Source organism: Lycium barbarum, chromosome 5 (genome assembly GCF_019175385.1).
Source record: "Lycium barbarum isolate Lr01 chromosome 5, ASM1917538v2, whole genome shotgun sequence".
Lineage (NCBI taxonomy): Eukaryota > Viridiplantae > Streptophyta > Magnoliopsida > Solanales > Solanaceae > Lycium > Lycium barbarum.
The window spans coordinates 132,235,769-132,307,857 of NC_083341.1; the positions used below are offsets into that span (position 1 = coordinate 132,235,769).

General features: G+C 35.2%; 3 protein-coding genes, 1 long non-coding RNA gene and 1 pseudogene across 12 annotated transcripts; 1 reads left to right on the forward strand and 4 right to left on the reverse strand.

Annotated features, from left to right (window-relative positions):
- Window positions 1–11,277: 11,277 nt before the first annotated feature.
- Window positions 11,278–13,674, reverse strand: LOC132642751 (uncharacterized). The gene is made up of 3 exons (XR_009583323.1): window positions 12,683–13,674; window positions 12,412–12,618; window positions 11,278–12,306 (listed from the first exon to the last, which is right to left on the reverse strand). It is a non-coding gene; the product is annotated as an uncharacterized LOC132642751 (long non-coding RNA).
- An 11,053-nt stretch (window positions 13,675–24,727) lies between these two features.
- Window positions 24,728–36,318, forward strand: LOC132641606 (quinolinate phosphoribosyltransferase [decarboxylating] 1a). Of its 3 annotated transcripts, none has more exons than XM_060358644.1 (10): window positions 24,728–24,831; window positions 25,168–25,310; window positions 31,088–31,221; window positions 31,299–31,362; window positions 31,437–31,519; window positions 33,128–33,211; window positions 33,307–33,459; window positions 34,610–34,786; window positions 35,372–35,439; window positions 35,944–36,318. In XM_060358644.1, the coding sequence occupies exons 1-10, from the start codon at window positions 24,773–24,775 to the stop codon at window positions 36,038–36,040; spliced, it is 1,062 nt and encodes a 353-aa protein (XP_060214627.1). In that variant the 5' UTR covers window positions 24,728–24,772; the 3' UTR covers window positions 36,041–36,318. The 3 variants fall into 3 exon arrangements, with proteins under 3 accessions (XP_060214627.1, XP_060214628.1, XP_060214626.1); XM_060358645.1 differs by lacking the exon at window positions 25,168–25,310 and adding an exon at window positions 29,971–30,113 and having other exon boundaries at window positions 24,747–24,831; XM_060358643.1 differs by lacking the exons at window positions 24,728–24,831; window positions 25,168–25,310 and adding exons at window positions 29,605–29,760; window positions 29,971–30,113.
- A 921-nt stretch (window positions 36,319–37,239) lies between these two features.
- LOC132641607 (putative late blight resistance protein homolog R1A-10) lies at window positions 37,240–55,155 on the reverse strand. Of its 7 annotated transcripts, none has more exons than XM_060358652.1 (10): window positions 47,688–48,463; window positions 45,854–45,919; window positions 45,651–45,740; window positions 44,462–44,620; window positions 43,687–43,805; window positions 42,891–42,939; window positions 38,229–42,311; window positions 38,072–38,155; window positions 37,542–37,633; window positions 37,240–37,436 (listed from the first exon to the last, which is right to left on the reverse strand). In XM_060358652.1, the coding sequence occupies exon 7, from the start codon at window positions 40,642–40,644 to the stop codon at window positions 38,284–38,286; it is 2,361 nt and encodes a 786-aa protein (XP_060214635.1). In that variant the 5' UTR covers window positions 40,645–42,311; window positions 42,891–42,939; window positions 43,687–43,805; window positions 44,462–44,620; window positions 45,651–45,740; window positions 45,854–45,919; window positions 47,688–48,463; the 3' UTR covers window positions 37,240–37,436; window positions 37,542–37,633; window positions 38,072–38,155; window positions 38,229–38,283. The 7 variants fall into 7 exon arrangements, with proteins under 7 accessions (XP_060214635.1, XP_060214633.1, XP_060214634.1 ...); XM_060358650.1 differs by having other exon boundaries at window positions 37,542–37,637; XM_060358651.1 differs by having other exon boundaries at window positions 37,542–37,656.
- LOC132639832 (probable U3 small nucleolar RNA-associated protein 7) lies at window positions 41,574–45,904 on the reverse strand. The gene is made up of 8 exons (XM_060356233.1): window positions 45,800–45,904; window positions 45,651–45,686; window positions 44,534–44,620; window positions 43,984–44,089; window positions 43,687–43,805; window positions 43,307–43,392; window positions 42,891–42,939; window positions 41,574–42,311 (listed from the first exon to the last, which is right to left on the reverse strand). Exons 1-8 carry the CDS (start codon window positions 45,902–45,904, stop codon window positions 41,574–41,576), a joined length of 1,326 nt encoding a protein of 441 aa, XP_060212216.1.
- Window positions 55,156–66,162: 11,007 nt separating the features above from the next.
- LOC132639834 (late blight resistance protein R1-A-like) lies at window positions 66,163–70,546 on the reverse strand (annotated as a pseudogene).
- Between the last annotated feature and the right edge of the window lie 1,543 nt (window positions 70,547–72,089).

Genomic DNA, 72,089 nt, shown 5'->3' on the forward strand with positions numbered 1-72,089 from the left:
CAAGATCTGGGTATGTTGTTAATTCATTCCTGTGGCAAATATTGGTCCTTATCATGTGTCAGTAGTATAATGAGGTTGTATGTATGAAGTCGAATTGGGGTTTAGATATGCATATAGGAGTTTGAATCAAAATTCCTACTTGGCCTTCCAACATGTTTAGCTCATTGTTTGACTCCATCATCAGATTAGTATTGCGTTACTTTCCAATTTCACTTCAGCCTTGCTCTACAAACTTGTTTGTTTTGTGTCTATATAATTTCCCATTTTTGGCATGGCTTGGTTCAATTTAAAACTTGTCCATGACTGCCTGTGTTGCTTGTTTATAAGTTTGTATTTAGCTTGTTTGAATATGGCTGAATATTCATTATGGTTCATGTGCTAATATTTTGCATATGGTGTTATTTGGCTTTAGCCCATGTTGAAACACTATTTGGTTGATAATTATAGGTGTCATTCTTATCTAATATAGACAAGTGATATTGGACATCGACATGTTTGTCTCTATTACTTAAGATAATCCTGTGGTATGAATGGTAATCTTGATACACATACACTTTGCCCAGATTTGTCAAATAAGATTATAATTGATCTCTGCTTCACTGCTTAGGACAGTGTCTGTTTTAAACTTTAATATATCGACTGGTTGTGTAATTAATTGGTCATCATATTGTGTTTGCTGAATGTTGAAGCTGATCATTTGTTTCTCTGGTAGTCATCAGTTGGTATGAATGAGAGTAGAGAGTAAATGGGTTTGTCTATCTGAATATGCAACATTACAAGATGAATATTTTCGGGTGTTCATTACTCATATGCTCCCCTCATCTCAAAATACCCAGAATCGACTGATCTGTTCTCTTAGGATATTGATTTGCTTAGGCTGTCTAAATGTTTAGTCCTCTTTATTGAGAAAGACGAAAGGATATGTTTGTCGGTCCTAATCGAAAACTACGAGATATACGTACAACCTGTTGGTTCTACCATTTGTGAATACCTTTTATTTCACCTTTGTTTTGGGTCATTATCTGGCAGAGGGATTCAGAATCCTGCCCTGCTCATTGTGGTGATATGTTCATATGTGATATTAGATGATTCGTAAATCATTCATAATTTGAAAATCCTCCGTTACTGCTACCGCGATGCAGATTCTTCGTCTTCGCGCATTTGTAGTTAGTTTTGCAGTGGTCATTGGCTGTTGTATGATTGATTGGAATATTCCCAATATACCTATAAGTGCCTTTTTTTATATATGTTCATTTTGTTAAGGCAGCGAGGTGGTATATCCATGTTTATGTGAAGTATATTCCAAATATACGTACAATCTACCTGCATGGCTAACTTGTTTGGGTATATCTAATGTGTTTGACCTCGTTTATTCGATTATATCCTAATCCTTTTCCTTTTATTTTTGCATGACTATCGCGTATGAGTCCAAGCGACTCGTCATCTCCCGCATTCAGCGTCGGGCCAAGGCCCAACAAACTCTCCTTCCGCGTCAGCCCAAATCTGCAGCCTGCAGGAATAAAAATGCATTGGGCCGAGGCCCAAACGACAGAATATACAGCAGCATATATTCAAAAGAAATAAATGAATTTTGGGCCAAAGCCCAATAGCGTGAACGGATCACAACAGCCTGTCTTAAAATGGGCTGAGCCCCATTTAAATTATCTCTTCTTCTATTTTTCTTGTGCACTTAATTTATATCATGTAACTAACTCTTTTTTTATTAGTTTGGATAAATCGTGATTAATTAGTAGGTTTAGTTTTAGTCGCGGGTAGTTAATTTAAGTGAGGTATTAACATTAGTTTCATAAGTACCACTCCTTCCTTTTCATGTTAAAATCCCTTACAATGTCTAATATTTATTATGTTTTAAAAAATCAATTTACAAAATAGGATGGTTATATACATATATATATATATATATATATATATATATATATATATATATATATATATATATATATATATATGTATGTATGTATGTATGTATGTATGTATATATATATATGTATGTATGTATGTATGTATGTATATATATATATGTATGTATGTATGTATGTATGTATATCAAGTAAAGAGAATCATTTTATTCTTATTACCTAAACATTTCAAAACGTCGTCAATATGCAAATATAAATTCAAGTATATTTATAAACAACTCTTCAAATTTGGAGTCAATCATGCATACTTTTAACTGGGCATAATTAGTAAGAAAATTCACTTCCTTTTGAATCCTATTATAAGTTCAGATTTTTTTTTTTTACTTTGCTACATTCACGTTATATTTTCTACAAGTCTTATTTTAAATAATAGTTACTATACTTCATATGAAATCTTAGCAACATTTTAAGCTTTATCTAAACAACATCTAAAATTCTCTTTTATGCAAACTATCTTTTCATAAGTTTTCATTTCCAAAATTAGCATTTCATTTAAAGCCGTAGTAATATTTATGAGTTTATTTAAAATAGCATTTAAAGTCCTCTTTTGTGTAAATCTTATTCCAACTAACATTATTTTCTTTTAAAAACTTCAGCAATATTTTAAAGTCATTTTCTAAATTTTATATTTAATTTTAATTAATTAACCTAAGTTGGTCGGATAACCGTAAGTTAACGGATTCTAAAGGATGCCTAACCCCTTCCCTTTAGGATAATATAGAGCCCTTACCTAGAATTACACTGGTTAAGCAGACTATTAACTGAGGTTTAGTTTTAACTTTGCCTTAGTTAACCTCTAGGTGTCCTAATTCACCGTTAAATTAATTAGGTGGCGACTCCTTAAAACAAAATAAACGGGAATCACCAATACGTCATACTCCTTAAATCAACCCGGTTAAAATGGGGTGTGACACTAGGGTTGTCTACAGACCGTGTCTAGTAGAGTCTTGTTTATGGGCGTGTTGTGCACCACACTTATAAATAGGAGGATACAGGACATTTAGAATGATTCTTTCTCTCTTAGATTGTGCGATAAAGCCATGTGTTAAGTGTTCACTTCTGATAAATTGTTCTGATTTCAGCGATGCCCCGCAAGAAAGCTACAGCTGCCCAGAAGGGCAAGAGAGCGACCAGTGAGGCTACTAGCCATACTCGGTAGGACAGAGGGCCCAAGATGAGATTCAAAGTGAGGGGCCGTCTGAGACATCGCATACCCTACCTCCAGCACCTGCCTCAGTTCCTCAATCGGATGCACTGGGCCAGGATGTTCGGGATGTTATACGGTTATTAACTAGATTAGTAGCTGCCCAGGCTTAGCAGCAGGGAGTTGGTGTTGACCAGGCAGATAGGGCCGGTAGTTCGAGTGTTAAGACCTTCCTTGGGTTAGGTCCTCCTGAGTTTTCTGTGGTAAAGTGAAATATGGACCCCCAGGATTTCATTGATAGTATGCAGAGGACCTTGAGGGTCATGCACGCGGATCAGATTGAGTTGGTGAAGTTGGCTTTATAAAGACTCTAGGATATTGCGATACAGTGGTATCAGGCATGGGAGTTATCTAGGGGAGAGAATGCCCCTCCATCTGTGTGGCGAGAGTTCTCATATGCTTTTTTCCGCCATTATTTACCTCCATAGGTCCGACGGGCCCGTGCAGACAGGTTCTTACGTATCGAGCAGGGAAGTATGAATGTTCAAGAGTATTATGTACACTTCGATTCCTTGGCTAGATATGCCCCAGCCATGATGGCTGAGATGGAGGATAAAGTTCATCGCTTTGTGGCTGGTCTAGGGACACACTTGATAGATGAGTGTACGACTGCTGCATTACAGCCGGGCATGGATATCTCCCGTACATAGGAGTATGCATAGAATTTGGAGGATCGTAAACGCCAGCGGAGGACAGAGCGTGAGCGTGACCGGGGCCATGGTAAGAGGGCTAGATCTTTTGATATGGTGGGTGAGTTCAGGGGAGGACAGAGACAGCAGCATTTTAGATATTCTTATCAGCCGACAGGGAGTGTACCTCCATGATTTTCAGGCCCTAGGTTTGATCGGTCTACTTATTTCGGAGCGGGCCAGAGTTCTAGAGCATCAGGCTCTCAGTACCGACCAGAGTCAGGCCAGGTGAGGCCACCCTTGCCACAGTGTGCTCAGTGTGGTAGGCTACATGCGGGGCAGTGTCGATTGGGATTGGATGGGTGCTATGCTTGTAGTCAGTCAGGCCACAGGGTGAGGGAGTGCCCTATGAGGATTGGCACAGGTATGGTTCAGCCCACAGGGTCCGCAGCTGGTTCATCTTCTGTAGTGCGCCCTTCAGGGAAATTTCCTCAGACACCAGTAGGACGAGGCTAAGGGAGAAGTGAAGCATCCAGCTCGAGCGGTCCTCAGCATCGCATATATGCACTAGCTGATAGGCAGGATCGTGAGTCGTCTCCTGATGTAGTCACAGGTATATTATCAGTCTCCTCTTATGATGTGTATGGACTGATTGACCCAGGTTCCACTTTATCATATGTTACGCCCTTTGTTGCCGGCAAGTTTGGGATAGAGCCCGAGTTAATTAAACCTTTTGAGGTATTTACGCCAGTTGGTGATCCGGTCATAGCTAGGAGAGTATACTGGGGCTGTGTTGTTATATTTTGTGACCGCCATACCGTAGCAGACCTGATTGAGTTAGATATGATTGATTTTGATGTCATTATGGGCATGGATTGGTTGGCTTATTGTTATGCTAATGTTGATTGTAGGATAAAGATGGTTCGATTTCAGTTCCCAAGCGAGCCAATCCTAGAGTGGAAGGGAAATACTGCTTCGCCTAGGGGTAGGTTTATTTCCGACCTTAAGGCAGAGAAGATGATTAGAAAATGGTACATTTTTCACCTAGTTCGAGTTCAAGATATGCAAGCAAAGTCGTCGACTCTTCAGTCTGTCCCTGTGGTTAATGAGTTCCCAGAGGTGTTTCCAGATGAGCTTCCAGGCATTCCTCCAGAGAGAGAGATTGATTTTAGTATTGATTTATTGCAATATACTCAGCCGATATCTATTCATCCTTATATGATGGCACCTGCAGAGTTGAAAGAATTGTAGGAGTAGTTGAAAGATTTACTTGAGAAGGGCTTTATTAGGCCTAGTACATCGCCGTGGGGAGCACCGGTGTTATTTGTAAGAAATAAGAATGGCTCTCTACGAATGTGTATTGATTATAGGCAATTGAATAAAGTGACTGTAAAGAATAAGTATCCGCTCCCAAGGATCGATGATTTATTCGATCAGTTGCAAGGCGCTAAATATTTTTTGAAGATAGACTTGAGATCAAGATATCACTAGGTCAGGGTAAAGGAAGAGAACATTCCGAAGACGGCATTCCGGACTAGATATGGCCACTATGAGTTTCGTGTTATGTCATTAGGGCTAACTAATGCCCCAGCCGTATTCATGGATTTAATGAATCGTGTATTCAGGCCCTTTCTAGATTTGTTCGTGATTGTGTTTATAGATGATATTCTGGTTTATTCGCCGTCAGAGGCTGATCATGCAGAACATCTACGAACAGTGCTTGGAATTCTTTGAGGTAGAGAGTGGTATGCCAAGTTTTCCAAGTGTGAGTTCTGGTTGAACTCTGTGGCTTTTTGGGGTCACACTATTTCTGATGAAGGCATTAGAGTGGATGCCCAAAAGATTGAGGCTATGAAGAATTGGCCAAGGCCCACGGCACCAACAGAGATACGTAGTTTCTTGGGCTTGGCAAGTTATTATAGAAGGTTTGTAGAGGGATTTTCCTCTCTTTCATCCCCATTGACTAAGTTGACTCAGAAATCAGCTAAGTTCCAATAGGCAGATGCTTGTGAGCAAAGTTTTCAGACATTGAAGGATAAGTTGACTTCAACACCAGTTTTGACTCTTCCAGAAGGAGCAGATGGCTATGTGGTATATTGTGATGCTTCAGGTGTTGATTGGGCTATGTGTTGATGCAGCACGGTAAGGTTGTCACTTATGCTTCTAGACAGTTGAAGAAGCACGAGAAGAATTATCCAACCCATGATATTAAGCTAGCGGCAGTGATTCATGCTTTGAAAATATGGAGGCACTACTTGTACGGTGTCCATGTTGATATCTATACTGATCATAAGAGTCTCCAGTACATCTTTAAGCAAAAGGACTTGAACTTACATCAAAGGCGATAGCTAGAGTTACTAAAGGATTATGATATGGATTTTCTGTACCATACTGGGAAAGCTAATGTAGTAGCCAATGCCTTTAGTCGTAAATCCATGGGCAGCTTTTCATATGTGCCATTAGAGAAAAGAGAAATGGTTCGTGAAGTTCATCAATTAGCTAGCCTCAGAGTTCTATTGATAGATTCAGGCGATGCAGGGGTTACTGTTCAAGACACAGCGGTGTCGTCTTTAGTACTAGAGATAAATGAGCGTCAGTATGAGGATCTTGTTTTAGTTCATTAACGAGATGCAGCACCTCAGAAGCAAAAGATACCCTTTGTGATTACAGGTGATGGAGTACTCAGGCATAGAGGTAGATTGTGCATCCCTAATGTTACAGGCTTCGTCAGCAGGTTATGGGGGAAACACATCACTCTCGCTATTCTATTCACTCAGGCTCAACAAAGATGTACCATGATCTCAAAGAAGTTTATTGGTGGGATGGTATGAAAAGAGATATAGCAAAATTTGTTGCTCAGTGTCCAAATTGTCAGCAGGTCAAAATAGAGCACCAGACGCCCGGAGGTCTGTTGCAGGCTATGGATATTCCGACATGGAAGTGGGAGGTAATTAATATGAAATTTATTACAGGGTTGCACCGTACTCAGCGGAAGTGTGATTCGATATGGGTTATAGTTGATAGGCTTACAAAGTCAGCCCATTTTTTGCCTGTCAGAACTGCTTATGCAGCTGAGGATTACGCGAAGCTTTATCTTAAGGAGACTGTACGACTTCATGGTGTTCCCACAGCCATTATTTCAGATAGGGGAGCACAATTCACAGCTAAATTCTGGAGGTCTTTTCAGCCGGGATTGGGGACTCAGGTGAATCTTAGTACTGCATTTCATCCGCAGACAGATAGACAAGCGGAGCGTACTATACAGACACTCGAAGATATGTTGAGAGCTTGTGTGATTGACTTCCAAGGTAGCTGGAATGATCATTTGCCTCTTATCGAGTTTGCCTATAACAACAGTTACCATTCCAGTATTCAGATAGCTCCTTATGAGGCCTTATATGGGCGGAGATGTAGGTCGCCCATAGGATGGTTTGATGTCGGGGAGAATCAGTTAGTAGGCCCATACTTAACTCAGCAAGCAGTTGATAGGGTGAAAATGATTCGAGAAAGATTACTAACAGCTCAGAGTCGACAGAAATCCTATGCGGATAATCGGCGACGTAAGCTAGAGTTTGAGATAAGCGAATGAGTGTTCCTGAAAGTTTCTCCTATGAAGGGAGTGATGAGATTTGGCAAGAAGGGTAAGTTAATCCTCGATATATTGGGCCTTATAAGATTATTCATACTGTAGGCACGGTGGCATACTAGCTAGAATTGCCTTTTGAATTGGAGTCGGTACATCCGGTATTTCATGTCTATGTTTCGTAAATGTATCGGAGATCCTTCAAGAGTTGTACCAGTGGATGATATCCATGTGACCGAGAAGTTATCATACGAAGAGGTTCCAGTGGCTATATTGGACAGGCAAGTTCGTCAATTACGAACCAAGAATGTAGCTTCAGTTAAAGTTTTATAGAGGAATAAGAATGTTGAGGAGGTGATTTGGGAAGCAGAATAGGAAATGAATATTAAGTACCCGCATTTGTTTCCAGCAGTACAGGAGGTTCAGTCTGAGGCATCATCACCCCCAGGTATTATTCCATTTTCAGCTATCGTGATTGGTCGTGTGAGGCCACAGTATTGTATGTAGTAGTATGTGGCCCTGTGTAGCATTATTTTGGGTTGTTGTGTACAGGTCAGATTGGTATAAGTACAGGGGAAACTCTGCCGAAATTTTTATAGCCCATGATTGTTTGAACATTCGGGGACGAATGTTCCTAAGGGGGGGGGAGAATGTTACGCCTCTCGCTCTTGTCGTAGTAGAACCTATAGTTTCACAGTCGGGTATGCCCTTGAAATTGAGACTCGTGTTCGAGTTTTGGAGATAGGAAGTGTCTTACCCCGTGTACAAAGGTACCAGCAGGTATTCTTGGCAATTTACAGAGTTAGAAGTTGAACGATCGAATCGACGCGACCTGAACTGAACTGGAGAAGTCTGCAGACACCAGTCATCGTCGACGGGTCGTCAACATGGTCTACGGACCGTCGATGTGCTGCATCGATAGGGTTTCACAGCTTTGCATCTGCAGGCGCAGGTCGACGGAGCAAGTTGACGGGACCGTCGACCCGCTCGTCGAACCGGACCGTTGTAGCCTTTTTATTTCCAAGTATAAATATGTGGTTCATGACCTTGTTTCTTATTTTCCTCCATTCCAAATCAGATAAACCCTAATATTTTCTCTCCCAATATTCCCTATCATAATAGTGGAGATTTGGTAAGATCCGGGCCCCGTAAAACCCGTGTTTATCAAGAAGAAGGTTGTTCCTAGGGTTTCTTCAAGGTATGTGAATGATTTCTACTCTTGTATTTGAGTTTATTATCAAGAGTTTTAGTGATTTTAAGTAAACAGAAGGTATTTGTGGAAGTGGTAAGTTGATGAAGGGCAAGGTAGTGACTTGAGGCTATTTTAAGAGATGATTGGGGATAAATTTGAGTATATATTTGTATATAAGTGTTGTCTTTGTTATTGTGGTTGATGTTGGGTCAATTGTGAAGTTGAAGAGTGTTGAGCTTACAAAGAAATATTATCTACAAATCGTTAAGCTCTATATGCATCTAAAGGGGGTTAGTAAGTGAAGTAAATAGTCTAATGAAGGGCTATGTTATCTTAATTGTAGACTTACGAGTTCCAGAGGTAGAAGTTGGACGATTGGATATACTTCAAGGTATGTTAAGGCTATCCTTTCTTTCTTTTGGCATGGTCCTATGATATGAGCCAACAAGCGAGCTTCCATATTACTCTACTCTTAGACGAATTAGGAGTAGTTCAGTCTTTGATGTTTATATACCCCGTTTATGATGATTCTTTCTGTTCATGGGTCTAGCTTTATGTATCCCGTTTTGTGTATACAGTTTATTCATGCATTACATTCATTATATATCCACGTGCATTGACCCATGACCAGAAGGCGTTATATATGCGAATATTAGATATATGTGAGGTATGAGAAAAGAGATAGGCATTATACTTTCATTACCACCTGATCAGCTGGTGCACAGTGATGACGATATTGATTATGGCCGCAGAGGAGCTGATATGATATGATGAGATACCATAGAGGCTTGACAGGCGTTATACACGCATACATATATCAGGCATTATACACGCACATATATCTAGATGTATGACCTTCATTGATAGGCATGAGCATGCATATTATGCGCCGCAGTGGCATTATCAGTTATATAGATCCATGCAGACACATACAGATAGAAGTTCATACAAGCACATGCAGATAGTCATTTCAGCTTATGACTTCAGATCTTATTCATGATTCTTATTTATATATGTTGTTCTTATGCCTTACATACTCAGTACATTATCCGTACTGACTCCCTGTTGCTCGGGGGGCTGCGTTCATGCCCACAGGTACAGGTAGACAGACTGGTGGTTCAGCTTAGTAGGACCGTCATCCAGCAGTGATTAGTGCACTCCATTTGATCCGGGGTTGCAGTCTATTTTGGTATGCCGTTCTTTTGAGATGTATATAGATGGGTATGACGGGGCCCTGTCCTGTCCTTTCTACAGCTTTCATTCCAGTAGAGGTCTATAAACAGTTGTATGTATTAGTCAGATGATGTAGCCTTGTCAGCTCCCATTCTTTTGTGTACAGTATATGCAGCGCGCTAGTTGGCTTGCACTGTTCTTCAGTATGTATTGGTGTATACAGATCGTACAGAGTTTTGATATTTTCCTTTCATGAGATCGGTTTATGCCATTTATGGGCCCTTGATGTTCAGTAAGATTCAGATATGAGTACAGGGGTGTTTGGTCGCTAGAGGTCAGACGCTCGTCACGACTCATCATTTTGGGTCGTGACAATAAAGCTCATGAGTGAAAATTCGAAGAAACGCAGTCAAATTAAAACCTGGAGTAAGTACTTCTTCAAAAGCCTCTTTCCGAGATTTGAGGATATCCACATCACGTTGAAGGCGCAGCAGCTTACACCGTGAGTAGCTACGTTCACGAGAAGCTTCAACACTTTTAAAACAATCTTGAAGGTCCGCATAGGATGTGCTCAATGCCTTCATTGCATTATCCTGATGCCATAGTGTATAAACTGCATCCTCCAGGCGCAACATCAAAGCAACTTCAACAGAGTCAGAATCTCGAAGGTCAAACTTAAGCTTTTTTATTTCTAACTTAAGCTGCTCATTTTCTTTTCTCATTTTAGTGACATGGGATGAAGAGGCTGTTGCAAGAGAGTAACCTTAAAGAAGCATCTCGGATAAACGACCCAAGGACAGCTCTGCATTACCGTGGGACATCCTTGGCAACGGGAAGGATCCCGAAGAACTTCTTTGTCGGAAATGGTTAACGCTCTTCGGAGATGACTCTCTCGCCGGTATCTCGGGATTAGATAGAGAAGGAGAAATGGAATGATGAATATCAGCTCGAATCTCATCATTATCATCATCTATTATTATTACCTCCCACTTTCGTTTCCTGTTTGAAGGTCCAGGACTTTCTGCAGGAAGAACTGAGGGGTGAAGTCTTAAACTCCTCCAAGAACGTGTAATATCCCAGGAGGCTCCCAGCAAACCGGTGATCCAATCAAGAGTGTCAACTATTTCATTCGGATTGACGGGAGTCGGAGTTGGGTTCCATATCTCCGGAAAAACATTATCGGAGGGGCAATGGAGTAGTTCTGTTCTAATTCTGACAAATCTCTTCAATCGATCCATATCACCGGAATCAGTATTGCGAGTGAAGGAATTTATTTGTAATGAGTCAGATGTCTAAACCATCTTCCCGAATATATTTTTGCGGCAAAATTACAAATCTTCTTACAAGTATTCCGTGGTCGGAATTCCGGAACGGATTGATCACCCGGGAAAGATTCTAACCAAAGAAATCTTACAAGAGATTTATCATAAAAAGAAAAATATGAAAAGCTTCATTCATTGTAAAATCTACACAAAACAAGACTATTACAAAATAATCGCCAAATAGAGCAGAGCAACAATCAAACATAGAAGGGGAGAGAAATACAAAATCTTGAATGCTCTTAACTTGTAAGGACTGAAATTTTGCATCAAGCTCAGTGAATTCGGTATTCCGAGAAGAGAATCTATCTCGGAGATTCTGGATTTCCTCATTTTCTTTTTCAAATTTGGCTTCCATCTGTATGAGTTTCACCCTTAAATTACCAATAGCTGTATCCTTTTCGGAGATCTCCTCTTTCAGTTTAGGAAAGTCAGATACCTGGCCTCAAAGACGTTCTAACTCTGCTTTATATTCATCAGCTTTCACCTTGTCCTCACTCAATTCCGTAACAAAGCTAGAGTGCTTCGCCTTCAAATCTGACAACTCCTGAGTTAGAGCGACATTGTCTTCATTGAGTTTATCAATGAGCTTTGATTCACCCTCAGAACGCTCCAGAAAATCATCAAAAAATTATAACAAGTAAGGAAAATGTGATGGAGAAAAAATTAGAGAAGAGATTGAAAAGAAACATACCTGGATCATAAGCCCTAAAGCAATCATGTTCATCTAGTATGAGGGTATGTCCTTTAGAACGACGTGTTCTTTTGGCCCTATGAAGTTATTGGCAAAAGTACTCATCACATGAGGATTAGCCAATAAATTTGCCTCATCAGATAAACTGAAAGATCGGGTATGATTAACAGTAAGAGGAACAAAAGATTGCATCTACTTAATTGCAGGATCATCAGCCCGGAGAGCTTCATCACTAGTATCAGTTTCATGTGAATCATCATGAACAGGTCTTTTTCCTTCGGCATAATCAGAAGGTTGACCTGATGAAGTTGCAATATCGCATGGAAGGGTATCAGCTTTAGGAGAACCGTCAACCTCATCCCGAGAGGTATCAACTTTGGAAACAGTGACAGGTTCCATACCGATAATATTGGCCTCGGTTGTATTAGTATCAATAAATGTGTCTTGGAGAGGTACTTCAGAAACATCATCAATGATCATCACCTCAGGAAGAGTAGCCAATAAATCTTGTTACCGAGAAGGCATTTCGGGGATGCTAGGTAGATCTTCAGGATCCTTCGTCGAGGATGCCTCTGAGACATTTACCACATCAATAAGATAAAAGTTAGTTCTTCTTCTTTTCCTCAAAATTAAAGGCGTTTCATCCTCAGAATCTGAGCTTTTAATGCTAAGCCTACCTTCAGCCTTCCCAATCACAGAAGGTCCAGAAGAAGATTGCTTCTTCAATCTTCTCTTCTTAAGAACAGGTTTACCAACATCCTCTAAACCTTCAGCCTCCGCACTCGACCTTTTTCTAACAAAGGGACGGATATTATCCAATGCCGAGTCATCATCATTTGGGAGAATCAAGGCTCTTGACGATGATCTCTTTTTACCGGAACGACCTGACGAAATAAAAACAATGAAGATAATTGTGACCAGGAAAAGAGGATTAATAAAAATAAATACCTTTAATTTTTCCAGAATCATCCAAAGTTCAAATGCCCCGTTGCACCGCCATTGATTCCCAAGTTCTAGCCCTCGCCGAGAATCGGATCATTGTTTCTGTAAATTCGCGAATATTCCTCGGAGTATTTAACTCGGCATTAAAAGCTCTCGCATTCCACTTCTCCGAGAAAGACCTGGCGTCACTACTCACTAATTGGTGAGTAGGAATAAACACAAAATCATTGAGCCATTGACGGTCGTGGCTATCTTCAGGGCCCTCGAACAAGTTATTCTGACCCCTGGCCCTAAACATTATCATAGAACCCCTTACAAAACGAAGGGAGTTCAAATATAAAATATGATCCAAGGTAAGCTGTACATTGCCAAGACAAGCAACGTATTAATATAATTGAATTAAATGCCAGACTTCGGGTGTAAGTTGCACAACACAAACTTGGAGACGGCGGCATAATTAATCAATCAACGAAGTTAACGGTAAATTAAATCCAATAGTAAAGGGGTAAAGATACACTGCGGAAAACCCGAGTAAATGAGAAGTAGCGGACATTTCCGATTCAGGATCATGAATCTCCACATAGTGATCCGCCCAATGACACCTTTAAATCACGGAAGGGACAAGATCTTCGGTAATGTGGGATTTAATCCATGACATCATCGCCATTCTATCCATGTCAGATTCATATTCATTTATCTTCAAGTCAGTAGTATGAGAAGGATGTTTAGGGAGTACGCCATCCACAGGAGGAGGATTTATCTTTCCAACTTCAACAACACCAGTACTAGCAGATAAAGAAGAAGACCCAGTAGAGGCAGCAGCAATAGCATCGCCCATCAATTTCTTGGGAAGCATTCTATTTTTAGGTTTTTCAGCACCTATATGAGGAGGAAAGGCATTAACAATAACGGTCTTTTCTGGAAAATTGCTCTGAGAAGATGAAGGAGAAGACATGATTAGTATAAGCGAAGAAGTAAAAGAAGTAAAGGAGATTAAAATTGAAGAACTTTGGAGCGAAAAATTTGAGACGAAATAGTAGAAAAAGGTAACATTTGAACTTTTGTAGAGAATGTAAAACCGCCATCATTACCTGGGGAAGCTGCGAGAAAACAAAGGGCACGGTTACAGCCACGTGGCCCACGTCTGGCTTCATTATTTAATACAGGTCCTTTCAACTTCTGTGATTATGCCACGTATTCATCACGCCAGTGGGCCATGATCTTCCACCAGTTACAACGTTTCCTCTTCCACGAAGAAAGATTCAAATATGTAGATTAGAAGGGATTGAGGAAAAATGGCAAGACAATTTCTCGGGAACATCTTTGTGATGAACCCGAAAAATTGAGAGACTATCTGTATGGGTAAAAAATGTACATGTCACGTGGACCAACGTGCAGTTGACATATGTGACGAATAGATATTAGATGGTCATGTCGAGCATAGCCTTTACGGAAAGGCATCAGACTGAGTCAACGGTGAACATCAACGGGAACAACAGATAAGACCCTCTTTATTGAGCATTAAATGGAATTAATGCAGTAACAACTGAAACGGTTATTAACGGCCAAAATCAAGGAAATTAAATGACAATCATCAATTCATCAATTAATGATTGCCATTACAAGCATATAACGGAAATAGCACCAAACAGAATCATATACCAATAGATAGGATTTTCATTGAGAGAGGAAGCATCCAAGTCTGACTGAGAAAATACACTATTATCATTATTTCTTGCTTATTGTCACTTTTATTCTTTGGTCATCAAGCTTTCATTCATTCTTGAAGATTAAGAGCTACGCTATTTTTGTTCATCAATATTGGACTAAGTTTACTCTTTCCTTTTATTTATCTATTTTTTATCTATTCTTTATCAATAACAAGAAAATTACTTATCTTAACCCTTTTGCCTTAATCAAATTACTACCAGTTGTAGTTAACCTCAGCACAAATTCAACTATTTGAGTTAACTATGAATTTTGACCAAACAGTTTCAAACCCCAAATCATCCAAAAAGGCATGATTTGGGGTTTGAAACCATGGTTTCAACTTTTTTAAATATAAAATTTAACCCATAAGTTTATATTTTATAAAAAAAAAGACCATAAGTTGGTAGATATTTTTAACAATTAGCTTCATCAATCATTTACCAATCTCATTAAATTCCACCAACCTTTATTTATGTCTACCAACCTTTAATTTATGTGGGAGGATTATATTAAAGAGTAGTTACATTACTTTTCATGTTAAATTTTCGTTTTTATTGAACGAAAGTTTGATTAATTGATGTTGTATTTTTTAGAAAGGCCTTCTAGTAATGTACTAATTTTGTTATGAACTATGAGTTGCCCATTTGGTAAGATTGTATAAGAATTGATAATGTTTTGATAGTTTTCATAATTTGTGGGGTTTTTATGTCTATAAGAGAAAATACAATTTAAAATATCTAAATTACATGTCCAAACATGATTTCAAACCATGTCCTAACGGGGACTCAATTGAACCATCTAGCTCTAGTTGAAACCATTTAATCAAAAGGCAGTGAGGAAAAGTGGAAAGAAGTGGTAACTTTTGCCACGTTTAGAACCATATAAACTAATTTTAGAAGTTGACTAAAGGAGATATTTTAGAGTCAAACAGTTATATGTATCTCAAATTGACATAAAATGTGAACTCCCAAGTTTAAAGGTATCAAACATATTCAACGGTAGATTTGCCAAATAAGAAGAATTCTTACTCTTGATATGATTACAAAGATGCACTTATAAGTTTAAGTCAACGGTCTGTCGGCTATAAAACATGAAAAACAAAAAAATTGGTAGATAAAACATGAAAATGCTACTATCCCATAGTGTTTAAATTCTATACATATTCAGGGCTTTTATTTGATAATTACAGATAAATATTTTGATACTCATTAACTGTAATTTGATAAAAATAATAATTCACCTGCATTTACAAGTTAAAATTCACCGATTGAGTAAAAATAATTATGCTAACATATACAACTCAAATCATATACAATTCACAGGTAGTATTTGTTGGCCTTCTATCTTTACAATTGCATGCACGCCTGTAACATATGGCAATGTAAACCTTTTACATTTGTGATGTACTCTCACTATCTTGGCTCATCAATCCATGGATTTGTTCCTAAGAAAAAGTGTATAAGAAAAATAAGATTTTCTATTTTGTTATATATTTTTAGTTTTGTTCATTTTCAATGTGAAATTATTGAGAGTATATAATAGTTTATTTATGGTACAATTGTAATTATGGTAATATAAAAATTATAGTTCTATTAGAATATGGTTACCTTATTAGACTAGGAGAAGAAAAACTTTACTTCTATATAAGGAGGTCAGTATGACGAATACAAAGCAGAAAAAATTCTCTCATTATTCTTATCTCTCTAAATTCTCGTCCCTGTCTCGATTTTAACATGGTATCAGAGTCACGTTGAAAAGAACACAAAACCCTAAAATCATGGCAGATGACGTTAAAGAAACCGGCGATACCAGCAAAGGAATTGACGGTGAAGAAAACAAAACCCAAAGAAAAACAATCTCTCCCTACGACATTACGTCGAATGATAACCCTGGAATTGTGGTGACACAAGTCTAATTGAAGGGTGAAAATTATGAAGAATGAGCTAGATCCATAAGGACATCCCTAAGAGCAAGGAAGAAATTCGACTTCGTTGACAGTGCCGAATGAAGAGTCGCCAGACTTGGAATATTAGTGGACTATAAACTCACTGTTGGTGTAGTGGATTCTCATAACCACAGAACCGACACTTTGCTCAACGATTACACATAACTAGGAAGCAGAAGAATTATGGACAAGCATCCGAGAGCGGTTCGCCATTATTAGCGGCCCTCGGTTGCAACAAATAAAGGCAGAACTAGCGGAGTTCAAGCAAAAGGGAAGGACCATAGTAGATTGCTATGGAAAACTCACTAAGCTATGAGAGGAATTGATGAATTACGAACAGATCCCAACTTGTACGTGCAGAAAGTGTACGTTTAATCTAGGAACGGTCCTAGAAGCCAAAAGAGAATAAGAAAAAATGCATATTTTCCTCATGGGATTGGATGAGGGAACGTATGGAACGATGAGGTCGAAAATATTGGCCCATACACCGTTTCCACCCTTAAACAAGGTCTATTCGAAGGTGGTGCAAGAAGAGCGTGTGAGAGGAATCACACGAGAAACAGAGGATCGAAGTGAAACTATGGCTTTTGTCGTACAAGGAAGAAACCCTTACCGTGATCAAGGTGAAGAAAATAATGGTGCATTTTGCACACATTGCGAGAGATCCGGACACGTTTTGGACAAATGTTTTTGACTCATTGGTTATCCGGATTGGTGGCCAGGAAATAAAAAAAGGAGACGAGAAAATCGGAGGAAGAAGACGAGGACAACAACAACAACGGAGGGGTGGACCAGGATCCAGTAATGAAAGAGACAATTATCAGGCTAACACCGTGGTTGTCAAAGAAGGAACTCAGGCTGAGACAGGAACGGTGAACACATGCGGCACAAGACTTTACAATTTGACACTACTAGAAAACTGTGAATTACATGGGGATTTCTTCCGCAGCAATTTCCTACGGATTTTCATGCGAAAATCTTAAATTTCTAAATTCTAGTGTATTTTACCTGCAAAAATTATTTTCTCAAGAAAATCCGCAGGTACATTTGGCGCCATTTTGCGCAAAAATATTACTTAAGAAATTCTGTAGAAAAATTTCCGCAAGAATTTTTTTTCATAGGTAAATTCGCAAGTAAATGAATAAAATAAGTTTATTTATTAATTTGTAAAAAAAAATCCCCAGGTAAAACTCCCTGCGGATATTATTAGAGATAGTTATTTGGGAATTTTCTTACCTATGGAATTATCTGAGGATTTTAATTCTGCGGATTTAGCTGAGAATCTTTTCTTGGAGATTTACCTGTGAATTTTATTACCTAGAAAATTACATGGGGATCTTGTTCTACGATTTTGCTGGGAATCTTTCCTTCGGGATTTACGTGGGAATTTTATTAACTGGGGAATTACTTGAGGATATTTTTGTTGTGAATTAGCTAAAAAGTTTTGCTGGGGAATTTACCAGAGAATTTTGTTACTTGGGGAATATACTTGGGGTATTTTGGTTCTGTAGATTTAACTGAGTATTTAATTAATTTTAGGTGATTTATTTGTGAATTTTCTTACTGGAAAATTAATTACAAATTTTGTTATGTGGATTTAAATAAGGTAGTTTTATTACGAATATTAGTAGTTTCTATCTAATAACTCAATTTTAAAAAGTGAAGAAGCAACACTTTTATGAAAACTTGAAAGGAAAAGTTTTAAAATGATAATTTAGATATAATTATTAATAACATCACCATATATATTTAGTTACTTTATTTAGGGTGAAAATCATTTTCACCGTCGACTTTGCTTTAAAAATTAAATTTCCCCCTGAACTTCGAACAATAGACATTCTCCTCCTCATATGTCAATTAAATTTTTAATGCTTAATTTAATCTTATATTATCAACCTTTGTGTTTTTTTACTTCTTTAAAATTATGATATTTTTTTCAAAATCTATGTAACAAATTTACGTATAGAAAAATAAATACTATTTTCAACACAAAAAGGGTGATTGGATATAAGTTAACAATGTTATATAATGAAGCAATTAAGGCAAATATTTTTTTTTATTTAATTGATAATTATAAAAATTCTAAGATCTTTTTAGACAAATGAAAATAACAAAGAGTAATAGCTTTATAAACATTTTTCAATGCGGTATAAAAAAATTAATAAAAATAGAATTAGATTTTATAATAAATTCCTAAAATGTTAGCTATTTAAATTGTAAATGAATTTTAAATTATAATTTAGAAAATTTTCCGTTAATAACAATCAAAACTCATTTATCCGCATAAACAATATAGAAAAACAGAGAAATGAAACACAAACATACACGCACATACGTACATACATACATACTTAATGAATGTAATATAAAGATAACAATCATAAAAGATAGCGTTAGATTTGTAATAACTTCGTAAAGTTATTTATTTAATGTTAATTAATGAACTTAAATAAAAAAATTGTAATAAGATATAAAAATTTATTTAAAGCATAGGTAAATTACCTAGCTTAGAAAATAAAGTATTATATAGATGGATGATTGTAAATGTTAAGGGTAAAGCAAACATTTCATCGAATAAGAGGCTATGGCAGAATGTCCATTGTTAAAACAATAAAGAAGAGTTAGATTTTTGAAGCAAAGTGAGAGAGATAAATTATTTTTACCCATTTATTATTAATAGCAATGACATGTATATATTTATTTAAAGCTAACTGCAGTTAAAATTCAGTCTCATACTTACTGTATGTTTATCAAACAAAGAATAAAGAAAATCAATAACTTTACATCTTGATTTATGGATGGGGAAATTGGGAGAAAATTTGTAGCTATGTAGCCGTGTGTACCACATCGGATATAAAAGATAGCGCTCCTTTGTTTATAGCGAGCAAATGCCGTAACTGGGACGGCGTGGCTCGTGAATCTTGAGGGAAAGTTGGCCTATACGAAAATATAGGTAAATTTGGGATTGGGATCTGCCGTGTGAACAGTTGCCAGTAGTAACTGAAGCCATGTGTGTGATCACATATGGAGTGCGTGCTCAGAACATGAGTAGGAATAGAATGAATCAAGAAGAACATAATAAATGGGGTAACAAAAATTTCTTGCACCCTTTTTTGGCCAAATATTTGTTAGGAAATTACTTGCGGATTTTTCCCCAAGAAAATCGGTAAGAAAGTTCCTTTCTTTCATCATTTTTTACCAAATATTTCTTGCGAACTTCTGTATTTTTGGCAAGAAAATCCGTAGCTATTTTATATGCGGTTTTAAAATCTCCATGTAATTTATTTGGGAATTTTAAAATTCGCAGATAATAATTGCCCACGAATGTATTTCCTTTGGATTTTTCGTTGTAGGAAAATAGGCAGGAAACTAGGTTACCTGCAAATTTTCATAAATAAACTGCAGAAAACCCCCCATGTAATTTGCGCTTTTCTAGTAGTGTGAGCGATGAGATCCGGAAGACTGTGATTCACATGTTGAATTTCCAAAGAATAAACCTGAACCGGAAGATGGATAGTAAGATCGAAAACTCCTCCTGGATCATAGACTTTGGAGCTACCAACCATGTGATAGGCAATCCGGAGGAACTGAGCAATAAGCGTGATATTCCTAAGTGTCTGGTTGGTCTTTCGGACGGAAGTAGATCGGTGGCTACAAAAGAAGGAACAACGAGGCTGAATGATAGGATATGGTTGAAGAAAGTCCTTTATGTTCCGGATTTGACATGCAATTTAATTTCTATATCACAACTAGTTGATTTATTTAGATTGTGATGTGACATTTAATAGTATTATGTGTTCTATGCTAGACCACCACAAGAAAGCTGATTGGAAAGGTGAGCGTCAAGGTGGACTTTATTATTTTCGGAATGTGTCACTGATCTGACTATAAAGGCAAAGGCGGTTGATTGGTTCGATCTTTGGCACAAATGGTTGGGTCATCCTTCAGCACAAGTAACGAAGTCTATTACGGCATTAGGCTAAAAAGAGAGTGGTGATAGATTGGATATAGAATGTGATGGATGCCAACTGGCAAAGTAAACGAGATGTGTTTTTCCTTTAAGTGACAATATTGCTTCAGATACTTGTGAGGTGATTTATTGCGATTTATGGGGACCATGTAGAACCCCTTCCTCTTATGGGGCTTCATATTTTTCTTACTATTGTGGATGATCGTTCACGAGCCTTGTGGGTCTTTCTCTTAGTTAATAAGAAAGAAGTGTCCCAAACCTTGAAGAATTTCTTCGCTTTTGTGGAGAGGCAGTTCGAAAAAAGAGTGAAGATAGTTAAAAGTGATAACGAAAATGAGTTCACGTGTATGAAGACTTATTTCTTCGAACATGGAATTCTGTTTCAAACATCTTGCACAGGGAGACCTCAGCAGAATGGAAGAGTCGAAAGAAAACACTATCCCATTCTTAATGTGGCGCAAGCATTGAGATTTCAAGGTCATCTTCCGATCAAAGTTTGGGGAGAATGTGTTTTGACTGAGGGGTATTTGATCAATAGAACGTCGTCTTCGATTTTGAATAGAAAACCCCCTATGAAATTTGTACAGGAATGCGCCCCGGTATGATCACTTAAGGGTGATAGGGTCACTCTGCTACGTACACACAAAGGGAAGAACGAGGGACAAGTTTGAGAGTTAGAGTTATATGCGTGTCTTCTTGGGATACCCATACAGATAGAAGGGTTGGAGATTGTATGACTTAGAGAACGATGAATATTTAGTCTCAAGAGATGTGGACTTCTACGAGACTAAGTTTCCCTTTGCCAAAGGATCATGTAACTTGGGCGACAAAAACTGAGCAAGAAAGAAACCAACACGATTTCGAAGAAGACCATACCGATAATGTAGGTACGAACGAAACTCGAATGGAAGAAGTCCGGACACCGGATACCAAACCTACGGATTAGCCAGAATTAGATCGGATAGATGCCCGTCCAAATAGTGAAAGCGTGAAGGAAGTACAGACAGAAGGTATCCGGGCCAGCGTAATGCCACCAGAGGAACATTTGAGTCGAGATAAACATTAGAAGCATGAATTGATTCGGTTGCGCGACTACATCACTGAAACGTTCCGGAAAGAAAGTCCATCAACGCGTCTGCCTGATCCTCAGCAACCCTCAGGTGTACCTTATCCTTTAGCTAACTATATATCCTGTGATAATTTTTCCTTGCAACACCAATGGTTCCTTGCAACAATTACCACAGGAACCAAACCGAAAACCTTTTCGGAGGCAAAGAAAAAGGAACATTGGAAAATAGCCATGCAGCAAGAGATCCAAGCGTTGGAGGATAATGGAACATGGACACTAGAAACTTTGCCACCTGATAATAAAGCACTAAAATGTAGATAGGTGTACAAAATCAAGTACAACTTTAACGGTACAATCTAGCGATATAAAACTCGTTTCGTCATCTTCGAAAATAAACAGGAGGAAGGAATGGACTACAACAAAATTTTGCTCCGGTTGCTAAGGTAGTAACGGTTCAGACCTTCATGGCAGTCGCGGCTGTGCGAAATTGGGAGTTGCATCAGATGAACACTTATGGTTTTAAGCAAGCTCCAAGGTGTTGGTTTGCAAAATTGTCAAGTGTTTTGATGAAATATGGGTTCAAACAGTCGTACTCAGATTATTTTTTATTCACTATGCACCAGAGAGGTATGTAGCTTAACGTCTTAGTCTCTTGATTATCTCCGGAAACGACCACAATGCCATTGAACGATTCAAAGACTATCTGCACACGTGTTTTCACATGAAAGATTTGGGCCATCTGAAATATTTTCTGGGAGTTGAAGTTGCGCGCAGACCAACTGAGTTATTTCTCTATCAACGAAAATATGTCGTGGATATAATCTCTGAGTCCGGTTTACTGGGAGCTAAACCAATCAATACTCCTATGGAGAAGAATCATGGTATGGCGTTGGCCAAAGGAGCCCCTTTGGGAGATTCGAAATCATACCGACGTCTGGGTGGTAGACTCATATACCTCAGTTTTACAAGACCTGAGTTGTGGTATTGTGTGCATGTTCTGTCCCAATTCATTCCGCAACCAAATAAAGCACATTGGAACACGACTCTCCATGTGGTGCATTACTTGAAGAAGAACCCAGGACAAGGTATTGTGATGAGAAAAGATTGTGATCTCTAGTTGTATGGATGGTGTGATTCGGATAGGGCCGGATGTCCATTGACTCAAAAATCACTTACCGGTTGGTTTGTGTCCTTCAGGAATTCACCTATATCATGGAAAACCAAGAAGCAACACATTGTCTCTCGCTCGTCAGCAGAGGCGGAATACAGGTCAATGACAATGACACTCTGTGAATTGAAATGACTAAAGAGAATCTTGCATAGTTAGGGCGTTGACCATAAATCTCCGATGAAAATATATTGTGATAGTCAAGCAACATTATATATTGCACGCAATCCGGTGTTTCATGAACGAAGTAAACACATTGAAGTTGACTGTCACTACGTCTGGGATGCACTCCAATCTGGTCTAATACTCCCCAATTACATGTCCACCAGTGAGCAATTGGTCAATATGTTTACAAATGCTTTGGGCAAATCGCAACATCAATATTTGATTGGCAAGTTGGGCACTCGAGACCCTCATGCTCCAACTTGAAGGGGGTATTGAGAGTATATAATAGTTTATTTTTGGTACAATTGTAATTATGGTAATATAGGAATTTTAGTTCTATTAGAATAGGGTTATCTTATTAGACTATGAGAAGAACGAACTTACTTCTACATAAGGAGGTCATTATAATGAATACAGAGCGGAATGAATTCTCCCATTATTCGTGTCTCTCTAAATTTCGTCCTGTCTCGATTTTAATAGAAACACATACGATTCATTGTACTTTTAATTTATTTGAGGCTTATTATTGTATAACAATTTCAGACGGAACTCACTTTTTTTTTTCTCTCACAATGTTCAATTGTCAAGCTTTCAAGTAGGACTTTTCTACTTTTTTTCTTTTCTTTACATTGCATTTTATCAACTTTCGATCATATGTTTCTGGAAGTAAATCCCCATAACATAAGGAAATATTTTAATATAGTGATAAATAGGTTCAAAACTTACTTTAGATCACAGTTCAATTTCCAACTATGATATTGTAATTTCTTCTTTTTAATTTTTTAAAAACAAATATAAATCACACTTGTAAGTCTCAGAAGGTACAACAATAAGTTTTCGCCATTTTTACTCCACTTAGTAACTTGAACTCCCAATCTTTATGGTTGAGGATGAAGAAGATCTATCACTAGAGCAACTCTCACTCTTCAAATGTACAACTAAAGTTATAATAGAAGTGACAATTTTAAAAAGCAAAAAGTTATCTACCTGAATATCTCGAAAAAAAGACTTTTAATTTTATGTTATACTCCTTCCGTCACAATTTATGTGATACATTTTACTTTTCGAGCATTAATTTGACTAAATTGGATTAGATTAACTCAATATTTAAAAACTACATGAAAAGTACTGTAAGTTGTAAATTTCTCATATCAATTTAGTAAAAAAATACATCTCAAAATATTAATCAAAATTCATACCGTTTGAATTCGTAGAAGCAAAAAGTATCACATAAATTGAAACGGAAAAAGAGAAATAGCATAATGTCCTTGATTTGATGAATTGACGGTCCTCATTCTCCTACTTGACAAGTTGTTAATGTTAACAACAAAATAAAAAGCTACTTTCAGATTCCTTTCTTTTTATCCTAAAATAAAATCAGGAAAAGGGAAGGGCAAAATGATCTTTTGTGGTCACCTGTTAAACTTGTGGATCAAAAACAACAAATTGACATAGTTGGAGGACCATTTTGTTCAAATAAAACAATAGGAAACAACTTATTTGCCAAAAAAAAAATGAAAAAGGGCCAAATATACCCCTATACTATTGTCAAATATACTCTTTATTATACTTTGAGTCCAAATATATTCCTATCGTTATATATTTTTTCTAAATATATCCTTTTTCCGTTACAATTATATAAAGTGAACACCTAATGTGATGTGACATGCCAATATGAGTTTGAGAAGTGCAGGAAAGGAGATTTTGAATATATGGCTGAAAAGAAGTAGCAGCGGAAACAAGTTCCGAAGAATTAATTAAGGTTGACGTAGGCAGAGGGAGTGAAGGTGGAGAAGTAGAAGAAGTGGAAAAAGATGGTAGTGGTGGGTGAAGAAGTAAAAGAGAGGAGTAAATGAGTTTGTCTGTTGAGGTGGCATGCCACATCACATTTGGTGTTCAACTTGTATAATTTTAACGGAGGAAGAATATATTTAGATTCAAAATATAATTGTAGGGGTATTTTTGCACCCAAAATATAATGAAGGATATATTTGATCCTTTTTCAATAGTACAGGGGTATATTTAGCCTTTTTTTCGAAAAAAAATTCCCCTCACACCCAAAATTCCCAATGTTTAGAGTTCTTCCCTTCACTGCAACTGTGCACCCTTCTGCAATTACAGCCCCAAGGTGGAATTCAAACCACCCAAAAAAGATTCTTGAAAATCATGTTTTTTGTTTCTGTTATATACTGATAAAGATTGTTCTTTTATGAGTCTTGATCAAATTCTGCTTGAAAAAACCAATCTAAAATAAGAAAAAGATTCTTGAAAATCATGTTTTTTTTCTTTTGTTTTTGTTATATACTAATAAAGATTGCTTTTTTATGAATGTTGATCAAATTTTGTGTCAAAAAACCACTCCAAAAGAGGAAAAAGATTCTTGAAAATCATTTTTTATGGTTAAATACTGATAAAGATTGTTTTTTTATGAGTTTTGATTGGATTTTTTGTTGGAAATTTGCAGGTTGGTTGTGAAAATGTGTGCAATAGCCACTAAGAATGCAGGTAAAACCGTGGAGTCATTAGTAGTGAAGCCTCCAGCACACCCAACTTATGATTTAAAGGGTGTTATTCAACTTGCCCTTTCTGAAGATGCTGGGGATTTAGGTTTGGTTTAAAGCTCATATCTTTTTTTAATCTTATGTTGTCAATTGGGTTGTGCTTAGTTTTTATATTTAAGGAAATGTTAAGCTAATTGTGAAGTTTTTATTTAATTGAGAGTTCCTTTTATGAAGTTTGGTCATAGTCTTTTTTTGTGTTTTGTGAACTTCAAGCTTCAATCTTTTTGTGTTGCCTCAATTAATTACAGGTTATGTGTTTTGAGTAAGCATAATCTTCAGTTTTACCGTATATATATAATTAGTTTTATTTCTATTATATTTATTATATATAAGTGTTCAAGAGAGACGAACACTGAATAGTTATACAAAAAGTAAAATGTATTGCACTATAAACTTGGTGGTATCTCATTAGTGAATGATTTCTTCCCACTTTTCATGTCCACACGTATTGAGTGAGCTTTTTACTATCCTCTTTTGGTTGACACGTCTTAGCTTTTTGGGATTATCTGCATGCTTTTCCATTTTCAATTCTCATGCACGGTTGAATTAATGGTATAGTACTAATTCTTATTCCATTTTATTCATGAGCATTTTTACTGTATAATTGTTTGTGTGTTGCTAATATCAAATTGTCAATATGTGAGCGCTCCATTGCCCACTGAAACATATTTGGTTTTATTATTCTATGAGGTTTTTGTTTGTCAATTGGATTTATAGCATCTCTACATTTTCATTAATGATTGACATTTGCTTATTTTTTGAAGGTAATACGGAGCTCCTACTGTGTTGTTGTTTTCGGAATAACAAGAATTGTATACTAAGCTTCACATACAACTGGTACTCGTGGAGAATAATGCACTAGATTGTAGCTATAACATGCTTAAAGGTACAGTGAGCTTATGTTGTCTTTGACAGATACAGTACAAAAAATGTCCTATTTTGCGTAAGATGTGCAAAAAAAAAAAAGTCTAAATATTTATGATTATGTATTTTAATTTTATATGGCAGTATTGATATTGCCACCAGATCGAACACCTCCAGGAAAAATCAAGATTAAGACATACTCCCTCCGTCTCAATTTAAGTGTCTTAAATTAAAGATGTGTATAATGTAGTAAAATATCCTTTGAATCTTGTGATTTTAAACTTTGCATATCGCATGTTTGAATTGTCAACTTACTAAATATAGGAAAAGACACTTTTTTGAGTCAGATCAAAATGAAAAATGAGACAATTAAATTAGGATGGAGGAAGTAGCATATTGGGCCGTGCATAGCACGGACTTGCTTTGCTAGTATGAAATACAACTGGGAAAACATCACTGAATACCCCTAAAATATAAAATATTTATCTGCCCATGTCCCCTCCCAAACTATTTTCGCGTCTATCCCCACAGGCTGGAAATATTTACCCGACACACCCCTAGTCAAACCCCTTCCTCCGTGATACCATCGCAATATATTTATAAATCACGATGGTATCATGGAGGACTAAGGGAAGGACTGAAACAGTCCTCCATGATACCATCTCAGTATATGTATATACCATGCATGATTGTATCATGGTCTTGAGGAGTGTCTTATTGAAGGACTAAAACAGTCCTTTATGATACCATCATGGTATATGTATATAAGACGATGGTATCATAGAGGTTTTTTTTTTCGAGAAAAGTGTGTCATTTTTAATATATGCGATCATTATAATACCGTCTCGGTATATTTATATAACATGATGGTATCATGGAGGACTAAGAGAATAACTGAAGCATCTTCATGATACCATCTCAGTATATTTATATATCATTATTGTATCATGGAGAACTAAGAGAAGGGCTGAAGCATCTTCCATGATACCATCTCAGTATATTTATATACCATATTAGTATCATAACTAGGGGCATTTTGGGTAAATATTTTTTTTTTTTGTTTTTGGGATATGAAAGTAATGGGGTATAGACGGGTAATTATTTTGATTTAAGGGGCATCCGTGATCTTTGCCAATACAATTTGCATCTTGGGCCCGTGCTCCTTCCATCTAGTTTTATCCTAAATCACCAAAAGGGAAGTGCAAAATGACCTTTTGTGGTCACCTGTTAAACCTTATGGATCAAAAGCAACAAATTGACATAGTTGGAGGACCATTTTGTCCAAATAAGGAAATAAAAAAATAAAAAAAAAAAAGGGAAAACGCAAAGGCTCTTTCTTATTTGCCAAAATATTCCTTTCACACCCCAAAATTCCAAGGTTTCTCCAAACCACTCAATTCCATCCAAAAGAAGCAAAAAAAGATTCTTGAAAATCATGTTTTATTTGTTTTTGTTATATACTTATAAAGATTGCTTTTTTTATGAGTCTTGACCAAATTCTGTGCAAAAAAACCACTCTAAAAGAGGAAAAAGATTCTTGAAAATCAAAATTTTTGGGTTAAATACTGATAAAGATTGCTTCTTCATATTTTATGAATCTTGATCAAATTTTGTGTGAAAAAACCACTCCAAAAGAGGAAAAGATTCTTGAAAATCATTTTTTATGGTTAAATACTGATGAAGATTGTTTTTTTTTTATGAGTTTTGATTGGATTTTTTGTTGGAAATTTGCAGGTTGGATGTGAAAATTTGTGCAATAGCTACCAAGTATGCAGGTAGAACAGTGGAGTCATTAGTAGTGAGGCCTCCAACACATGCACGGATGGTGTGATGCGGACTGGGCCGGATGTCCGATGACCCGAAAATCACTTACCGGTTAGTTTGTCTCCCTCGAGAATTCACCCATATCATGGAAAATCAAGAAGCAACACATTGTCTCACTCGTCAGCGGAGGCATACAGGTCAATGACAATGACAGTGAATTGAAATGGCTAAAGGGAATCTTGCATAGTTTGGGCGTTGATCATAAATCTCCGCTGAAAATGTATTGTGATAGTCAAGCAGCATTATATATTGCACGCAATCGGGTGTTTTATGAACGGATTAAACACATTGAAGCTGACTGTCACTGTGTCCGGGATGCACTTCAATCCAGTCTAATACTCCCTAGTCACATGTCCACCAGTGAGCAATTGGCCGATGTGTTTACAAAGGCTTTGGACAAATCGTAGCATCAATATTTGCTTGGCAAGTTGGGCATTCGAGACCCTCATGCTCCAACCTGAGGGGGATATTGAGAGTATATAATAATTTATTTATGGTACAATTATAATTATGGTAATATAGGAATTATAGTTCTATTAGAATAAGGTTACTTTATTATACTAGGAGAAAGAAGACCTTACTTCTATATAATGAGGTCATTATGATGAATACAAAGCAAAGAGAATTCTCTCATTATTCCTGTCTCTCTAAATTCTCGTTCTTGTCTCGATTTTAACAGAAACACATACGATCGGTTGTACTTTTAATTTATTTGAGGCTCATTATTGTATAACAATTTCAGACAGAACTCACTTTTTTTTCTCTTACAATGTTCAATTATCAAGCTTTCAAGTAGGACTTTTCTACTTTTTTTTCTTCTTCTTTACATTGCATTTTATTAACTTTTGATCATATGTTTCTGGAAGTAATCCCCATAACATAAGGAAATATTTTAATATAGTGATAAAGAGGTTCATAACTTACTTTAGACCACAGTTCAATTTCCAACTATGATATTGTAATTTCTTCTTTTTCTTTTTTATTTTATTTTATTTTGTTATATATAAATCACACTTGTTAGTCTCAGAAGGAACAACAATAATTTTCCACCATTTTTACTCCACTTAGTAACTTGAACTCCCAATCTTCATGGTTGAGGATGAAGAAGATCTATCACTAGAGCAACTCTCACTCGTCAAATGTACAACTAAAGTTATAATATAAGTGATAATCTTAAAAAGCAAAAAGTTATCAACCTAATATCTCGAAAAAGGACTCTTAATTTTATGTTATACTCCTTCCGTCACAATTTATGTGATACATTTCGCTTTTTGAGAGTCAATTTGACTAAATTTTAAAATTAAATTGGATTAGATTAACTCAATATTTGAAAACTACATAAAAGTACTATAAATTGCAACTTTTCTCAGATCAATTTGGTAAAAAAAAATACATCTCAAAATATTAATTAAAATTCATGCAGTTTAAATCTCGTGAAATAAAAAGTATTACATAAATTGGAATAGAAAAATAGCTTTATGTCCTTGATTGGACGAACTGACGGCCTTCATTCTCCTACTTGACAAGTTGTAAATGTGAACATCAAAATAAAAGCTGCTTTCAGATGCCTTTCTTTTTATCCTAAAATCAGGAAAAGGTAAGTGCAAAATGACCTTTTGTGGTCACCTGTTAAACTTATGGATCAAAAACAACAAATTGACATGGTTGGAGGACCATTTTGTTCAAATAAAAAAAATAGGAAACAACTTATTTGTCAAAAAAAATTCCCCTCACACTCCAAAATTCCCAATGTTTAGAGTTCTTGCCTTCAATGCAACTGTGCACCCTTATGCAATTACAACCCCAAGGTAGAATTCAAACCACCCAAAAAAGATTCTTGAAAATCATGTTTTTTGTTTTTGTTATATACTGATAAAGATTGTTCTTTTATGAGTCTTGATCAAATTCTGCTTGAAAAAAACAATCTAAAAGAGGAAAAAGATTCTTGAAAATCATTTTTTATGGTTAAATACTGATAAAGATTGCTTTTTTATGAGTTTTGATTGAATTTTTTGCAGGTTGGTTGTGAAAATGTGTACAATAGCCACTAAGAATGCAGGTAGAAGAGTGGAGTCATTAGTAGTGAAGCCTCCAGCACACCCAACTTATGATTTAAAGGGTGTTATTCAACTCGCCCTTTCTGAAGATGCTGGGGATTTAGGTTTGGTTTAAAGCCCATATCTTTTTTTAATCTTATGTTGTCAATTGGGTTGTGCTTAGTTTTTATATTTAAGGAAATGTTAAGCTAATTGTGAAGTTTTTATTTAATTGAGAGTTCCTTTTATGAAGTTTGGTTATAGTCTTTTTTGTGTTTTGTGAACTTCAAGCTTCAATCTTTTTGTGTTGCCTCAATTAATTACAGGTTATGTGTTCTGAGTAAGCATAATCTTCAGTTTTTATAGTTCTGTCAAATGCTGTTGTTGTGGGATTTTTTTTTTTTGGGGGGGGGGGGGGGGGAGCGAGGGGGTGGGGTGGGGGTGGGGGGGATGGCTAATTCTGCACTGGGAAGTTCCACTTTGGGCTAAAGGGGACTCCATTCTCAGGCTTGAACCCGAGACCTGGGGTTAAAGAGGATGAGTACTTGCCACCCCACCACAACTTTTGATGGTAAAAGTTGTTTCTTTCCCATCACGCACATACTGATAGAATACATGACAATATCCTCAGCTCTTGAACCTAAAAGTTTCCGGGGGGGGGGGGGGGGGGGGGGGTAGACTAATCCGCGCCGGGAAGTCCCACTCTGGGGTAGAGGGGACTCCATTGTCGAGTTTGACCCCGAGATCTCTGGTTAAGGATTGATGGATACTCACCATCCCACCACAACTTTTGGTGGTAAAAGACTCGATGCTGCTTGGACGCTCCAAAAATGTTGCCACACCCATGTCGGATCCTTGAAATGCACTTCCTTCGGAGGATCCAACATGCACCCCACAACATTTTGAAGAGTTCGAGCAACATAGGTAAAAATTGCTTCTTTTAAGTTCAAGGGCTGAGGATCTTGTGTGTGATGGGCAAGTTTGTTTAATTAAATTTCTTGGAAATATAGCAATTTTTGCAGAACCTAGCTATCCTTGTGAATTTGAGTACTCAATTTTAAAAATCTATTTATTCAGTGTATTCTCGTGAAAAATGCAGGAGATGTGTCCTGTAAGGCGACAATTCCTGTTGACTTGGAATCCGAAGCTTATTTTCTAGCAAAGGAAGACGGGATTGTAGCAGGAATTGCACTTGCTGAGATGATATTCGCAGAAGTTGATCCATCACTAAAGGTATTAATTTTTCAATGTTTCTACTTTGAAGAAGTTTTGATAAAGGGTAATTTTTAATTTCTTGTTCTTGTTATCAGGTGGAGTGGTTTATAAAGGATGGTGATAAAGTTCATAAAGGCTTGAACTTTGGCAAAGTACAAGGTAAACTAAATGTGAGAAATGGTTAATTGCTATTGATTTTTGACTTGTTAATAAACTTCGCTTGACTTATGTAGGAAAGGCCCACAGCATTGTTATAGCTGAGAGGGTTGTTCTCAATTTTATGCAAAGAATGAGTGGAATAGCTACACTAACTAAGGTGTGTTTATCCTCGTGTAAGTAGCTCATTATTATTAAAGATCTTGAAATATATTTCCATGAATGGAAATGGTTATTGTCATTGATGAGTTGGTTTCAGACTGGTCAACTCTTCTATGTCCGAGAATGCTAAGCTTTTTCGCAGAAAATATGAGGATCCATATTTAGACATTTCTCTATGATATATTAAATCAATGAAATATGTTGGTCATGAATGAGGTAATGTATGACTTAAACTCATTAGATGTTACTTCTACTTTAACCTTTATCCAAGCTTTGTTCAGAAACCTATCTTTGTTTGTGAGTTGGTGTAGTTGGATTGTTAGGTCATTCATCAAGCTCGTAACTGTTGAAGTAGGAGACTTTGTCCCAATTTGCAATCCAATGTTTATGGTAGAAAAACTCAAGTCTCCATTGTTCAATGTATAGAGTACAATAGCTATTCTGAGATGATTATGAGAGAAGCCACTAGTGTTACTTGATTGGCCCGCCTTAGTTTGTGAGTACTATTTATATTTGATATAACCTTATTTAGGTTTCTTTTTCTAATAACGCTGGTGCCGCCAGCTTGAGCGCACCTCGATTATTCCATTGGGTACCCACTAGCTCGTAAGCTCCTACCAGCATAGGTATTGGGAACTCTGCCAGTGAAAGGCTTAGGCCGATGGGAAGAAATCACCTAACATTTGACACTTACAGAGGACTACGAGTCTCGCATCTGAGCTTCCCTGCTTTCCTTCGAATTTAACTGAATTTCTTTCCTGTTAAAAAAAAAAGAGGCCTAATATTTGTTGTCTCTATTATGATCTGAATCCTGATCTTCCCATTGTTTTCACCGACTTTATGATTGCTAGGTTGTTCCCTTGGGTGCTAACCTCATTTAAATTTCTAGACTTCTTTTTTGTCTTGGTGCTGAAGAATGTTCTGAATGGAGTACCATCATAAGGACCCACCTTGCTAAATTCATTGGCTTCACGTCTCTATGAGAATCCGCGTTGACCTATGGAAAAAGTCCTCCATCTCACCAAAATTTCGAGAGTTTTGAAAAGAGATTCTGTGTATTCGTTATAAGGCTGTGCAGATCCACTCTTCTGAGACAGTAGATGGTGTCAGATCCACATATTGAAAACGATTTTGCAATCTGTTTATTTGAATTATGAAATGTCAATGATTTCTAAAGAATAAGAACTGTAGAAACAGTTACTGCAGAAACAAAAATAATGTGTGAAATCTAAACAAAATTTCTGTTGGAATTTGCAAAGGAGCTTTGGTTTTGATACTTTTGGTACAACTATTTGCTTTTACCTTTCAATGGACCCATTTAGTCCTTTAGATTAGGTAATAACATATCAAATATCTGTCCAAAAAAAATTAATTCCATGTGTTTCTTTTTCAGGATATAAATACTACTGCAAACAACATCTTTTAAGAACATTTGAAAGATTTCATCGACCCAAAACCATATACATCTAGGTCTCTTTAATGGACAGACAAAATTAGATTCTTTTTACTTGATAATATGAGGTTCAACTAAAGCATGCTAATCACGGAGTTCAACTTTTTGCCTCTAAAGTAGTGATTTGAAGAGACTTTCTTTTTATATTTGCAGGCAATGGCAGATGCTGCACACCCCGCTTACATCTTGGAGACTAGGAAAACGGCTCCAGGTTTACGTTTGGTGGATAAATGGGCGGTAAAGATCTACGCACCAAAAACCATCCACTTGTCAGAGGCGATATCACATGTATAGTTTATTTTGGCTGACTTTCTACCTGGCTTTAACTGAAGGTATTAATCGGTGGGGGGAAGAATCACAGAATGGGCTTGTTTGATATGGTGATGATAAAAGACAATCACATATCTGCTGCTGGAGGTGTCAACAAAGCTCTAAAATCTGTCGATCAATATTTGGAGCAAAATAATCTTCAAATGGGGGTTGAGGTTGGCCTCATGTACCTTTGCATTAACTTCTTTGATATGTTTATAGTTCTGAGTTCTTACCTTATAAATTTATTGTTTGAACTTTTGATATGTTTATTTTTGGAATATTATTCTTAGCTTCTGCCATCAGTTTTTCTATGCTTTTGTACATTTTGGTCAAATAAACGTCTTTCTAGAGCCATTCAATGATAAACTATTTATATCTCTGAAGATATAAACTTTATGCTACTTCCGATGCCCTTTCACTGAAGAACTGAATTCACATCTGTTGAAATCAAATGTTTGACCTAAAACTCTAGAATTTTATTTTGCATAATTATATCTAGATAGTGGATTCTCTTGGTAGGAGAGTAGTATTCCCAGAATACATCGTGACATCGAATAACCGAAACAGGAGAGCAAAATGAGGTCATTTTGACCAAGTATAATGAGGTAGGAAACAAAATAGTTTGCGGTTTGGAGTACTTTTCAAGGTCTTCTTTTTTGGATTCAGGTACACAAAAAGTACATGAGTTCCACATTCTTTCTTGATAATGATTTTCTTTTGTTACTAAAAGGAAAAACTGAAAAAGTAAAAAAGATAAAATTAATATTGCTGAAACAGCTGGGCAATTTTCATTTTTTTAAGAAAATTTTCAGTGTTATCGTCCACCCTAATATAACCTAAGAAGTTTAAGAGGAACTGTATTTTAAATCTGCCTTTGGCTCTTTGCATAATACATATTTGCATCGTCTTTCATTAAGTTGGTACTTGTACCTTCTTTAGATAGTTAAAAACACTAATTATGTGGATATTTGAGGAAAGCATCCAATCCTAATAACTTATCCAGTCATAAATAAGTTATGAAAATGAAATAAGCTTGCTTGGGATGTTTATGAGGAATCCTTTTCGTTGGTTAGGGACTTGTATGTCAGTACAGGGATAAGTGAGATTAGAGAATCTCCAGTTCTAGAGAAAGTGCAATCCGTTAAAAGACAAGTATTTAGTACTATTAGAATAAATTGGCCGGAATCAGTAGGGAATTTCGTCTAAATTGTTTGATTTATGATACCGCATGTTACTTTATTTTACAATAGAGCTATGGTCCTTCCAGTGTCTACACAATATGTGGTAATTTTTAGCAGCGTTTCAAATCTTTTTTCCTAACAGGTTGAGACCCGGACTCTTGCAGAAGTACGTGAGGTTCTAGAATATGCATCTCAAACAAAGACTTCATTGACGAGGATAATGCTGGACAATATGGTTATTCCATTATCTAACGGGGATGTTGAGGTATCCATGCTTAAGGAGGCCGTAGATTTGATCGATGGGAGGTTTGAGACAGAGGTAACTCCTGATTTCATTTTCAGTTTTGACTGCTTCACACAATTGTCAGCATATAGAAGATTAATGTGATGCAGTGCCTTTGACTTTTCTCAGTTGTATGATATTCATTATTGGCCATTAGACTTGCAACACATACTAACTTTTCCTCTTTACAATTATTGAAATTTTCAAACGTAATGATATACATATGACTCTGCTAAAAGCAAATACAAGGTACCTCTTTCCTTATTTTCTCTTGGACCTATCGTATTGTCATGTTGTCGTAGACGCATGGAATGAAACAAATCTTTGAATTGAAAGGCTGGGAAGTTTTTACCTAAAAGGAGAATTGAGAGGAAGCACAAACATATCGTGTCACATTTATTTGCTGTAAAATGAAGACATTTAAGCTTTACATATCCTAGTTTTGACTCTGGGAAAAGACTAGTATAAAATTGTCATTGGCCCCTATTATTCCTTCATGGAACACGGAATAGCATGGAAGCTTGGTAACTCCTAATTCAAAAGAAAGCAGTGCTTGGTTTTCCCGTTTATTCGTCAAGTATATCTTCCGATGACATGATTTTTTGGCTATAATGGTGGCAGGCTTCAGGAAATGTTACCCTTGAAACAGTGCACACAATTGGACAAACTGGTGTTACCTACATTTCTAGGTATGCGTTTCATCCTTGCTGTTTCAAAAGATATTTCATATAATAAGATAGGCAGTTTACTTGCGCACATCAGACAAAATATTGCAGTAGATAATCTATGTTATGTATAATTCTTTTGATTGGCAAAATTGATATACAGAGAACTTACATGGATTGCTAGAATACTTAAGGGAATTAGGTTATGGATCTCTCGATTATTTATTTGATTAACAAAATCTTCACTTACAAGCACACGATTCATCCTGAGGTTCCATAATCTATTGGAATACTAGGCTGTTGTATGTCTTTTTCTAGCAGTGGATTTCATTCTAGTGTTAAAATGGGAAACATGGTCAATGAGGGTTCATATAGCCGACCTCAACTTGTTCGTAACTAAGGCGTAGTTTGTTTCTGGATTTCATACTGGAGAAAGCTGAATACTTGTTTCGTCCAGTAATGATATTTTGCTAAAAGTATCTTTCTTTTGTTATGATACTTATAGAATATGTTTTTGAATATTTGCAGCGGTGCCCTAACACATTCTGTGAAAGCACTTGACATTTCCCTGAAAATCGATACAGAGCTTGCCCTTGAAGTTGGACGACGTACAAAACGAGCATGACCAACATTTATTTATACTTTTCTTGTAACTCAAAAGAGTAGAAGCAGCCTAATAGCACAAAGTGCAAATAAGAATCATAATATTAATGTCAAAGTAACCACTGCTTAATCAGACAAAAAGATGAAATTTTTTGGAATATTCTTCATGACTTTCTTCCAATGTAACTGCTTGAGTTGGTATTTTATTATAGCTTGCTTTCATATTTCGTGACTTTGATACAATGAAGAAACTTGATTTAAATGTTTGGTGTATGTAAAGTTGTGTTACTTGTTCTTTTATGGCTCTTTCCCAACCTCTAAAATTTTTGATGCACTATTTGTTTGTCACCAAAAAAAAAAAAAAGGCTGGGATATAACACTTCTGGTTTCTCAATTATTAGTAAATTCTTATTTTGGTCCTTATGTTATCTGATTAAGCACATTTAATCTTCAATTAACAGAACACGTGTCTCTTTTGGTCCCTTCAATTAATAGCACTTATTTTGGTCTATATTACCCTCAAATATTGAGCAACAATACATATTTAACATTACATTGTCCATTAAATAGTTTAACAGTTGATAATTTGGAAAGAGTCGCAAGCACAAGGATGAAAAGTGTTTCAGCTAATTGAAGGTTTAATATGCTTTATTTTCTCCCCACACTAGCAGTTTGTCGTTAGGGTGGAATTTGAAGCGGTGACTCTCACAACAGCAATTGTAGGCTTCCACATTATTTCAAGTCATAATAATTCAAATTGATGAGCGATAATTTTCGTTCTGTATTAAAAACAAATTCCTAACCAAATTACAGATAAATGAAAAAACAAATATTTGCCAAAATGCGCAATTTTTGGCTTAGCAATTCTAGTGGTGCATTATTTTTAAGGAAATACCAAAAATATGCCCAACGCATTTGTAGAATGCAACGTAAGGTTAAACCATAACGGAAAAGGAAAGAATAGGTTGAAGTCGTTAAATAATACAAGCCATAAGTCTCATATGACTTATAAATCGCATTTGGCTTGTATAATAACGGCTTTTGTTTATTCTTTCCATTATGCTTTATCTTTATGTCGCATTCCACAAATGTGTTTTGCATATTTATGATATTCTCTTAGAAACAACACACCACTGCAATTGTTGAGCCAAAAGTGCACATTTTGGGGGGAAAAAATTTTGGGTTTCAAGTTTGCAAATAATTCTGGCTCTGAAGGCAATGCACTCGAACCAATCAATGATTAAAATATTCAAACATTCTAGTATGTAGCTACTATATGCTTGAACACAGATCCGAGTCAATTAACTATCAATGGGGAAAATACATGCATAAACTCTCCAGAATGTCTCATGTACTCAGGGTTTTAACACCTCCAACACTAGCAGATTTTCCAACTTTCACTGAGCTAAAAAATCCCCCTGCATAAAAATCACGTGAAAAATTTAGTGATATGTTGTGATTGCACATTATCACTTAATATATTGTTTTAAAACTAACTGCAACATTTGATGAAGAGAATATACCATATTGGTGACAGACGAGAACTCCGGGTTCCTTATAAGGCTTGGGCAATCCTCCTTCCTTTGAGCTAGCTTTTGAGTTGTGAGTTAGGCTACTGCCTAATTTGACAATACAATTCTTTGACATTTATTACTATAGGTCATTATTACATAAATTAACAACTAAAAGAATTAACATGTTCGGAAAAAAAAAAGAGTGTGCAAATGGAAAATAATAAATTCTACTACAGTACTATTTTAATCAATTAGAATACAATTACTTTTCCTACATAATCATTCTTTTTTCATAACACAAAAATATAAATTAAGACCCTTTTAACTCATGTTGTCTTGCTCATTATCACTTAAATATATTCTTTACAATTATTTCATTTTTTTTTTTTTTGCAAAACTGTTCTTTTGAAATTTATTATAGGTCCAACTTTATGAGCTCTTTTAACTGGTGAAAACAAGAAACGACAGAAAAAAGAAAACACGACATGAACATATTAATTAAGAATTGGCTAGTAATCAAAGATGGAATTTTAACATACCTAATAAATCGAACTTGAAGCTCATCATTTCCGTAGCTTTCTTGCTCTTCTTGAATTTTCATTGCACTAGTGACGACTCCGGAGCTGCAAAGGTCTATTTGGATTAATTTGAGGGTCATTATTTCTCCAATACTATGAGGAATCTCCTCCAGCTTACCGAGCTCAAAGGGGACGAGTTGCTCAAGCATCCGAAAATTATCACTTGCTGCTTCTCACCTTTCCAGACTTTCCCACTCAAGTAGTAGATACTTTAATCTTTGAAACACAACATCTTCATTTAATCTCCAATGTGTTCCTTTGAAAGCTTCAATTGTTTTGAGAACCTCAAGATTGGGTAAATTAGCCAGCACATCCATATTTTCCCATGCCAAATTAGTAGCAGATAATTTTAACTGGTTGAGATTAGGCAGGAAAAAGTCCCTAGAGAGAATCATCCGGTCATCATAGGCTGCTTCTATAAGTAGTGTCTCCATCTGCTGTAATAGAATGACAGAATCAAGAATAGCAGGCCAGTCAACAGGGTTCAAACGCAGAATCTCTATCTTAATTAGATTGGGAGTTCTTCGTAGTATTTCTGCCAAAAAAGGAGAGGAATAGAGATAAAGTTTATGCAAATTATTGAGAAACAAAGGTTGTTCTCCATGACTTTCTGCCTCTAGAGGATTGGGTATAAATAGCCCTCTAATAATGAGATGTCTTATCTCTGTCTTTGTCCAGATCTCTAGTGGGAGCTGCAAGTATCTGCTTGTAAACCTATGAAGAATTATGGTCTGTAAATTCCACAATTTGGCTAGTGAAGGAACTTCTTTAATGTATGCAGCAACATATCTCAAATGTACAAGTTGAGGTACTACATCAGAGAAATCGTATCTAAGTGAAGATACATCCAACACCTTAAGCAGCTCAAAATGTGAGATAACGGAACAGGGAAGCTTATAATTATCAAAAGCATTGCTCGTAAAAACCAAGTTGCAGATCGTACTGATAATACCACTCCCATGCCTATAACAATAATAATGCTTGCTATGAATATCAAGCGGCACAATCACTCGCCGTTCATAGTTTATTCCTTCTGAGAAAATAGGGACATTCTCATTCTTGACATGCACAACATTTTCAATTTGAGCTTCTCTTATGCACAGCTGCTGAAGAAGATCGTGAATTTTGCAAGTTTTCATTCTCCCATTAGCCTTCCGATCACCAGCCAAAATTAGACTTCTATCAATTAACTCTTCTAGATACTCCTCTGCCATTATTTCTAACCTTTTATCGCATCTTGCCTTTATAAACTGCTCACCAATCCATAGCCTAGTCAACTTCGAAACATAAATCTCCATATCTTTAGGAAAACCTCCAACATAGAGAAAACAAGCCTTCAAATGTTGGGGCAAGTAACTGTAGCTCAAAGAAAGAATTGCTTGACATTGTTCAGAAACCGTACCAAAGAATGAGTTCAAATTTTCCTCAACCTTCTTCCAATTATCATGGGTCGGTTCCATCTTTCCAAGAAGTCCAGCAACGACAATAATTGATAGAGGTAATCCTCCGCACTGCTTTACGATATGCTTCCCAATTTCTTCTAGTTGTGAAGGATAGGGATCTTTTCCGAAAAGTCTTTCAGTGAATAGAATCCAACTATCTCCGGAACTTAGAAAAGACATATCATGAGGAGGAAAATCAGGGCAGCTGGCATAATCAGCAACATATTTGAGCCGAGTGGTTAAGAGAATTCGGCTTTTATTGTGATCATTTGGAAATATTCTTCCCATTTGGTCCCAAGCCTCAATGCTCCAAATATCATCTATGACAATTAGAAATCTACTAAGCTTCAGACATCTATACGCGAGCTCCAACAGTTGATCGTTGCTCATTTCTTGATTGATTTCGGTAAATGAAGAGACAACTTCAAGAAGCATTTGTTTCTCATTGTAGTTTTCAGAGACAGTGACCCATGCATGTTTATCAAATCGAGAACGAATATATGGATCATCATAAAATTTTCTAGCAAGAGTTGACTTACCTATACCGCCCATACCAACAATTGTTATGACAATTAATTCATCTATTTGGGCGGTGAGGCGATCTACTATGATATTGAAGTCATCCTTCGCTCCAACAACAGTATTGTGCTCAGCTGCATACCTTCTTGATGATGAAGAAGTAGTAGTTGCTTCTGCTGACTTGAATCCATGCTTGTTGAACTCGATCCACATCACCTCTTTCTTGAGAGAATCAACTTCTTTTTCCACTTCTAGCAATTCTCCGAAAAAGGATCTACATGCCCTTTCTCGGTTGTCTCCATTATCAGCTAGAATGACGCTTCTAAGGCTTGAATCAACTCTATCTTCTGCTTTGTAGACTACATCTGTGATCCTCTTTTCTAAAATCTTGACAGTTTCAATATCTTTGGCTTCCTTTGTAGTATCCTCAAGAAAAACTTGCAGAGCACATAGACTTTGATAAGCAGATTCAACATGTTGATTTTCTATACAGCTTCCACAGACCAACTGTTGGTTAGGTTGCAAGAGTTTTTGCAGTGTATGCCTAAGTGAAGAAAGAGCAGCATAAGCCATTTTCTCTGAGTAATGGTTATTGCAGTTTGCTTGGAATGCCTAAAAGATAGATCTGTGCAGATTTTATCCCCCTGCTTCAGTAACCTAGTTAATTATTGTCCCAACATGTGTAGTACTATTTATTTAAGGGACCAGGTCTGTTGACGAGTGACCACAAAATCCAGTCCACTTAAATTCATTTCTTTTTCATTTTGGTAAGTATTCTCACTTAAATTCATTAGCACACCTAACTATTAATTAGGAAGAAAGGACTAAGAATGGGATTCAAATCCCTCATTTAATTCCAAAGCTGTAATAGCCAGGAAGCCCTCCATCATTTATTATGTCTGCTTTTCTGTTTTCTAAAATTATGCTAGGAAGATTGAAGTTAAGAGCTACTGTATTTGTTTGTGACATAATCAGCTGTTCTATCTACTGACAAAATAAAGTAAATTTGGACCAGTCTTCTAAAATTCCATTAAAACAATGCAATTTTACGTTCGCCTGTACTTCAAGCCGGAAACCTCCATGTTAAACAAGAATGCCTAAACTTTTAACCTCAACAGTAAAAAGCAACGTAAACGGCTCGAAAAGGGGTAATTTGATCTGAAGAATTACAGCACTTGCTTCTTCAATTCCTATAAGCAAAATTGCCTCAAGGATAAGAAAGAAAAGTCCAGTGGACATAACTAATCATGCAACTGCCTTCTTCCTAACGAAACGCTCTAAAGATTTTGGAAGCTGAGTTTCCTCTTCTTCAGGTGTTGCTCCAAGAAAGGCTTCTTAGCTTTTTCAACAGCTCCTTGCTTCTTCTTTGCGATCTTACTCGGCTTGCTTCTACCTTTTGTTTTCTTCTTCATAGGAATACTTCTAGCTTCCTCAATAGCAGCTTCCATTTCTGTTTCTCTTTCCTCCTTTGTTGGCTTTTACTTCTTCGTTGCTGGTCTCACCTAACCAATCTTTGTCGGATCCAACATGATAGTTTCCGGAGGAAGTTTATCAAGAAGAGAGCGGACTTCCTTCTCTCTTCTTTGTTTAGATGTTTCAAACGGATTTGCCACCCAAGAATCGAAGTTGGGTTCTCCGGATCCTGGGATTAAGATAGAAGACCAACCCATCGAGTGTCCTATACCTAGAACATCTTCGTATGGTCTGAACGCCACCTTCTTTACTTGGTATACTTTCGCAACAGAATGGGTCATATAACTGCCATAATTCAGAGATCCAGAAAGATCTCCGAAAACTCGTACAAAGGATCCGGTTGCAGTAGCAAGTAAGCCTTTTTGACTAAAATCCAAGGCCTTGCAATGACCAGGTAATGTTTGCAGAACCTCAGATCTTCTCAAATCCCAAATCTTTATTTTCCTCTCCATACCGGCAGTTGCCATTAGATGGCCGTTAGGGTGGAATGCTAGAGCTGTGACGGGTCCAGGATGCCAGAGTATCTTCACTAGGGGAGCAGCACTCGTAGGCTTCCACATGCTGACAGTCCCACCAGAATGGCCGACAGCAACCACACCGTTGAAGGGATTCACTTGCATGACATCAGTACGACCCAAGCCAGTTCGAAGATTAGATACCATCTGTCCAGTGGTAACATCCTGATAACGCAGCTGACCAAATTTGTTTATAGTAGCCAAAAGGAAGTGATTCCTTAAAAACTGAAGCTTTAGCATAGCACCGTGTTCCTGGAATTTAAGAAAGATCATGCGTGAGGACCATACTATCATGCGTGAGGACCATACTTACTTTTTTTAATTGCTTAAAAACTTAAAGCAATCAGGAAAATGCAAAAGATAAGCATGCATTTGTTTCAACAATATCATCCTAAAATAGCAATCAACCACATGGAATCCATAAAATTTTCTTTTCTGGGCGGTAGACTATAAACGGTAATTCCAGATCAATATTCCTATTCCTTTTCTTGAAGCAAAACTATAGCAAGAAAAGCATGATTCTACCAACTCCCCAAAGGAACAGAAGACATGCACTGTGAAGAATTTTATTTTTTAAAAGGAAGAAGAGTTACGAAGAATAAGAAACAACTACTAAGTAAACGCAGAATTGCTGACACCTGGCTCTTCCAAGTTCCAACCATTAACATAGTTAAAAAGTATGTAAAATAATGCACCAGCTAAAATAACCATGGAAAATTGGAAGTATTAAAAGGGCACATGTACATAGAACACAAATTGTAACGACAAAACATGTAATGATCTAACTGTCCAGACAACAAAAGGCACATGGCATTAACAGGTCAAACTAACCTTCAGGCAGTGGAGCTCCGTGCCATCTCTATTGTATATATACGGGTACCTGTGACATGCAAGATATTTAGGTTTACGAAACCAAATCTGCCAAGTTTGTGATGGACATAAATAAAAGGAGGAATTCTATGGGAATGAAGAATGCTGGAACGTGGACATGCACAAATTAGTGATGCTGCAGTAAAATTCAAGTTGACACAAAGAAGGAAATGCTAGAACAAGTTGATTCGAAAGTCATCCTCCTTTTCATATCCAGATTCAAACCAATTCTGAGATCTATGTGAACATTTAAGAAGAGCGTAGGAACTTAGACAATCTCAATACCTTGTGAAAGAGAACCAAAGGAATAGACTTCCTTTGCAACCTATCTTCTAACACATAACAATCAAGAAATTTGGACATAAAATGAGTCTTACTTCTTTTGAGCAGCAGCAAAAAACTGTTCATTATGCAAGAAGACTACATCACTCACTGTTTCCCTAACGTGGAAAAGAAACCGAAGCTATAAGAAAATGTAATAAAGACTTTATTTCAATGGTGTTGTGTAATAAAATACAATGATGCTGACACTTCTTGATTCGAAAAACTAAGTTTGATACGTGATAATGAAATTAATGGTACTAAATCATCAAACTGTAAGCTAAGACTAGACAATGTTAAATGGATTAATGTGCAACAGACAGCCTTGAAACCTCCAGAAGCAAGATCCTTGACACCTTTACGAAGTATAACAATAACATCTATATGCTTGTTTTATACAATGGTTTTCGAGAATAAATCACAAAACAATAAGTACCTGTAGTTCTTTAATGGCATTCATGTTTTTCATATCTACAATAGCAATATGACCCTTGCGTCCAGCTGAAGCCATGTAGCGACCGCTAGGGGTGAATTCAAGAGTGTAAGGACCAAAATCTGCAAAATACAAGTCACAACTGATGTGAAACTACATTTAACCATAATTTGTGGAAGCATAAAAAAGACAAATGACGGACAGGAGAGCAGCACAAATGCCTCACTTTATCATCAAAAATTAATAAGATGGATAATGCACAGACTCATCATCATATAAATCACCAGCGAATATTCGTACTTGTTATATCAAGCACAACGGAAAACGATGAGAAGATTCGAACATAGGTAAAGAACTGAAAATAAACAAACAGAAGAACATCCACCACCTCTTTTATTTGAGAAAGCTGAGTATGAAATGAAGGTATACAGCATGAATGCTTCAGACCAACATTTCATAACTATTTCAAAATTCTGTGATGAAGCATAATAACTAAGGTTTTCATCTTCACCGGCTTCCATTAGTGAGGCTTTTACTAAGATTCAAAGAATCATCTGAGCAAAATCTCAAGGCTAAGAGATGAGTAATAACCAAAACCAGTGACAGTTGCTAGGGATGAAACATACTACGTTTCACTATTCTGCTTGCAAGTTTAAATAGATGAATATGCAGGACATGCCAAAATTCCATGATCATCAAAATGAAAATGAAAGAAAGACGGGCAACTTTACAGCTTTTTCAATAGTTATATATAAGCAAAATCTTGCAAAAGCTTCACCTGGTAAGACGATATCAAATTGTTTTCTAGAGCTCAAGATGTCAACTTCATTGGCAATTGCATCCTGCTTACTTCATTGGCAATTGCATCCTGCTTTATTCTCCAAGTCTTCTCAATACCATCACCCTCTAGATAACCACCCTCACTTGGCATAAGCCACTGACAAAAGCAAAAGAGTTGGAGATTCAAACAAATCTCAGTGACAGGCATAAAATTGTACACAGTTGATAAAATCAACTTCAAATGGTTAACATAGGAAACACTGTTAGACTTGACGGAAACAGAGGAAAAAAAATAAAAGATTTATCTATAAACACCAAGAAAGTCCCATCAAATCCTAAGGTATGCAATACGAAGAAAGTTCCATCAAATCCTAAAATATGCAACAACAAAAAATACACTTGACACTAGAATATACAAAAAAATTGCAAAAGCTGCACCAGACAAACCCTCAGGGGTTGGGCCGGTGGCAATTGGCTTGAGCCTTGGGGTGCTCCCTTTCAAGGTCTCAAGTTCGAAACCCACTGGGTGCAAACAATTTCTGAGGGCCATCGGACTGGGTAAAACCCTGAATTACCCGTGGTGCACTTGCGGGAAACTCCTTGTCGAGGGCGTGTGCACCCCCGGGATTAGTCGGGGCTCAAAGAGCCTCGGACACCCGGTGCTTAATCAAAAAAAAAAAAGCTGCACCAGACTCTAGAAATAAATTTAAAATAACAGAAGCTACAAAAACTGTACCTCTAAATGTGAGTTCCCACTAATTTCCTTTTTCTTCATAGTTCCCGTCAAATCTAATAGACAGAGTTTGGTAAATATTTGACGGAGACTAAAAGTGTTAACTTTTGGCAAACTCAAAAGGACCAAAAATGTTAAGTTCATACTCCAGGGACTATCTTGAACCTACCCTCAAACATAAGGGACCATTTTGTCATTTTACATAAGGGCCATTTTGTCATTTCATCTACAATTTGACCTTGGTTTTCCGGATTGAGTTTAATGAGAAATACGAGCAACAGAAAGAGAACAATCTGGCAGGGGGATTCTGTTGGGCTGGCAGGAGGGAGCAGTTAGGGCAGTAGAATAAATCTACTAGATACAGCATGAGAAACAAAAAATAGTGATATGCATAACAAATATTCCGTAGATGCCTAGAAAATTAAGCTAAACTATCAGAACAAAGTCTAGATACCTTCTCAGCCTTAGTGGCAGCTGCTGCAGATTTTCCCTACAAATCTTCTTTCACAGCAAGCTGACCCTGTAATTTTTTATCTTTCAATGCCTGCAAATCATTAGAAGTAGCTCTTTAACATATGGTCATCAAGGAAAACAAAAACTAACCAGAATCAAAGCTAAATTAAAAGCAAGTTTAGAAATTGTAACAAACTTCAGTACCTTCAAATTTGTTCCTTCACCTCTAAGGTATTTCTTTTTTGTCATATCCATCTCTTCAGAAATGACCTACCAGTCAAGATATCGAGAAGAATCACAAGGCAGATGAGTAAGAATAAGAAAGCAAATGATCAGGTTTTAAAAGATTTCTATTCATAGTGATGTTTGGCACTTCTAATCAAGAAATATTGGATCTAATCATCAATTGTAATACTATTTGGCTTCAAACAACCATGTTAAGAACTCAAAGGTTTCAACATGCCATCGCTTAAATTCTAAAACCAAGGTCCAATATTATTGTAAAGAAAGCAAAGTCCAGAAAAATACTAAAAACGTAACAAGATTCATCTTCCCAAAATAGGCATAAAGCGAACAATACAGAACAATCCTACTAGGTGTTGATAATGATCAATAACCACCATATACAACCTGTAGTTTAACCCAACTCAACCAAATCTAAAGAGTGAATGATAGTGGCCGCCGTTTGGCCATGAGAATTATTCACTTTTTTTTCCGGAATAGTTTTTCACTTTATTTCAAACTCAATGTTTTTGGTTATAAAAGTTCCAAATCCAACTTGGAGCTGGATTTCAAATTTGGAGAAGTGCTCCAAACATGTTTTCCAACTCCGACTTCATATATTCCAAATAAAGACCTCTCTTCTCTCCTTTGCAAAAAGTATAACCAAACACAATTCCATCTTCAACTCCAACTTCATAAATTCCAAATAGTGAAAAAACATTTAAAGTTGGTATGTTTCTTCTGGACAATGAAATTGATTCTAACTACTATTTTCTAGATAATTTCGATATTTAATCAGTTTGCTTCAAGTAGTAGTTCCATATTAGTTAAAAGCTGGTTATATTACACACAACCCACGCACAGATTCTGATGAAGGAACTCATTCCACCACTTATAAAATTTAATTTAGATAAAAAGAATCCAAAAGAAAAGAAAAAAAAACTACAATGAAGGAATAACCTCAGCTATATATGGAAAAAGATGCAGAATTTCTAATTATGAGTGGCCAAAAACAAAATTTTCTCAATACTTGATTCAAAAACAGCAACTTTGACTACTACCCTTTGCCCCATTTTGCCTGTAAATTTGAAAAGTAATATAAAAACTACAAATTACACATACAAATTACTAATTGTGAATGGCCAAGAACAAATTTTTATTAATACTTGATTCAAAAACAGCAACTTTATCAATTACCCTTTACACCATTTTGTATGTAAATTTGAAAATTAATATAAAAACTCACCTCATCTGTAGTAGGATTAGGTACAATAATTTAAACCAAACAAGCCCTTAGGTTTTTTTTTTATGATAACACTTTAGCAGTGGGGTGGGTGGGTGGAGGTGTGGCGTAGGAGTAGCTGAAGATGAAGCGGTTGGAGGGTGGTGGGAATTGGTTGGGGGGTGCTTGAGGGGGCTGGTTGGTGGTGAGGCATGACTCATGAGTGGTATTTTTTAAAAAATAATTTTTATCAACCAATCGAATATGAAAAAATAGATAAGAAATTCACTTATTAATCAACCGAATATATGAAAAAAATAAGTAAAAATTTATTTACTTTTTGAGAACACATTTTTTGAGAAAATATTTTCTTCCGTACTGGACACACCCTTAGTAAGCTTTAATTTTGTGCCTTAGAAGCAGCCATGGATACAGTAGAGGGATAAATTATTATAAAAAAATAATAATTTATGAACATGCTAGCCGGTACAACAAATTCAACTAAGAAATGATGTAGAATTCCCAAAAAAAAAAAAAAAAAAAAAAAGAGATTCACTTTTTCAAATAAAGAATCTGAAATTCAGAATCCAATACCAGAGCACGTAAAACATCTACGCGCAAATTTTTCTACTTCAAGATTCACGTGAGTAACTTCATTTGCATAACAGAAATAAGTGACAACTTTAGTTAAGAGTAGGACAACAAAGGTGGAAAAGCTTGTTTTCATCTTCACTGGACATTCTGCAACATAAATTCTTTTTCTCTACAAAGTATTTTTCATAGCAGCACATTCGAAGAGGTTATTCTAATGACAATAAGATGGCTTTCATCATTGACAACCTCCACAAAGAATGTTAATTTATGGGAACAAAAGATTATTGCCATTACAATGATATGAAGCAAGGATGAAAGTTATGAATTGAAAGATTGCAGTAAATATAACTTTATGAAGGAGTTGAAAGGGTGCAGTGAATCAACACAACTTTATCATTTACTTAGGTCATTATAATATCTTCCGGTGACTGCCTTTTCATTTACTAGCTGGTTAATTATAGTAGAAAATAATTAATTGACTAATCATTTATTAGAAGATTACACTTTACTTTCTGGCAGAAATATATTTTAGAATTAGAGTTCAAAGGAAGGGTAAAATGTCAATATTTGATGGGCGTGTGTGTGTGTATATATATTGATATAACTAAAAAAAATGTTAAAATACGTTTTTGGATTCATTGCCTTTTGAGGGTGTGAAGCATTTTATATATTAATATAAAGAAAAATTATTTAATTGTTGAACTTGTAATTCAATCTTTATATAATTAGTATAGTGCTATTAATTAGATGTTTTATTACATTTTGATTTAATGCAGGGGCAAATCGTAATCTAACTTCGAAGATAAGAGATTTTCACTTTTAGTATTATATGATAATAATTTGATACTAACGAAGAAACTTGATTTTAAAGCTTGGTGTATGTGAAGTTGTGGTACTTGTTCTTTTATGGCTCTTTCCAACCTCTTGGAATTTTTTATGCACTATATGCTTGTCAAGAAAGCAAAAGAAAAGCTTGGGATAATAACACTTTTGGTTCCTCAATTATTTTAAATTTTTTATTTTGGTCCTTATGATATATCATTAAACACACTTAACTTTCAATTGACAGAAAATGTGTCTCTTTTGGTCCCTTTATGTAGAAAATATGTTATATTTAGACTAGTTTTGAAACTATACTACCCTTAACTATTGAGCACCAATACATACTTAACATTACACAGTCCATTAAACAATTTAACAGTTGATCGGTATTTGGAAAAACAGCCAGCATTCTTTTTTCTTTTTTTGATGACAAGGGAACCCGCAGCCGTCGCTACCTTTCAAGTGGGCACAGGGTAAATCTCGCTCCTGTTTAATAGCCCGCAAACCACACAGAAGAGATAACCTGCACTAGGCAAGCCCCGTGCGACAAGCTCGATCCAGAAGGCAAATCCCCTGCTGGTAAATAGCCAGCATTCTTCTGTCCACACTGGCAGTTTGTCATTCGGATGGAATACAATGCAGTGACTCTCACACTAGCACTTGTAGGCTTATCTTCCATTGCATTAAAAGTATATTATGCTACACTTCCCGTCCAAATTTATCTGTTACAACCACATTATGAGTATAGCTGACACACAAAAAAAATAAAAATTCTTACAACTCATGATAGAAGGTAATGTATATATAAGATAAAGTCAGGCATAGGCAAGATGATGTGACACCTCTCTATGACCACCATTTCTATTTATCTTTTTTCTCCTTTTTTGGCCCTTTTCTCTCATTTTTCTTATTATTTTATTTTAAAAATAATCTCCATAACTCATATCTTCATAACTTCTAATTTAAATTGGTAATTAAGTATCCATAACTCCAAACCCTTTCATATAATCATAACACCAAATGAATTAATGTGCAAATTTATGAGCACTTTATGACTTCATACCTTCTGACCTTTCTTTGCTTATTAGAAAGTTCAGATTCTTTCCTTTTAAAAAAAAAAAAAATTAAGAGATTCACACTCTTAACTCATTTGAAGAAAAAAAAAATTATAACCAAACAACCTATTAAACTCCAGCACGTTTGGTTTCTATAAGAAAACCAAAAACTCAGCCGTCTGCTTTCATATCAGTTACAAAATTGATTTTGTGAATTGATGTTCTTCGAATAAATTTCAAACCATTCACTTCCCCTGTCCTATATATTTTCATAGCATGATAGGCTCCAAACTGAAATGAGGGGAGCTTTGGGTAAGCACCAAGCAGGGTACTATATCACTACCGTTTCTAAATGCTTTCTCCATTTTCGTGAATTTTAGAGTTTCATCTCTCTGTCTCTTTAAGTTTCTGTACGTTTTTTCTCCTCTCAAGCAATATGATTTAGAGTCACAAGTATTCTGGAGTTGTTGTAAAATTACCCCAAGTTCACAAGTTCTTGCACTAATGAATTGATTTTATTTCACACTACACAATTGACAGATGGAAAAATGTTTAGTGCAAAAATTTGAAGAATGGACAGAAAGAAATCAAATGACAAAACTCATTTACTGATGAAACTGGCCATACATTGGATGTGGATTTGCCTCGGGACAATGTGTATTGAAAAGTCTCCAATGGAAGGAACTTCCATGAATTTCTGTCATATGATATCTACATGGTGATTGTGGAGACTATTATAGGGAAGGAAAAGCATATATACATTTTGTTTATATTTGTTATCATTTGATCTTTCTTGATCATGTTTTACTTAGATTCACAATAAATAATTTTCTGCACTCGGAGTGACTTGTAAATTTTATACTACTACTATTATTTTTAATTAATTTCTCGCCATAAAATAGTGTATTGTTTATGTACTTTAGAAAGTAGGAGGGATATTTTACACATGATTTTAAGTGCTACTATTGTTATTATTCTTTTAAGATGTTGATGGAAGGATAACTTGTATTTATTTGCATGTATCTATTTTAATTGCATTCATGCGTCATTATTTTTTTTTATAGGTATCATTCATGCATTAGCTTTCAACAAAGTTGAAGTCCATATTAAGGGCATCATATTTGGCGTGAGAAGAAAAAGAAAGGAAGAAAGAGAGAGAATGGGAGAAAAACAACCAAATTTTTTTTGTTTTGTTTTGTTTTTAATTTCTTTGTGTTTTTACCTAACAATTAAAAGCCTTTTCTATGAATTTGAGATTTAGTTTTGGGCTTATTGGATAGAAAGTTAAAGGAGACAGATGTCAAACACTAGGCACTGGCTTTTATGTTTTTAGAAATTTTCATCCTTACCCTGGTGTGAATTACCGAGTGAGATGAATCAAAATACATCTTAACCCACGTACTCTTAATTATTTTTGTGGAGTTTTCTTTGCCCAATACTTCTCTTTAGAAATATTAGTTGATCCTAGATGATTCTATATTACTATAAGTAATTTATAAAATTTAGTTTGGATCTAAGTACTTGATCACTTTTTGGAAATTATTTTCAATAAAATTTTTGTTTAATTTTTCTTCATCGTGTATATGCAATTAAATGCTTAATGCCTTTAGATGCAAATTTCTAATTACATTAATTTTATCTCATCTTATTTCACATTTGTCTTATTATGAACTGTGCGTGTCCTCCACTAAAGTTATGTTAGGTTTTTATAGTTGGTTCTTTTATTCAAATCACAACTGATTTAGATTAATTTTTTCATATTTAACCTAAAATACTTCTCAATAAAATTTCCTGTTAAATAATTATTTATACACAACATTTTAATATTAATATTCATTCATATTTTGATTTATTTTTTAATGACCGCGCGAAGCGCGGACAAGTACACTAGTATAGAGCGAAGTGTGTGCGAATGAAAAAAATTAGATTCTATTTTAATTTATTAGAATACAATTACTTTTCTTATATAATCATTTTTTTCATAACCCAAAATATTAAATTAAAACCCTTTTAATGTTATGTTGTCTTGCTCATTATCACTTAATATATTCTTTACAATTATATCCAACTTCTTTTGCAAAAATGTTCTTTTGAGATTCATTATAGGTCCAAGTTTACAGGAGAAAACAAGAAATGAAAGACAACAGGAAACACGACATGAACATATTAATTAAGATATTGCTAATAATCAAGATGGAATATTAACATACCTATGATTAGAAATTGAAGCTCATCATTTCCATAGCTTTCTTGCTCTTCTTGAATTTTCTTTGCACTAGTTTCGACAGTAGAGCTGCAAAATACTATTTGAATTAATTTTAGCGTCATTATATCTCCAATACTCTGGGGAATCTCCGACAGTGTACGAAACGCAATCAGGATTAGTTTCTCCAGTATCGGAAAATTATCACTAGTTGCTTCCCACCTTTCCAGATCTCCGCCCTTGATTCGTAGATATTTTAATCTTTGAAACACAACATCTTCATTTAGTATCCAATCTGTTCCATGGATTGCGTTATTTGCTTTGAGCACCTCAAGATTGGGTAAATTAGCCAGCACAACCATATCTTCCCATCCCAATTTAGTATAACGTAATCTCAACTGCTTGAGATTAGGCAGGTAAAAATCCCTAGAGAGAATCATCCGGCCAAAGGTTCCTTGTATAAATAGCGCCTCCAGTTGTTGTAATAGAATGACATAATCAAGAATAGCAGGCCAGTCAACAGATTTCAAAGACACAATCTTTAGCTTAATTAGATTGGGAGCTCTTCTTAGGATTTCCGCCAAAAATGGAGAGGAACTGAGAGCAAGTATTTGCAAGTTATTGAGAAACAATGGTTGTTCTTCATGACTTTCTGCCTCAAGAGGATTAGGCAAACGTATTTCCTTTCCAATATCTAGATGTCTTATCTCCGTCTTTGTCCAGATCTCTGATAGGAGCTCCGCGTATGATCGGGAATTACGTTCTATTTTACGAAGAATTATGGTCTGTAGATTCCACAGTTTGGCTAGTGAAGGAGCTTTGGATATTTTTGCAGCAACATATCTCAAATGTACAAGTTGAGGTATTACATTAGAGAAATCATAATCAATTTGAGATACGTCCAACACCTTGAGCAGCTCAAAATGTGAGATAATGGAATAGGGACGCTTATAAATACGAATAAGATTAATGCTCGTAACAACCAAGCTGCGGATTGTACTGATAGTACCACTCCTATGCCTATGACCATAAACATGCTTGCTAAGAATATTAAGCGGAATCATCACTCGCCTTTCATAATTTATTCCTTCTGATAAAGTTGGGACATTCTCATTCTTGACATGCACAAAATTTTCCATTTGAGCTTCTCTTATGCACATCTGCCGAAGAAGATCATGAATTTTGCAAGTTTTCATTCTTCCATTAACCTTCCGTTTACGGGCCAAAATTAGACTTCTATCAATTAACTCTTCTAGATACTCCTCTGCCACCACTTCTAGCCTTTGATTGCTTCCTGCCTTTATGAATAGCTCGGCAATCCATAGTCTAATCAACACCGAAACACTAATTTCCATATCTTCAGGAAAACTTCCAATATAGAGAAAACAAGCCTTCAAATGTTGAGGCAAACAACTGTAGCTCAAAGAAAGAATTGCTTGACATTGTTCGGAGACCCTACCAAAGAATGAGTTCAAATTTTCCTCAACCTTCTTCCAATTATCATGGGTCAATTCCATCTTTCCAAGAAGTCCAGAAACGACAATAATTGATAGAGGTAATCCTCCGCATTGCTGTACGATATGCTTCCCAATTTGTTGTAGTTGTGGAGGATAGGGTTCTTCTTGGAATAGTATTTTGGTAAATAGATTCCAACTATCATCGAAACTTAGAAAAGACATATGATGAGGAGGAAAATCAGCACCGCTGGCATAATCAGCAACATATTTGAGCCGAGTAGTTAATAGAATTCGGCTTTTATTTTCATCATTTGGAAACATTCGTCGCATTTGGTCCCAAGCCTCAGTACCCCAAATATCATCTATGACAATTAGAAACTTCCTACCCTTCAGACCTTTATACACGATCTCCATTAGTTGATCATCACTCATTTCTTGACAGCTTCCAGTAATTGAGGAGACAATTTCAAGAAGCATTTGTCTCTCATTGTAGCTTTCAGAGAGAGTCAACCATGCATGTTTATCAAATCGAGAACGAATAGATGAATCATCATAAACTTTTCTAGCAAGAGTTGACTTACCTATACCGCCCATACCGACAATTGGTATTACAGTTAACTCATCTGTTTGGTTAGTGAGGCGATCTACTATGGTATTGAAGTCATCCTCCGTCCCAATAATGGTATTTTGATCAGTTGCATACCTTCTTGATGATGAAGAAGTAGTAGTTGCTTCTGCTGACTTGAATCCATGCTTGCTAATCTCGATCTGCATCACCTCTTTCTTGAGAGAATCAACTTCTTTTTCCACTTCTAGCAATTCTTCAGAAAAGGATCTACATGCCCTTTCTCGGTTGTCTCCATTATAAGCTAGAATGACGCTTCTAAGGCTTGAATCAACTCTATCTTCTGCTTTGTAGACTACATCTCTGATCCTCTTTTCTAAAGCCTTGAGAGTTTTGATATTTTTGGCTTCCTTTGTAGTATTCTGAAGAAAAACTTGCAGAGCACATAGACTTTGATAAGCAGATTCAACATGTCGTTCTATAGAGCTTCGACAGACCAACTGTTGGCTAGGTTGCAAGAGTTGTTGCAGTGTATGCATAAGTGAAGAAAGAGCAGCATAAGCCATTTTCTCTGAGTAATGGTTATTGCAACTTGCTGGAATGCCTAAAAGATAGATTTGCGCAGATTTCAGTAGCTTACTTAATTATTGTCTAAACAAGTGTAGTACTAATTTATTTACACCTTTTCCGAAATGGGGGACCAGGCGTAGGACAACCCCTTTTGTCATTTTTTCTTTAATGAAGTTGATGGACTGCCAATTGGTCTGTTGACAAATGACCACACAATCCAATCCACTTTACACTAGACTAGAAAACAAGAAAATCAAATTGTTTCACATAACTCATTAGTTAATCTAACTATTAAGTAGGAAGAAAGTATTAAGAATGGGATTAATATCACCTGAAATGTGAAAATCATCCAGTGACGTTACAGAGAAGATTAGGGTTCAGATTTTACTATGAAGAAGATGACCACACTATTACAGACCGAAAACTTGAAATTAAAAAAGGAAGAAAATCAATTACCTCCAAACGCATGCATCCAAATATTAGAAAGTTGTGCAAAATTCCCTCCATATGGTGTTAGCGGAAAAAAAAAACATGGGAAGTCCGAAACCAACAGGAAAAATTAAAATCAAAGCTCGCCTGCAAAAAATCCAATCAAAACATGACAATAAAAATAATAATCTCGTAAAAAGGAGGTGAGAGGGAGGGAACAATTGAAATGTAAGTGACCAGAAGAAGGCGAGCCTCAAGTTGCAGAGACTGGAAAAAAAAAACATAAAAGACTGATGAAAAAGAAGAAATGGCAAGATTGAGTCAGACTCTTGATAATCAATGGACTGTAGTGCAACCCAGTTGTATGGAACAACTACAGCACGTGTCATTGGGAAAGAAAAAAGAGGGTTGAACTGAAAATATTAAAATGCCCCTAAGAGATGATATTATTTCGAGAGTACCCTTCGCCGTACAAGGGAACTTCCACTTATTAATAGTTTAAATTAAGTTAAATATACGCCCCTGACTATAAGAGGTGGAGTGAGGAGTTTGAAGGTCAATAACTACCTGGCTACTAATATTAACCTATTGAACATTCATCAGAAGCAACAACGTCACGAGTAGGAATTCAGTGATTCCTTGAGTTCTATAGTTCAATTGGACTTTCCTTTTCGGCAAAGAAAATAAATGACGCGATAAGTAAGGGGTCAAGAGAGATGGAGATTCCCAAAGATAAATGATGGTTTTCATAGAGTAATGAATATCAGTTCTTTTATTATCGTGGGATGTATTGAAATGGTTGAAATTCCTCCGTCCTTAATCAGAAGTCTCTGATTTATAAAAGTGAAAACCTCTTTATAGAAGGCACTTTACTCCACTCTTTTAGTGGCTTACTTAGCGTGAATTCAAATTAGTCTGGCTCATGAGCCTTTGATATCAAAACTGTTAACCCCAACAACAACCCAAAAAAAGAAAAGAAAAAAAAAAAGCAGATCCTTCAGATCCAAATAACTTATGTGTTTTCAAGATATGTTTAGTCTACAAATACATTTACAAAATGAAAAGAACAAGCTCGTCCCCTTAAGCTACCTCATGATCGAGGGATAGAATAATTGGTTTGTTGAACTTGATAATTGCTAGCTAGTTCCCATTTGTCAAAAAGGGCGTCGCACTATAACTGCTGAAGTCATTCTGTTGAACTTTAGCAATTGCATTCAATCAAGATATTTATTATAGTGCTAACAGCATATTCCAAGTATCTTGGCCTTTGGGAAGTCTCTTCCGCCCGGAGTCTTATCATTCGTTAGCCATCTTTAGTTGTTATTCCATTTCATTCGTTTCAATGTGTATGATGCAATTTAATCGGATACGATTATAACATTTGTATAGTCATAGATATTTATCGTTTATCATTAAGGATAATTAGGAAGTTCAACTGAAGTTAGTTTAGTTTAAAATGTGTTATTCTTTTTAAAATGAACTAATTTAAAAAATAATTTTGTTATAGTAGGTATTATAGCAATTAACTCTCCGGTGCATGTCCTATTATATTGTGTTCATACCTGAAATTTGCATGTCTTCCAAGTCCAACGGACAGAGTTTAAAGAGAAACTAATTGCTCATATATTGTTTCGTGTAGGACTCAAAAAGGCTGCTGAGAATGGACCCCCTGTGAGTGAATTCCAACCAAACCGTTAGTTCCAAAACTGTAAAAGCCAGGAAGCCCTCCATAGTTTATTATGTCTACTTTTCTGTTTTCATAAATTATGCTAGGCATATATATATATGAGACTAGACGGCGCACTATATATATATATATGAGACTAGACGGCACATGCCGTGCGCATGGCCCAACACTTTAGATTATAGTGCGTGTATGTAATTGTTTTTGAATAGTGATAATATATATATATATATATATATATATATATATATATATATATATATATATAAAGTATATATTATGTTCAAAACACGATTAATGTAACATTGTAGTTTGTGCTCCGTATCTAAAATTTTATTATATTAATGTTCGCTATGAACACAAAATCGGCAAATTTATTAATACTTTTTAAAGAGAAGACTTGTTTAAAAGGAAACTATTTTCTTCTCTTTGAGATAAAACAATATCAATATTTAAGCATCAGTTGATACTTTCAATTTTAATTTGATTAATTTAAAGGTGTAAAATACTTATTATTTTTTTATCAAATTTTGATTCGGACAATTCTAATTCAAATTATTAAATTAATTTTACATGTTTAAAATGAAACAAATTAGAAATTGATTTTTTATTTAAACGAAGAAATACTATTTTTTAATTTTTAGTAAATATTCTCGGTTTAGCTCATTTTACTTGTCATGTTGTCTTTTGCATGGTTTTTTAAGAAAACGTCGGTTAGAATTATAATTTGACTAATTTACCTTATTCATTATTTGATCTGCATTTGATATATTTTTTTACGACATTAATTTCTTTTCACATTTATTAGAGTAAGAATAAAAATAAAAAAGTAATTAAATTCTACCTTATTTTAAAATATAAATATTTTAAGTATATTTATTTTAGTAAACATAACAAATAAATGACATGGTGGAATAGCAAATACAACAGTTTAATATCTAGATTAGATCTCAGGCTAATATAAAAAAAATTGTATGGTTTGACTACTTAACCTTTTGAAGAAAAACAATTTCATGGATTGACATGCACGTGGTAATGAATTCATCATTATTGACTTAATGAGATACATTGGAAATTACATGAATATTGTTTGATTTTTTAATAGGGGTGCACTTTTTTTTTTGGACATTATTAATTTGCACTATATATATATATATATATATATATATATATATATATATATATATATATATATATATATATATATATACTATGTTCAAAACACGATTAATATAACACTGTAGTTTGTACTCCGTATCTAAAACTTTATTATATTAGTGTTTACTACGAATACAAAGTTTGCACTTTTTTTTTACATTATTTTTTTTTAATATGGGGTTCACTTTTTTTTTATATTACTTGATTTTGTTAATATGGGATCCACTTTTTTTTACCGTGAGTTTGGATGGTGGGATCCACTTTTTTTTTTTATATTGCTTGATGTCATTTAGTATGGGGTCCACCCTTTATGGGGTGCACTTTTTTTTTTGACATTATTAGTTTGTACTATTTTTATGCATATAATATATATACATATACTATGTTCAAAACACGATTACTATAACATTGTAGTTTGTGCTCCGTATCTAAACTTTATTATATTAGTGTTTGCTACGAATATAAAGTCTGCACTTTTTTTTTTAACATTATATTTTTTTTTTAATATGGGATTCACTTTTTTTTTTATATTGCTTGATTTTGATAATATGGGGTCCACTTTGTTTTTCCATGAGTTTGGAGATGGTGAATTTCATTTTTTTTCTTCCTTTTTTTTTATTGCTCGGTGTTATTTAGTATGAGGCCCACCCCCCCCCCCCCCCTTTTTTAAGGGACAACGGACGACGAAGCATGGGTCTAAACCCATGCTTTATATAATTTTTTTTATTGCTTGGTGTTGTTTATTAGTTTGCACTATTTTTATGCATATATATATATATATATACTATGTTCAAAACACGATTAATATAACATTATAGTTCGTGTTCCGTATCTAAAACTTTATTATATTAGTGTTTGCTATGAATACAAAGTCTGCACTTTTTTTTGACATTTTTTGTTTTTTTAATATGGGATTCACTTTTTTTTTATATTGCTTGATTTTGTCAATATGGGATACTATGTTCAAAACACGATTAATATAACATTGTAGTTTGTGCTCCATATCTAAAACTTTATTATATTAGTGTTTGCTACGAATACAAAGTATGCACTCTTTTTTTTGACATTGTTTATTTTTTTAATATGAGATTCACTTTTTTTTTTATATTGCTTGATTTTGTTAATATAGAGTCCACCTTTTTTTTCCCGTGAGTTTGGAGATGGTGGGTTCCACTTTATTTACTTTTTTTTTTAAATATTGGTTGGTGTTTTTTTTATTTTTTAATATTGGTTGGTGTTTAATATGGGGACCACACTTTTTTTTAAATGCTTAATTGGTTGGTGTTTTTTTGAATTTTTTAATATTGGTTGGTGTTTAATATGGGGACCACACTTTTTTTTTAAAAGTATTTTAAGTATGTTGCTATACAATAATTTCATCTGCTCCCACTAATGGGTTGATACGCATGTGACAATAAATCCATCATTATTAATTTAATTGTTTGATTTTCTAAGCACTTTTGTATTTTAAGTATGTTGTTGTACAATAATTCCATTTGCTCCCTCTAATGGGTTGATACGCATGTGACAATGAATCCATCAGGCTATATGGGCCCACAATTTTTTTTTCAAAAATTGGAAAACGGATATATATATATATATAAGTATTTTAAGTATGTTGCTGTACAATAATTTCATTTGCTCCCACTAATGGGTTGATACGCATGTGGCAATAAATCAATCATTATTGATTTAATTGTTTGATTTTCTAAGCATTTTTATATTTTAAGTATGTTGCTATACAATAATTTCATTTGCTCCCTCTCAAAAATTGCAAAACGGATATATATATAAGTATTTTAAGTATGTTGCTGTACAATAATTTTATTTGCTCCCACTAATGGGTTGATACACATGTGACAATAAATTCATCATTATTGATTTAATTGTTTGATTTTCTAAGAATTTTTGTATTTTAAGTATGTTGTTGTACAATAACTTCATTTGCTCCCTCTAATGGGTTGATACGCATGTGGCAATGAATCCATCATTATTGATTTAATTGTTTGATTTTCTAAGCACTTTTTTTTAACATTGTTTGTTTTTTTATATGGGATTCACTTTTTTTTTTTAATATTGCTTGATTTTGTTAATATGGGATCCACTTTTTTTTCCTGTGAGTTTGGATGTGGTGGGTTCCACTTTTTTTTTTCTCTTTTTTTTATTACTGGTTGGTGTTTAATATGGGACCCATAATTTTTTTTTAAATATTAGTAGTTGTTTAAAATATGTGAGCCACAATTTTTTTTTTAAAATATTAGTAGTTGTTTAAAATATGTGGGCAAACAATTTTTTTAAAAAAATATTAATAGTTGTTTAAAATATGTGAGCTCATAAATTTTTTTTTGGCCCATAATTTTTTTTTTGAGCCCACAAACAGACGACTAAACCTGACGACGAAGAAGTGAGGAAACTCACTCTTCTAAATAGTTAGATTAGAATGCAAGTCTTAGCAATGTCTTATTCAATGGAATAATCCCTTGACTCTTTCATAGAATAATATAAAACCTTATGAAATATCCTAAAGTAAGAGCTACTGTATTTGTTTGCGCCATAATCAGCTGATTTATTAATTGACAAAATAAAGTAAATTTGGACCAGTCTTCTAAAAGTCCATTAAAACAAATGAACATAATTGCCATTTCACAATTGCAATTTTACATTGGCCTGCACTTCGACTTGGAAACCTCCATGTTAAAACAAGTCGGTTGTATGTCTTTTTCAAGCAGTGGATTTCATTCTAGTGTTAAAATGGGAAACATTGTCAATGACAATTCATATAGCCGACCTCAACTTGTTCAGAATTGAGGCGTAGTTTGTTTTTGGATTTCATACCGGAGAAAGCTTAATACTTGTTTCGTCCAGTAATAATATTTTGATAAAAGTATCTTTCTTTTGTTATTATACTTCTAGACATGGGCGGAGCCAGTAAGGGCCAAGGGGTTCATCCGAACCCTCTTCGGTAAAAAATTACACGGTATATACATGGTGAAAATTATTTTTTATATATATATAGTAGACGTTGAACCCCCTTGACTTCTTCGTTTTTCTACTTCTTTATATTTTTGAACTCCCTTACTTAAAATCCCGGCTCCGTTGTTTATAGAATATTTTTTTGAATGTTTGCAGCGGTGCCCTAACACATTCTGTGAAAGCACTTGACAGTTCCCTAAAAATCGATACAGAGCTCGCCCTTGAAGTTGGACAACATACAAAACGAGCATGACCAACATTTATTTATACTTTTGTTGTAACTCAAAAGAGTAGAAGCAGCATAATAGCACAAAGAGCAAATAAGAATCATAATACTAATGTCAAAGTAACCACTGCTTAATCAGACAAAAAGATGAAAGTTTTTGGAATATTCTTCATGACTTTCTTCCAATGTAACTGCTTGAGTTGGTATTTCATTATAGCTTGCTTTCCTATTTCATGACTTTGACACAATGAAGAAAGTTGATTTAAATGTTTGGTGTGTGTAAAGTTGTGTTACTTGTTCTTTTATAGCTCTTTTCCAACCTCTGAAATTGTTGATGCACTATTTGTCCCCCCCCCCCCCCCCCCCCCCACCCCCATCACCAGAAACCCCCCCAAAAAAAGGCTAGGATAATAACACTTGTGGTCTCTCAATTATTAGTAAATTATTATTTTGGTCCTTAGGTTATCTGATTAACTACATTTAATCTTCAATTAATAGGACACATGTCTCTTTTGGTCCCTTCAATTATAACACTTATTTTGATCTATATTACCCTCAAATATTGAGCAACAATACATATTTAACATTACATTGTCCATTAAATAATTTCACAGTTGATAATTTGGAAAGAGTTACAAGCAGAAGGATGAAAAGTGCGTTTCAGCTAATTGAAGGTTTAATATGCTTTATTGTTCTCTCCACACTAGCAGTTTGTCATTAGGATGGAATGCAAAATAGTGACTCTCACAACAACAATGGCAGGCTTCCACACTATTTCAAGTCATAATAATCCAAACTGATGAGCGATAATTTTCGTTCTATCTTAAAAACAAACTCTAAACCAAATCTACATATCTTCTATATCTATCTATATAAAGCAGGGCATAGGCCCGCTGAAAACTCTGTATTAGTATTTATCTTTTTTCTCATATTTTTGTCTTTCTTAAATTAAATTTAAAACTCAATAAATAAAACAAATAGAAACCCATCGCTTGAAATCTTTATGAAACGTGACTTTGCCCTTACAAACGGCTTCTGTCCTCCTCCTTCCCGTTCCCAGGTCAATCGGCTTCTTGTCTCTCCTCTTCTTCCGCTCGCCACCTCAAATTGTCCTTCCTCTTCAGCGTCTTTTTCTCTTTCTCTACCAGACGCACACTCAAATCTATGCGTATGAATCTTGGTTTCCAAAGCAAAGAGAACGGGTGATCAGGAAGTGGGAAGCAGCGGTTCTCTTCTGTGATTTCAATTCTATGCTATGAATCTTTGTTTCCCACGACTGCATGAGAATTTGGGGGAAAAAGACGAGTTCTCATGGATTTCAAGCCACTATTTTCCCGTTTCTTCTCCCAGTTTGGACTTTATGGGGGCTCACTGAATTAAAGGCTAAACACCATATGCTGTTCATATCAACCTAACAGATGTATTGAACATCTTCTTTTATCTTTTCCAATTTACTCATTATATCTTTTTACTATCTCTTTTAATTTAGTTCATCTTTCTTTAACAAAAAAACATTTCTTAAAGTAAGTCTATTAGTTTTCCATTTTAGTTCTTTTACTGGTATGTTTAAGTGTTGGATAAACTAATTTATGTATCTTATAAAAATATTGAAGAGGCAAGTTATACACTAAAATAAAAATAAAAAGATTAGTCACGAAGTTGTAAACCATTACAAAACAATTTAAGCATAAAAGTAGACTGCTGGGCTGCTGGCGAGTACCGTGAACACGGGAAGTTGATATGTAAATCCTTATATTTGCGCGTGATGGACTATCACTAATTATATGTATAAACTTTTAACTTGATTATAATTTTGTTAGTATCTTTGGTGTACTTAATTTCATATTTTTACATTTTATGTATTTTAGAAATTTAGAAAATAAAGCAAGTTCCATAGGCCTTACGCTGCACGTCTTGCGATGCTTACGGCCTGCCCAATGCTTAGTCAAATGTCTCGGCTCACCCCTTTTAGAACGTTGGTATGTACTTGTGCATATTCAATTGGGGGAGATTATGTGGACACCAAAACAGGGTTGTTGTATCAGTTGCTCACTAATGTGAATTTCTATTCGAAGATTTCCCATCAAATTCTGTTTTTCTTACTTGCTATTGCCTTGCAACAGTTTTTACCTATTTACTGCATCTCCTCAACTTTGTTCGTACATTGTTCGTCACGTATCAAGTTTCACTATTTTTGTTATCTTTATTCTGCTTGAGACGGACTCAGTTATGATATTTGTCTATTATCCAGTTCATATTTGTTTCGAGTTATAAATCAAGACATAAGCTGAAAAGAGTAAACATGAGTCTATTTGTTAAATTTCGGCTCCAAGAAATGTCAAAAGGTCTCCTCTCACTCGCCTTCTTCATTTGTCTTATAGTAATTCTTTATCTCTTGATTCAATTGTGTGAAAAATCCTTTTCAAGAGATTATATTGTGGTTATATTCAATAGGTTTGGTTCTACAATGCGTATATTTTGACTCTATTATGGTTTAAGGATAATTTAGTTCCTATTTGTTGAGAAAAGCAAAAATCATGCTGTACAAAAGAAATTTTAGTACAGACCCTATTCCTATATTAAAACTTAGAATAACCGTTTAATTGTGGCATAATCACTTATTGCCTCCTCATGCAGTAGCATTGTAATTTTCGTTATCCTGTTTTACTCTTCAGTTATAGCCTATTGTACTCCTTTTCTTCTTCATGATTCTCTATTACCTCTGGGTTTTTTTATTTAAAAAATTTCTTAATTTATCTCATGTGAGAAGATAGTATTGATATGTCAAGATTAGTGTACTAATCTTTGTACACTTTTGATTGGTAATTTGGACTATTAACTGTTGCATTTAATTGTTATCTTAGTCACTGGTTATATATAGTTCTTGATTGGTGATCGGGATAATATATCAACAAGATATGTTTAATTGTTGTCACTTCTCTTGCTTTACGGTCTTGCGGGATATGAAGGTCTCCAATATTTCTCACATAGTTTCACTTCGTTTAACATGAGCCTTTAATTATTTATTGTGATACACGGCAATTGAAAGAGAAATACTGAGCAATAAAGGCTGCTTACTGGTATTATAGATGTCTTCTTAATTGAACTACTACTTTTATGCACGATACTTAAAGACTGAAACTTAGCTGAAATGTAATTCTTCTTTTGATTAGTATTTTGTCAGACTGAAGCTACTTGTAATTCTTCTTTTGATTAGTATGTTGTTAGAAACACAAAGAGATTCATGTATTAAAGCTAGCTCATAGACGCGCAAATACTTTGTCCTGTATCATCGTTTTGCCTTCACTGAACGAGATTTTTCACTCCCGAGAAAATCCTCAGAGAGTTAATGGCTTTGCAGGTCTGTTCTCTTGGTAACTAAATTATCATTATCTTTTTTTTTTTAAACTTAATTTGTCACTACTTTTTTCTCCGGAACAATTTCAGAGGATATTACCTTAAACATTGAAATTAGAACGTGTGAAATTTACCACACTAGATGATAGTTGATTGAAGTGTTGGTCAATCTTTTGAGGCATGTCATTTTCTAGTTAGAATGATTTGTTGTTATCATTGGATTTCTCATAGAGCTTTCCCTTTAATGTATGCCCTTTCTCGCTATTTTGTTTTCTCTCTAAATATTGTGTTGGACATTTTTAGGGTAAAATATATGATCTCAGATTTACTCGGACAAGGTTGGCAGGAGTGTTATTCATCGTTTCCATCCCTTTATTTTTTTTATTTTTTTTATTTTGCCTTTTCCCCTTCACATTCTGCCCCTAGAGCTAAATATTTTGGGGTGATCGTCATGACTATTTTCGACACACTCCATAGTATTTCTATCATACTTTTTATGCCTTTTTGTTAAATGGGCTGACCTGTAAATTTAATTTGAAGAAGAAATATGGAACAGAACCTACTATAACTTTTCTAATGAAAGTCTTAACTCATGCTATGAAAATTCTGCCTGTGAACCTCATTGGTCTTGGGCTATTTTATCTTGAGTCATTAATTGCTGAGAATTTGTGTTTCCGGGTCGACTCATTTTCTATTTCTTCACGTTCCAGAATATCTTCTTACTCGAATCCTGAATACTCTCATATACCAGCAAGTATACATGTCTTTCCGAGGAAGTAGTAAAGCTGCACATATGAAGCAAACGCTGCTAGAGGGGCCCTTGATAGCAGCAATATAATGAAGAATGATTTTAGAGAAGGATGTCTTTTGCTTGCCCTCTGCCTATGAGGGTGGATAGCAAATATAGGAGTTGGCTATGTCACTTGGGCTGATATTCTTATTTTCATATGTTTTGGCTACTTCAGCTAGGGAAACATGTTTGTTGTTTTATGTTTTTAGTGATCAATCGTATGATGGATGTTTAATTCATGAATGAATTCTTTTATATGTTGTCGGTCATGAAAAAACTTTCACATCATAACTTTTTTTGAAAACGAGTATAATATACCCATAAAATTAACAATTGTATAGTTTTAGTTTACAAAAAAGATTAAAAAAAAATGATGAGCAATTATTCATGAAATATCAATCAATATTGAGGAGATAATTGAACCAAAAAAAATATATTGAGGAGATAATTACTATATCAGCAAACAAATGTTATGATCAGAAAATATGTAAAAGAATAAATTTATCAAACATCAAGACTTTTTCGATCATTCATTATAGATTCACAGTTCTTGAAATATGTGACAATGCCAAAACATCTAAATTCTGTTGAAATGTTCGTACTATCTATAGTTTTTACCAAAATTAAGCTTTTTTCCTCCAATATTTGAATATTGGACAAAGATGTTCATAAGCTTAATGTGGTTATTTATGACCGCGCGAAGCACGGGCAAATTACCTAAAACTACCAAAAATATGCCCAACTCATTTGTAGAATGTAATGTAAGGGTAAACCATAATGGAAAAGGAAAGAATAGGTTGAAGCCGTTAAATAATACAAGCCACAAGTCTCATATGACTTATAAACCGCATTTGGCTTGTATATTAACAACTTCTTTTTATTCTTTCCATTACGCTTGTATGTCCCATTCCAAAAATGTGTTTTGCATATTTATGATATTCTCTTAGAAACAACAACAGACCATTGAAATTGTTGATCCAAAGTGCACATTTTGGGGAAATATTCTTGGGTTTCAAGTTTGCAAATAACATAAAGTTCTAGCACTTTTCTGAAGGCAATGCACTCGAACAAATCAATTATTAAAATATTCAAACATTCTAGGATATAACAACTATATGCTTGAACACAGACCCGAGTCAATTGACTATCAAGGGGGGAAATACATGCATAAACTCTCCAGAACGTCTCATTCACTCTGGGTTTTAACACCTCCAACACCTGTAGATTTGCCAACTATCACTGAACTAAAAAAATTCCCCCTGCAAAATAATCATGTGAAAAATTTAGTGATATGTTGTGCTTGCTCATTATCACTTAAATATATTGTTTTACAACTAAATCCAACGTTTTAATGAAAAGAATATACCATATTAGTGATGGACCAGAACTCCGTGCTCCTCCCTTTTGGGGTGTGAGTTAGATCCAATGCCTAATTTGACATTTGACAATGGCGATACAATTCTTTGAGATTCATTAATATAGGTCATCATTACATAAATTAACAACTAACAAGAATTATCATGTTCCGAAAAAATTAGAGGAGAGAGTGTGCGAATGGAAAAAAATAAATTCTACTACAGTACTATTTAAATCAATTCGAATACAGTTACTTTTCCTACAAAATCATTCTTTTTTCATAACCCAAAAATATAAATTAAAACGCTTTTAACGTTGTGTTGTCTTGCTCATTACAACTTAAATATACTCTTTACAATTATTTCAATTTTTTTTTTTTTTTGCAAAACTGTTCTTTTGAAATTTATTATAGGTCCAAATTTACAAGCCCTTTTAGCTGGTGAAAACAAGAAACGAAAGCAAAAAGAAAACACGACATGAATATATTAATTAAGAATTGACTAATAATCAAAGATGAAATTTAAACATACCTAATAACTCGAACTTGGAGCTCATAATTTCAGTAGCTTTCTTGCTCTTCTTGAATTTTCTTTGCACAAATGGCGGCTACAGAGCTGCAATTTACTAGTCTGATTAACTTTAGTGTCATTATTTCTTCAATATACTCTGGGGAATCTCCTCTAGAGAATCCAGCCCAATCAGGATTAGTTGCTCAAGCATCGGAAAATTACCACTTCCTGCTTCCCTCCTTTTCAGATTTTCCAATTTAATTTGTAGATATTTTAATTTCTTAAACACATCTTCATTTAGTATCCAATTTGTTCCATCGAATCCACAAGATGCTTTGAGCACCTCAAGATTGGGTAAATTGGCCGACACACCCGTATCTTCCCATGCCAATTTAGTATGACATAATATCAACTGCTTGAGATTAGGCAGGAAAAAATCTCTCGAGAGAATCAACGGGCCACAAGCTAGATTTTTTACAATATTTAGTATCTCTAGCTCCTGTAATAGAATGACAGGATCAAGAATACCAAGCCAATCAACATGCTTAATAACTAGGATGAAGTGCCTAAAATAACCCAAAACTTGGCATGAATTGCAACTTTAGTCCCCAAACAATTGATGCACTTCAAGACACTCTTAAGCTTGGCTAACTGGGTTTTAATTCACCCTCGAATTGACACATGGCACAATAAGTGTGCCCAAACTCATACACGCGCGTGAGAAGCTTCCATATCAGCTTTTTTTGTTTTTTTAAGCAAGAAGAATAAATTTATTTTTACTTATCCCTTTAATTTTTTTTCCAATTCCAACATCTAAATCATCCCCTTCCTCCATTAAAAAGTGGATTTTTTTTAAATAAGAAAAAAATAATTTTAAATGTGGAAAACCCCTTTTTTTAAAAATAAATCTGGACTGGATTTTTTATTAAAAATTAGGAACTTTTTAAATTTGGAAAACAGAATTTTTCTTTAAAAAGATGTGCAAAACCCGTTTTGTTTTAAAAAAATCTGGAAAAATAATTTTTTTCAATTAAAAAACCTTGACTTTTTAAAAATCTGTAAAACTGAATAAACCCATTTTTCTAAAAAAAAAAAAGAAAATTAAATTTTTAATTAAAAACCTGGACTTTTTAAAAATCTGGAATACTGATTTTTTAAGAATAAAGTGGAAAACTGACAATTTTTTTCTAGATTTGAAAAATAATCTAATTTACCAGGATTATTTTAAAAAAAAAGAGTTTTCCACATTTTTACAAAATTTTTTCCATATTTTTATAAAACTCCAGTTTTAATCAACTGTTTTCCAGTCCTTTTTTAACGAAGTGTCCTAAAAGAATCATGAAAATCCGGATTTTTTAGGACACTTTTTAAAAACAATCAAGTTTTCAATTCTTTAAAAAAAATCCATTTTTAAAAATATTTTAATTAAAAATCTAGTTTTCCAGAAAAAAAATTCAAATTTTTTAGATTTAAAAAAAAAATCCATTGTTCTTTTACTATTTTAAAAAAAATAATTTATCTACGTGAAGGACACATAGAACGAAAATGCCAAGTGGACAGCGAGTGCATTCTACTGGCTGTGGCGTGTCAATTTGGGGGTAAAGTAAATTTAGTTAGCTAAGAATAGGGGTGTTTTTAAGTATGGCAATAAGTCAGGGACTAAAGTTGTAATTTGTGTCAAGTTTAGGGGTGTTTTAGTCACTTCAGCCTAATAACTACAATATTCAGCTTAATTAGATTGGGAGTTCTTCTTAATATTTCTGCCAATAAAGGAGAGTACTTGACATCAAGTATTTGCAAATTATTGAGAAACAAAGGTTGTTCTCCATGACTTTCGCCTCAAGAGGATTGGGTATAAATAGCTCTTCAATAATGAGATATCTTATCTCTATCTTTCTCCGGATCTATAGTGGGAGCTGCTAGTACCTCGTACGACTATGAAGAATTATGGTATGTCAATTCCACAATTTGGCTAGTGAAGGAGTTTTGTCTATTTTTGCAGCAACATATCTCACATGTACAAGTTGAGGTACTACATCAGAGAAATCGTATCTAATTCAAGATACGTCAAACACCTTAAGCAGCTTAAAATGTGAGATAATGGAAAAGGGACAGTCATAAATATCGGAAGGATTAATGCTCGTAAAAACCAAGCTACGGATTGTACTGATAATACCACTCCCATGCCTATAACAATACTCATGCTTGCTATGTTTATCAAGCGGCACAATCACTAGCTGTTCATAATTTATTCCTTCTGAGAACATAGGGACATTCTCATTCTTGACATGTACAAAATTTTAATTTGAGCTTCTCTCATGCACAGCTGCCGAAGAAGATCATGAATTTTGCAAGTTTTCATTCTTCCATTAGCCTCCAGTTTACCGGCCAAAATTAGACTTCTATCAATTAACTCTTCTAGATACTCGTCTGCCATTATTTCTCACCTTTTATCGCATCTTGCCTTTAGAAACTGCTCAGCAATCCATAGCCTAGTCAACTTCGAAGCATAAATCTCCATATCTTCAGGAAAACCTCCAACATAGAGAAAACAAGCCTTCAAATGTTGGGGCATGTAAGTTACTTGGCATTGTTCAAAAACCGCACCAAAGAATGAGTTCAAATTTTCCTCAACCTCCTCCCAATTATCATGGGACGGTTCCATCTATCCAAGAAGCACAACAACGACAATAATTGATAGAGGTAATCCTCTGCACTGCTGTATGATATGCTTCCCATTTTCTTCTAATTGTGGAGGATAGGGATTTTTTCCGAAAAGTCTTTCTGTAAATAGAATCCAACTATCTCTGAAACTTAGAAAGGACATATCATGAGGAGGAAAGCTGGCATAATCAGCAACATATTTGAGCCTAGTGGTTAATAGAATTCGGCTTTTATTGTTGTCGTCTGGAAATATTATTAGCATCTGGTCCCAAGCCTCAATACTCCAAAGATCATCTATGACAATTAGATACCTCCTACGCTTCAGACCTCTTAACAAAATCTCCATCAGTTGATCGTTGCTCATTTCTTGATTGGTTCCGGTAATTGAAGAGACAACTTCAAGAAGCATTTGTCTCTCATTGTAGTTTTCAGAGATAGTGACCCACACATGTTTATCAAATCGAGAACGAATAGATGGATCATCATAAACTTTTCTAGCAAGAGTTGACTTACCTATACCACCCATACCGATAATTGATATGACAGTTAACTCATCGGTTTGGTCGGTGAGGCTATCTACTATGGTATTGAAGTCATCCTCCACACCAACAACAGTATTGTGCTCAATTGCATATCTTCTTGATGATGAAGAAGTAGTAGTTGCTTCTCCTAACTGAATCCATCCTTGTTAAACTCGATCTGCTTCACCTCTTTCTCCACTTCTAACAATTTTTCAAAAAAGGATCTACATGCCCTTTCTCGGTTGTCTCCATTAGCTTCTGGAACGACACTTCTCAGGCTTGAAAAAACTCTATCTTCTGCCTTGTACACTACACGTCTGATCCTCTTTTCTATAACATTCAGAATTCCAATATTATTAGTTTCTTTTGTAGCCTCTTCAAGAAAAGCTTGCAAAGCACAAAGACTTTGACAAGCAGATTCAACATGTTGTTGTATACAACTTCCACAAACCAAACGCTGGTTAGGTTTCAAGAGTTGCTCTAGCGTATGCTTAAGTGAAGAAAGAGCAGCATTAGTCATTTTCTCTGAGTGTGAGGACTGAGGAGTAATGATTATTGCAGTTTGCTTGGAATGCTTAAAAGATAGATTTGTGCATGTTGACACCCAATTTTGTCCCGCCTCTCCTCCGAAATACCTATTTATGCTTCTAATATTTTTGGAACATAAAAAAATATACATTATGTTTTACTATAATTATTAGCCTTTTATCAATATCGGCATTGCATTATTCTATTACAGTTACTAGCTATCCTCATCATCATTTATCATTTATCACTTATTATTATTATTATTATTATTATTATTATTATTATTATTATTATTATTATTATTATTATTTATTACTATTATTATAATTCACAATTTTCTATCATTTAGCATATTTTACCGGTTTACGCACTCACATCGCATTTATCTTCGCCTAATTAAATAATAATTTTTATTTACTGTGGATTTTCGAAATATTATTGCACGACTATTACAACGTCATTTTTTATTATCTGAGTACTAATAATTGCGTATTTTATATCGAGTAATATTTTAACACAAGTTATTTAAATAGGTCTTTTATTTAAAATGTAGTAGCCCAACCAACTCACACTATTTTCGGATCAATTCACAAAACCAGTCCACATTTTAATTTACCAGCCATTTTAATTCATCCCAGCCCATTTTAATGCCCAATCCACATTTTAATCACCGGCCCAAACGGACCAGCCCAACATTTTAATTCAACTCAACCCATATTTTTTCTACCCAACCAGCCCATTGCCTAAAATATTACCCGACCCATTCCCTTCCTAAACCTAAACCCCTCCCCCTTTTCTTTTTTTTCCCTTTTCCTCTTCATCGCCGCCTCCCCCCGCTCGCTGTTCTCTCTCTCTCTCCCTCATCTCCCCCATCTTCTCTTGTCTCCTCTGTCTCTTCCACTCCCTCTTGTCCCCCCCACGCTCGCTGCCATCCCCCATCCTCTCTTGTTCCCTGTCTCTTTCATCGTCATCGTCATCTCCTCTCCACCACATCCTGTTCCCCGCTCCCCTCTCCCTTTGCTGCAAGCGAAACCCTAGCAGTTCCCACCTCCTATAAGTACCTGTTCAAGCCCGTTTAAGGGGAGGATTTTTTCGGATTAGTGAAACCCCCCCAAAAACCTGGAGATTTTTTCATGAAATTCCCCAAGAACTAAGTTCTCAGCCGCACAAAATCCCCTAAAAAATTGAGTCCTTTAGCCTGAATTCCATAGAAATTGAAAGCTTTCGTTTTGTCGCTAAAAATCCCTTAAGCAAAATTTTTAATTTTAGCAGTCTTGTTTACTTCTGGATATTGAGTGTTAAAAGTGTTCGAGCGGATATCGAAACCCCGTACCCACTTCGCTGCACCCGAAGAAGGTAATTCTCTCATTATCTTAGCATTTCTATTTTAATTCTGCCGATTATAATTTTATATTAGTTTAGAGATTAGTTTATTTATTAGCTTTATTAGAAGTAGATTAGATTAGTAGTGTCAGTAATTTCCTTCTTTATTTTAGAATTCTTCTACTTTTAACTCTATGTGTCTGTTTCGTATA

Excerpts from the sequence above, each read along its gene's own strand:
- LOC132641606 (XM_060358644.1), top strand. The coding sequence starts at position 24,773 with ATGTTTAGAGTTCTTCCCTTCACTGCAACTGTGCACCCTTCTGCAATT. Across the intron at positions 24,832-25,167 it reads TCTGCAATTACAGCCCCAAG|GTTGGTTGTGAAAATGTGTG; the intron begins GTGGAATTCAAA and ends GGAAATTTGCAG. Across the intron at positions 25,311-31,087 it reads TGAAGATGCTGGGGATTTAG|GAGATGTGTCCTGTAAGGCG; the intron begins GTTTGGTTTAAA and ends TGAAAAATGCAG.
- LOC132639832 (XM_060356233.1), bottom strand. The coding sequence starts at position 45,904 with ATGGATATGACAAAAAAGAAATACCTTAGAGGTGAAGGAACAAATTTG. Across the intron at positions 44,621-45,650 it reads CTGCCACTAAGGCTGAGAAG|TGGCTTATGCCAAGTGAGGG; the intron begins GTATCTAGACTT and ends TGCTTTTGTCAG. Across the intron at positions 43,806-43,983 it reads CGTTGTGCTTGATATAACAA|ATTTTGGTCCTTACACTCTT; the intron begins GTACGAATATTC and ends TGTATTTTGCAG.
- LOC132641607 (XM_060358647.1), bottom strand. Across the intron at positions 49,258-51,774 it reads GCTTCAATTTCTAATCATAG|CTATACTCATAATGTGGTTG; the intron begins GTATGTTAATAT and ends TTTGTGTGTCAG.